This window comes from Macrobrachium rosenbergii, unplaced genomic scaffold (assembly GCF_040412425.1).
Source record: "Macrobrachium rosenbergii isolate ZJJX-2024 unplaced genomic scaffold, ASM4041242v1 13908, whole genome shotgun sequence".
Lineage (NCBI taxonomy): Eukaryota > Metazoa > Arthropoda > Malacostraca > Decapoda > Palaemonidae > Macrobrachium > Macrobrachium rosenbergii.
The window spans coordinates 374,787-446,875 of NW_027100725.1; the positions used below are offsets into that span (position 1 = coordinate 374,787).

General features: G+C 36.4%; 2 protein-coding genes across 2 annotated transcripts; both read right to left on the minus strand.

Annotated features, from left to right (window-relative positions):
* Positions 1-21,485: 21,485 nt before the first annotated feature.
* On the minus strand, positions 21,486-22,364 carry LOC136837996 (uncharacterized). Its single transcript, XM_067102859.1, has one exon. The coding sequence runs from the start codon at positions 22,362-22,364 to the stop codon at positions 21,486-21,488; it is 879 nt and encodes a 292-aa protein (XP_066958960.1).
* A 148-nt stretch (positions 22,365-22,512) lies between these two features.
* LOC136837997 (uncharacterized) lies at positions 22,513-26,761 on the minus strand. Its single transcript, XM_067102860.1, has 4 exons — positions 25,255-26,761; positions 24,437-25,053; positions 22,880-24,019; positions 22,513-22,536 (listed from the first exon to the last, which is right to left on the minus strand). The coding sequence occupies exons 1-4, from the start codon at positions 26,759-26,761 to the stop codon at positions 22,513-22,515; spliced, it is 3,288 nt and encodes a 1,095-aa protein (XP_066958961.1).
* Between the last annotated feature and the right edge of the window lie 45,328 nt (positions 26,762-72,089).

Here is a 72,089-nt window from a genome sequence, read left to right on the forward strand (position 1 = left end):
ACTGTACCATCAGCAAATGAAAAAACTGAAAATATAAACAAAATTCGAAATAGACGACCTAAATATAGACCAGATCCTACATTGATGCACTTCGATTCATTATTTGGATGTGACAGTTGGCCAAGATACTTGGTTTTAAAACAGAAACCAAACTGACCTCTTTCAGAAAATTTGAAAATATTTTATTAACTTACCCGACCAAAGAAATGACATTTAGATGAATCTTACAAAAAGAATGGATTTTGAAGCTACCACAAAAATTCAGTCGGAAACTTATCAAAAGCTTAATAATATGAATGGAATAAAAGTTTCACATTTCCAAAGACACGACAAGTTGAACAGTATTGAGGGAACAGTAATGTTACCACCCAGTAATGATAGTGTTGGCCTACCAGATGAGACATTACTATTGAACTCATTAAAAATTAGATATCCCAATATTGTAAACGTAAAAGTATATGAAATCCCAAATAAAAGGCATAATGGTAAAAAATTGAGAATAGCTAAAATTAAATTTGAAGGCCAGACTCTTCCACCTAATATTAAAATAGAAGGCCAGAGAAGAGAGGTATTTACCTTTCATTACCAAAGCCTCTTCAATGTACAAACTGCTCTAAATATGGTCACACTAAAAGCAAATGTAGAAACAATCCAATTTGTGCATTCTGGCTGGAAGATCACGAAATTTACTTGGAACTGTGGAGCATCAAAATGTTGTAATTGTGGGCAAGACCACCATGCCAGATCTCAAAAGATATGCCCATTCTACATATATAACATTGAACTAAAATTATTAATAAGCAGGTCTGGGTTGTAATTCCAGAAGGAAAACAAGAATTTAAATCAAGAGTGTTTAATGGACCCTGCTAGAAATAAATCATATAGAGATGAAGTGAAAAGTATTACCCAAGAAAAATGTTAAAATACCTGAAAAAGCAAATGATAATCCAAAAACGAGGGTCAACAGACACAGAAATTAACATAAAGTCTCTTGGAGAATCTAGTAACACAGTACTAATAAGCAACCCTTATGAAATACTAATGAAAGATGAAGAATTGCAATCAGTAGGTTCTGAAGAGGAAGAAAATCTATGCTGACAAACAAGAAGAAAATTAGAGAAGTAATTTCTCCCCAAAAACTCAGGTTAACACTAATGACACCAAGAAGAAAAAATGCCCAAACTCAAAGGAAAACATCCGCTAATTTAGATAACATTGATGAAATGAGTCCTTCCCAGTGTTTCAAGTAAATTTCAAGACAAAATTCAATCAATCCAAGGAAGGCAAAATGATAATTCTTGAATGTCTGTCAGTGTAGCTTTTGGAGCCAAGAAGGTATAACACCACAAACTGAACCTCATCATGAAAGTTGGATTTTATAAGTGCTTTTGCAGTATTGCAAAGAAACGAAACCTCTTAAATAACTTAAAAAATTGACAAACGTAATAAGGAATTTCTTAACTAGAAAAGATAATACCTCAAGTCAGCTAGAATTACATACCAAAGATTGTATGTGTATTAGACACTTGCTGTATTATCGTGAAAGTAAAATAGCAGTATTAGACAATTTCTTAGCCAGACAAGAAGAAATTAAATTATCTATTGATTCAGAAGTTTACACAGAAATGTCAAAAACCAAAAGAAAATTAAATCTAATTAAGGGAATAATTACCCATTGTTTAAAAATTATTGAAAAATTAATAATCAACTATGGAAAAATCATTTCACTTTCATCCCATTCAGTTATACTATTATTCAATGGAACATAAACGGTTTGAAAACAAGAATGCACTTGGGTGAAATACAAAGACTCCTAAAACAACATGAACTAATGTGCATATGTTTACAACTGTTAATGATCCAGTTCCATCAATATGTAATTATTTTTCTAGCCTCCTCCGTTTCAGGAGAAGGCAAGTTGGAACAGCAATATATGTTCATAATCTTTGTAACGTATGATAAAATTACAGTTAATAGTAACTCATTTCAAATTTCTTCAATTCGCTTTTGCATCTAACAAACAAATCTAGCTTTTTAGTCTGCAATCTTTATAATCAACCTAATGAAAATTTGATATGGCTGATTTATCAAACATTTTATCACAGTTCAATGAACCTATTTTAGTTTTAGGTGATTTTAATGCTCATCCACCCTTTATGGGATGCCAGTATCATAGATGCAGATAGAGCAGGTAAAGACATAGAAAATCTAATGTTTAATTACAACTATTGTTGTTTAAATGAAAATGAAACCCCAACATACTTTTTCAAAAAAACTCATGGGACCCTATCATCTGTAGACCTGTCTATTTGTTCCACCTCATTAGTAGACAGATTGGAGTGGAATACTCTAGATGATCTTTATACCAGTGATCACTACCCAATTGTAATCACATGTCTTGAAGATAATCATCAACAATTTGTACCAAAATTTAATTTTAAAAAAGCTGATTGGGAAAAGTATAATTTAGTTACCAAAAATGTTTCCAATTTCCAAAGTAACAATGATCACAATGAAATTAATTCATATTTTACAGATTTTGTAATTAGTTCTGGACACAAATCAATACCAATGACTACTTATAAACCAAAAATAAATCCTGTTCCATGGTGGTCTACAGAACTTTCAGAAATTATCAAAATGAAGCACAAAATAAGCAGTGATTAGACAGACTAAACCAAAGATATAACAAATTATATAAAAGTAACAGATATATATTGAAAGTCTTAGTAATAATAGCATTGAAATTGAGTATATCAAACCTTTATTGAATAAAATATCTGCTCAATTCAAGAAAAAGTTATTAGTAATAGGAAGTCATCTTGGGATAATTACGTTTACAATTTCTCAAATGACACTGTTAAACAAATGTGGGATAGATTTCGAAAAATTTATGGCAAATATTCGATCACCTAGATCCCCAATATTACATAATGGAGAAAGAGTTCATGATTTAAAAGAAATATCAAATATAATAGGTCCACCTAGAATCAATAAGTAATAGCTTGAATTTAGACGAACATTTTCGAAATAGAAAAAGGAATTTATAAAAAACTATAATTAATCTTGAAACAAGTCAACAACTATACTACAATGTCCCATTTACATTAGAAAATTTGATGCTGCATTAAAATCTTGTATTAACTCTGCCCCAGGAAAAGATAATATCTCCTTTGAACTTCTTATACATCTCAACATTAAAGCCAAAGAATACTTATTGAAATTTTATAATCACCTGTGGAAAAGAAACTCAATCTTATGGAAACATGCTATAGTAATTCATATCCCCAAACCTGGCAAAGATCCAACATCAGTAAATAATTATAGACCTATATCACTAACTAGTTGTCTTTGTAAACTCATGGAAAAAATGGTAAATAATAGACTCATATGGTATTTAGAGAAAAATAAATTTCTAGCAGCCACTCAGTCTGGAAGTAGAAAAATCATTCAACTTTTAAACTCACTAACATCACTAGAAGATCAAATCAAAAGAGGATTTGTACAAAAGAAAATCACTGTTGCAGTCTTATTTGACATTCAAATTTTATGATACAACATGGAGACATTTAATTATAAAAACTCTGTATGATATAAATCTCTGGGGGTGAACTCCCAATTTTCATGCGAAATTTCCTAACAGAAAGAACATTTCAGACTAGCAAAATTGAAACAGTATTATCGGAAACATTTGAAATAAAAGTAGGTATCCCTCAATGAAGCGTACTAAGCAGCACATTGTTTACACTAGCCATCAATAATATAGTTAAAACACTTCCAAAAGATGTAAACAACAGCTTATATGTTGATGATTTTGCCATTTTTTTTACTTCAAGCAACTTGGCATACATCCAAAGAATCTTAAATATCTCCATAAATAAAATTGAACAATGGGCATTATCTGTTGATTTAAATTTTCTGATGAAAAAAACAAGCAATAGCATTTTATAGGGATAAACGTTGGCTCAGAAACGAAGATATAGTTCTTACCATGAATAACACTCCCATCCAATTTTATCCAGAAGTCAAACTCTTAGGCCTATATTTTGACAATCAAAGGCCTTAAAACCTTTAAATATATTAAAAAAATTAGCTCACACTTCATGGGGTGCTGACAGAGATATTTTATTGAAACTTTATAAGGCTACAGTTCTACCAATATTAGAATATGGCAGTCCAATTTATAGTTCTGCTAGTGAGACTATTCTCAAAATGCTAGATCCAGTACATCATCTTGGGATTCGGTTAGCCACCGGAGCATTCAGATCATCACCAGTCCAATCCTTGAGTGTAGAAAGTGGAGAAATGCCACTACCTTATAAATTCAAAATAACAACGATGTGCAGAGGTTTAAAAATTATAAATAGTCCAGCAAAAACCAAAGATTTATTTAAAAAACTAGATTGTTTCTGGAATACAAAAATTACCCCATCCTACCCTATTAGAGCTAATAGATTATTTACTAACAATGATCTTTATAATATTAGATTTTACAATTTTAACAAAATAATACCTCCATGGATGATGAGTGCTCCCCAGATATGTAACAAACTATGTACAATACCAGTTAATAAATTGAATAATCCACTTGCTATGAAACTATACGCTCTGGAACATAATATCAAGGTACACAGTAATAATCATTTATATACTGATGGTTCCAAAGATGATATGGGAGTTGGACTCGCTGTTTACAGAAACAATATAAAGAGCCAAGCCTCTTTACATAACAAAGCATCAGTGTTCACTGATGAATTACCAGCAATAAAAACAGCTTTAACAACTATATCTGGAAACCAGTTTAATGAAGTAACCATCTTTAGCGATTCACTAACTTCAATAAATGCAATAAACTCTTATACTCCAAAAAATAAAATTGTAAATGAAATTAGACATACACTACATGAAATGAAAATGCAAAAGATATCTGTTACTCTATGTTGGATACCATCTCACATATGATTAGAAGGCAATGAAAAAGCGGACACCTATGCAAAAGAGGCTAGAACACTCCCAATATCAGCAGAATTATTACCATTAGAAGATTATACTAGATACAGTAAAGCGGTGATTAAGAAGAAATGGCAAAATAACTGGAGGGAAAGCAATCTTAACAATAAATTAAGAGAAATAAAAGAAACTGTAGACCCGTGGCCATCATCCTATCAGAATTGCCACAAGTTTTCAGTAATGTTGACACGGCTAAGAATTGGTCACACTAAACTGACACATGGTTACCTGATGAGTAACCCCCATGCCCCTATACCTATGTGCAGAATATTTAATGTACAAATAACAGCAAAGCATATTTTAAAGGTATGTCCAAAATATAGAATCCAAAGGACATTTTATTTAGAAGATATTCCTTTAAAGATATACTGTCAGAAAATGACAAATTTTAACTTTTTAATATTTTAAAATTCCTTAAATTTAATCATTTATACGATAAAATATAAGATTCATAGAATAATTTATAATATATTCCTAATTAACTTAATTAGTTCTTAGATTAACATATGTCGCTAGTTTTAATTAAATTCTTAGAGAATTTAAATAGCTTGTCTAATCCTTCGGACCAGCTCTAGGAGAGTTGATATTAACTCAGTGGTCTGGTTAAACTAACGTTAAAAAAAAAAAAAACTACTCCATCTTCTTTCATGTCCTCTATCAACTTGTCAACTATGGGTCTCTGGTTTATGGGTAATCTGTAATTAGGAATGAAAAATGGCTTGGCCCCATCATCTAACAAAATTCTATGTTGTTGAACATTTGGTCTTCCTAGTTTATCTCCCTCTATAGCTATTACATTTCTGTATTTCTCTAACACCTGAATTAACTTGTGTCTATTTTCTGGAAAATCTGTTTTGTTTACTTCTGAACGTATTGGAGAGTTTTGACCAGTTATAGAGAAAAATGCTTTTTCTTCTAGTGTTAGTAAAGGATCGTTGATAGTGATTCCTTTGCAAAAGACAATGCCTGCATATAGTGTTAATTTGTTATCTGAATAAATTTGGACATAAACCTCGCAGTTGTTATTGTTCATGTGGGCTAGTGAATTATCCATTCTGACAAAATCTGGCAATTCTTCATTCAATAGTAGAACATCCTTACCCCTTATATCCTCTTTTGATCTCAAATATATCTTTGTTAAACATATTGGATACAAAGTTACTGCTCTGTTGAGTATAAATTTTACTTTATTATCATCAGCTGTGCTAACACAACATATTTCTTCTTCTTTTGTGTCTGAAAAATAACAAAGTACTGCATCTACAGTGGTTTCTTCTGTTACTTCTATCATACTATTTATGTCTGATTTATTTATTTTATATAAGAGTAAATACTTCATTTAGTATTTTTCCTTCATAATTCATTACTACATTGCTGCAATCATAAGTACAGGCGCCTTGATTTTCGTGAGATTCAGTGTTTTGGTAATCACCATTATTCATATCTTGGTAATTATTGATATTGGAGTATATATCATCTATATGTGTATGGTTGAGATGTGCACTTCTCAACAATTCTGTATTCTGGGATTGTGGGAATTCCTCTTTTCTATGTATTTTCATTTTATCTTGCTTGCTATGGTTACTTATCTGTCTTTCCTGTATGTTCGTTTCGCTTGTCGAAACTGTCTCAGACAAATTGATCAGATTTAGGTGAAACTTCTCTTCGTCAAGCGTAAAACATACGCTCTTCTGATTATCTTGTTTCAGGCTAATCTTGCCTTCATTACAATCTAATATCATTCCACATCTCATCATTGACTTAAATGAGAACAATACTTGTGCTGGAAAAAGTATGTCATCTAAAACTAGGAAACTTTCAATAAATTTATGTGATAATATATCAGTTTCTAGGTTCGCGTTCCCAAGACTTTTAATCTGTTTCCCCGATACTCCTTCTATTACTCTACTTCGACTCTGAATCTGAGTTTCTGCAATGCCTAAATATTTTGTCAAAGTTATTTTATCAATTATATTTACGGTGCTACCTGAATCAATGAGTACTGTGCATGTCTTTCCATTTACTGGAATTTTTACTATAGGCAGATTCTTTCTATTTATTCCTTCCTCTTTCATGGGAAATATTACTTCTTTGCTGTGTAAATAGGAAAATGCGGATGAACCTTCATTTCCCATTGTAACTTTTTCTTCTTTTCTCTTTCATCTCCTTGAAGTGATTCACTTTCTTTTTGCTGTAGAGGGGTTAATTGTCACTGGTTAGATGCTTTATTTATTTTCGGGCGACTGTTACTTATCTCTACAGTCTCTTTATTGGCTTCCTTATTATTGAACCAACAGTACTTAGTTAAACGCTCGATCTTTTTGCAAACTGCGCAGATTTTAGGCTTTCTGCATTCATTAGTGGAATGGTTTGCATACACGCAGTTTTCACATGTTATTTTTGGTCTAGCTCCTTGTGCTGCATAATTCTCTGGTTTTGAAATATTTGTTTTTGATATCTCATGGGTGGACCGTGGAATTGTCCATTCCTCGACGCATTCTGTCTTCCTTTCTGGTTTGGATTCCACGTTCTTCGAGCATTTTGTGCATAGTTCCTTTGAAAGGAAGTTTGTCTATTCCCTACTTGTCCTGAATAATCTTGTACATGTTATTTCCTCTATATGACTCACTGGTATTTCTGCCCTTCCTTTCATTTGGTGTTTCTGTTACCCCTGCAAATTCCTTAGAAAAATCTACTTTCTTCTGAATTTCTTGTCTCATGGCTATTAAAGCGGTAAGGCTATCACTTTTAGGATCAATTTGGACTTTCTTGAACGCTTTCTTCTCTTTTTCTCCAAGTGCGTTGTACAGTGCATGGTTCCAAATGACAAGTAATTTAACACATATCTCAAACTGACTAAATCAGTTTCTGTATCATCAAAAGCATCCTTATCTCCTCCTATGGTGATGTTTGTTTTTCTTCTATATGTATGTGAAGATTTGCTATTGGTTGCCTATCGTAGTGATGGTTGAGAAACTTACTTATATTATATAAAGCATCACTTTGACTCACTGGTTCCCAGATTGATAAACAGATTCTTTTAAATTCAGCGTATGTGGTTATGTTGCAGAATCTAACTGAATTCAAAGTTCTGTGTGCATCACCCTTTTCTGAACTAACCAACAACAATGCTTCGTTTATTTTTGTTCTTTCACCTGTTATTCTATTGGTGGAGATACGACTGTCTGCGTCCGCTAACCATTGGTTCACAGAATATGATTCTAATCTAATTTTGTCAGGATTTGAACTTTCCACTCGTCCACAAAATCGTGGGGCTTGCGTAATGATTGCTGCTTGTGCCATTTTGCTAAACTGAAATGTGTTATTGCTACTTGTGTTAGTACTTCTTTGAGTTAATGATACTTGTGAAGTTGGCACTGGAATTCGACTTTGTCTATCTGCTGTTTGTCGTAAATGATAAGGGCTATTTCTAATTGCATCCCTCAATGCATCAAACGGACTCTGCATTACACTGGTATTCTAAAATCATTTGAAAATCTATACCCAAAATACACAACAGTAATAAAAAATGCATTATAAAAATCAGTATGTACAAAAAAAAAAATTCTATTTACCAAACCTCAAAAAAAAAAAAGAAAAAAATCAACCAAAAAAAAAAAATTGAGAGAGAGAGAGAACCATAAATGTTATATACCTTTTGAGAGAGATTATAAAAAAAATACACTCACTAAGAGAGAACTTTTGAGAGAAATAATTTTGCAAGTAACGTATTTTCTGTTGCCGTCTTCCAGTCGTAAACTGTTGTGGTTTCGTCAACTGTTTTTCACTTCTGCGATTACGTCGTATTCGGTGCTTTCTGTAGACGCTTCGCTCGCTGCCTTTTTATCACTTTCGCGACGAACACAATTTCGTTGTAGCGTTCGCGGTCGACGTTCACTGCTTTTGATGTTCAAACGTTCAGGATACGGTCTGCCACTGCCTTCAGGATACGTTCACTTGTAGACATTCAGACGTTCACTTGTTGTTTTTAAAAGTTGAAGGTGTTACTGGATGCTTGCGACGTTGTTCGCCGATGTTATGATTCACTTCAACACTTGTTATGATTTGTGGTTCTGTTTCACTGTTTGTCGTCCGCCGATGTTATCATGCACTTCGTCGTCATGTTTCGGCTGTTGACTTTTGCAGAGAGATGCTTCTTGTTATCAATTGTGGTGTGTGTCCTTCCTTCCTTCCTTCCTTCCTTCCTTCCTTCCTTCCTTCACACTTGCGCTCGTTGTCTTTCTTATTGGATCCGCTTCAGCTGGCACCATTTACCTAATCTTCTTTTATTTATTTATTTATTATTCGTCTGTTTATATCTGCTGCTATTGGTTTAACAAGATTACTCCTTATATATAGATGTTGATCTTTCTATCTTTGTTATGTAGCAGCGTAGTTTTTCTTTCCCAGGAGGTCTTAAGAAAACACAACTGATTTTTCTTTCCTCGTTAGCACCCAAGAAATAACTTTACAGCAGAAGTAAATACAAGGTGAAATATTGTACAATTATAATGTGAGTTCAAGTGAGCCTGTCTTCTTCATCAACTCACAATAGGTGAGGCTTGCAACCTCACGCCTTCTTCTTTGTGCCTTAGCTGCTCCTTCTCTGCTCTACTCTCTTTCTATTTTCTTAAAAAAATCTCTCTCTCTCTCTCTCTATCAATGAAAGGTTTCTCTCTCTTTGTCCCTTTATTCAGAATTTCTAGTTATATCCTTACATCACACTTGGAATATACTGACAGAACCTGATGATGTTCCCCAACCAGGCGGCAGTTCGAATCCCATTCGGCGTAAGTTATTCCCGATGTATAGTGAATTGGAAATAAAACGAAATTTGTGGCTTAATGTTCTTGAACTTTAATATATATATATATATATATATATATATATATATATATATATATATATATATATATATATATATATATATATATATATGTGTGTGTGTGTGTGTGTGTGTGTGTGTGTATAGAGGACGAATTAGCCTTGATAAATTAATTTAACACTTGCCTATATGCATGCATGCATCCAAAAAGCTGCTAACAATGTAAGAAAAGGCGTCCGAAAGTGTTTTAATATTAGGAAATTGAAGTTAATGGAAAACAAAACTGAGACGCTAGAAAAGTGGGGTCATGAATATCAACATATACTGTTCGTGGCAGAACTGAAGTGGCTGGCTTCCATTGGCATTTGAGATATAGTATGCCACAATGATAAAAAAATACCAATATACGCGATATGTTGTAGAATGAGCTAATTTGCAGTGATTTCCTACGGTGTATAGTTTATTTTTATTCTTTCAAGTGTATTTTAGTGAACTGATGATAAAATGGTTGAAACGACTAATAGATTATCATTATTTTTTGTAAAATAATTAAGGTAATTGCAAGCGTCCAAACAAATGGCTGTGTTACCGATATGGTAAAAAAGTTAGCAGACTTGACTGGGTGAATCTGTGTCCTTTGAGCTTTTGCATGCCGGTGGTGAACACTTCAACTGGATGTAAGAAGACTTCTTAGCAGGCTTCTGAAATAAGTTTCGAACCAGGAAGCACATGAGTGCTGTGCTTACGTGGCAGAGGTGAATTGCACAGTGTAAATGAAAGAAGGTATAGAAGGGAATTTCTCTATGTCCCATCCGGGTTTTTTGTAATGAAATTATCATAGAAAGTTTTTTTAGCGTTTCTGTCAATTTTACTTTGTCACTTCATGGATTTCACATAAAGAAGATATATTGATTTATTCAGGTCACTAAACAATATTTCTTCTGACTGCCACTTCATTGAAATTAAGATCTTGCTTCTCGGCAGTACAGAGAGAGAGAGAGAGAGAGAGAGAGAGAGAGAGAGAGAGAGAGAGAGAGAGAGAGGGAAACCCTACCCCTCTGTGAGACGAAAAATGTGTTCCATGATTCGCAGTATGTGGTAGTAATATTCGTTTATTTGTTACTGAATCCTCCCTGCTTACCCTCAGGGTAACGGTTTGCTTATGAGATCTAGGCTTAATTAAAGGTCCAAAAGCCAGTATTAATGAATACAAAAGTCATTAACGATTATTATAATCAGGTAAACGAAATCCTTTTCTTTTATGAAATGTGGTTGAATATTAGAATCTCCTTTTGTCAATTATGTACCAGTTTAATATTAAATCAGCATCTTCGTCCTTTGACTTTCGTCCTTTGACTGTCGTGTTAACTCGACCCTTTTGTCTTTCGGTAAAAGGCTGCAACCTGATATATAAGTCAATTGCTAAATGAGTTTCTCCTAAATTATGTTTTGGGTCTCAGTTTCATCTGTTGCATAATGATTTCTTAGGATTTATCATCGCTCTAGTTGTTATTCAGACCTTTCGTTTAGGAACTGTTTTTATTTAATTATTTTTTTAGTAGCAAGCGGCCGGCATAAGACTTTATAGGAAAAATAATATGAAAAGTAGGAGTTTACGAAGCATGTTTTTGTAGATGTTTGGTACGAGAATTAAACATGTTGCCAAAATTTTTTTCGGTAAATTCGTTTTACAGTGAATGTATTATGATTTCATAGGTATAGGAGATGGTATATAGATCTAAATACATTTATATCAACACTGATGTTATCAATATCTGTGTAACCTACTCACACACACATACTCACTCGTTTGAGTTTTGTTGTGTATGTGTATGTATATATATATATATATATATATATATATATATATATATATATATATATATATATATATATATATATATATATATATATATATATATATAGTTATATATATATATATATATATATATATATATATATACATACACATATATGTGTATATATGTGTATATATATATATATATATATATATATATATATATATATATATATATATATATATATATATATATATATATATATATATATATATATATATATATATATACACATATATGTGTATATATGTATATATATATATATATATATATATATATATATGTGTGTGTGTGTGTGTGTGTGTGTGTGTGTGTATGCATGTACAGCATGCAGCAAAATTCTTGTGACCTGATTTCAGTGATTTTCATTCAGAAGTCACTAACTGGTAACTCCTTCCTTCACATTTCTAATGGAGCTAAGTTGCAACGACGAAACATTTTGCAACTTTGCTAAAAAAAATATACAGTTCACTCAGCAAAACAAAATCCTAAATAACAAACCCTTATTCTGTAACTCTATATTCAAAGCTATTGCGTCAGACGACAAATACATATCATAACATTCTCACATAGTATCACATGGGTCTAATCTCCTATGAAATTAGCCCATGTCATAATTCCCAAAGTCATGTGAATACAAACCATTAACTCAAAGTAACCAATTACTATCGCCAAATGCGAACGATGAAGTCCCTAACCGCAGATGCGATCCATAAAAACAATCCAAATTCATATATCTATGAAACTCTACGGTATTCTGCACACAATTTACACTAAGTATTGCAACTTACATCAGAATCACAATGAACTCGAACTATTAAAGATTTCTATAACTCTACGGACTAACGTCCTCCCCAATTACAACAAACTACAAGTCATGCCCATTTACAACCCATTAAAACCCGAAAGGAAAAAAAACAACCCGTAACATACCCATTATCATAATAATACAACAACCCAGGAATGTACCCATGCTAATACCCATTAACCCATCCTTTTGATCTTAGAAATATGTGTCAATCGAGACACACCCGTGTTTTCATCCAGAAGAACAAATCTATGTCCCTTCTTTGCTTCAACAACACGGAACGGACCTTCAAGCTTAGGACTTAGCTTATAGTCCAACTTATTCTTGACATTTATTTTCACATAAACCTTATCTCCAACAGCCACTTTAACTCTATCTGGCTTTGCATTGCTTCTGTCTCCCATGTCTCACGTTTTCATCTCAAGATTCTTAGCAAGGCGCGCATATATTTCTTTTGCAGTTGCTATAAGCGACTTTACAGTATCGTCACCTGTTGAAATGGGCAGCAAATCGAACGCGCCTTGTGCTGGGTATCCAAACAGCTCTTCATTGGGAGACATTCCAATGGTATCACTAGGCATACCATTGATGCTATGCTGGACCTGTGGAAGATGGCAGTCCCAATTTGGGTCATTACCTCCCACGGTCATTCTAAGAGCTTCAATGACCTTTCTATTTGCTCGTTCACACTGGCCATTCACTTCCGGTCTATATGGTATAATACAGGGGTTTTCAACCTTTTTCTCCCCACGTACCATTTTGGGTATTTTTAATGTCAATAATGTACCCCCATCACTTTGTATAAAGTAGAAAACAAAACAAACGCAGAAAAACATTCCATTGTGTATATTTGCAAGTACTGTACTGAAGGGAAGTAAGTACACAACCCTCCTGACATAACCAACAATATTGTAAACATAAAGAATTCCATAAAAATAAAGAAAATTCTTGATAATTATTTACCTGTGGCTATGCAGTCGGTGGGCGGCCAGGCCCCTAACCCTAACGACCCATGGGGACAGCGTACCCCCTAACTGACCCTTGGCGTACCCCCTGGGGTACGCGTACCCCAGGTTGAAAACCCCTGGTATAATATTAACCTTTTAAATCCCCATTAAGTCCGCAAGACATTGCATTGTACGATTTACAAATTCGTGTCCGTTATCTGTAATCAAACCCTCCGGTACTCCGTATCTGCAAATATACCCATGAAAAAATGCAATTGCCACCTCTTCCGCTGTTTTATGCCTCAACGGGAAAATCTCTACGAACCTAGTTAACTCGTCAACAACCATCAACAGGTGCCTATGGCCATAACTAGATTCACAGAAATTGCTCAGCAGGTCCATGTGGACTCTTTCTGTGGGTCTGGTGGGAATTGGAAATGAACCCAGTTTACAAGAAACGAGCATTACAAACTGAACAACTTCTCACAAAGTCTTCTGCCGAACTAAGCATATTCTTCCAAAAGGTACTAAGCTCGTAGGAACAACTATTTGCGTCGTATCGCCCTTATCTTCACTATTTCTCAGTCTGTATCTAACCTTCCTAACTAACAAATTACCCTCTAATTCAAGTCCTGCAAAAGGCAGCTTATAACCCTTCCTAACAAATTCCCCTCTAAGAAACGCTTTTGCGTCTCTCAGAATCTCATCTTCATCTTGCTTTCTTTCTACCAGACTAATATCCCAGTCACTGCTATATCCCGATACGTAACATACATGAGTATCCTCATGATCAGCAAAACTCCTACTCAACGCATCTGCTTCAACATTTTGTCTGCCCTCTATATACTTTGTTTTAGCATCAAAATCCCTGATTGTCAAATACCACCGGGCTCTTTTTGGGGAAAGATATGGCTTATTAAAAAGATCCACCAATGGCTTATGATCCGTCAGAACCTCTACTTGATTGCCCAATAAAATCATCTTGAAATGCACCAAACTAGACACTACAGCAAAATCTTCCTTATCTACGATTGACCAGAGTCTCTCATTATTACCTCATGTCTTAAACTTCCTACTGTAAAATGCAATCGGATGGAGTCTTCTATCGAACTTCTGCATAAGGCATGCGCCTATCCCATCATTACTCGCATCTGTTACCAACGTGAATGGACGTTCTAAATCCGGAAACTTCAACACTGGGGAATTTGTTAAAGTATCTTTGATTCTCTGAAAAGCTACTTGCTGTCCCTCTCCCCAAACAAACTGCACATCATCCCTCAGAACATCTGTCAAGGGAGATGCCAGAACAGAAAAACCCTTCACAAATCTACGGAAAAATCCGGCCATCCCTAAAAATGACCGAACCTGCTTCTTAGTCTTGGGTGTAGCAAACTCCACAATTGCCTTAACTTTATCATCATTTACCCTGACACCCTCTTTAGAAATGACATGTCCTAAATATACTATCTGCTTCTTGAGAAAATTACACTTAGCTAACTTTATCTTCAAACCCGCTAATCTAGATCTTGTAAAAACTTCCCTGAGAACTTCTAGCTGCTCTTCTAATGAATCAGTGGCAACTAATATATCGTCCATGTAGATATGGACTTTTTTTCCCCAACAAGCCATGCAAAACCGTATTCATCAACCTAGTAAAAGTCATCCTACTGCCTGTCAAACCAAATGGCATTCGTGTGAACTCATAATGACCCTTCGGCAAAGAGAAGGCCGTGTACTTTCGACTCTCCTTACTCAGCGGAACTTGCAGATATCCTTGCATTAGATCAGTTGAGCTATAAATACTCCTACCTCCTATCTCACAAAACAAATCTGGCAAACACGCCACAGGGTAGCGATCAGGAATGGTTTTCTCATTCAGTTTCCTAAAGTCTACACAAACTCTGACTGAGCCATCCTTCTTCGGGACTGGGAGCAATGGAAAATTAAAGGGTGATGAACTAGGCCAAACAATGCCTTCTTCTTCCCACTTATTAGCCTCTTCTCCTACTTGTTCCTTAATCTTAAAAGGAATTCTATATGAAGGAACAAATATATGCTTAGTCTTGTCCTCCAACTGAACCTTGTGTTCTAACATATTCGTTAATCCCAACTTATCCCCTTCGAGTGCGACTATGTCCGCAAACTCGACCAGAACATCTTCTACACCCCCGGCAAATTCTTTATAATCAGCATTGGCTAACTGATCCCTAAAAACGTGCCTTCTAGCTTGTAAATCTGCCTCTGAGAAAGAACAAAAAACCCCGACAATGTTCACTGAATTATCTTCATCGACCCAGTCAACAAAATCGATTGTATAAGTACCCTTCAGGTATTTGCAAACTGTATCGTTACAGTTTAGCAACTCCACCCAAGTTTCCCCTGAACCTGATATATTATTTACCGAACTCGTACACAAAATTCCTTTCCACTTCTCACTGCATTCATCCACACGCATCTGTCTGGATATATGCACACCTCTTACACGAACTTTTACCATCGCGATCATACCCGGACCAAGCACTACATCATCAGCCAACACCCCCTTATAGTGCTTCTCATTACCCGGCACCTGTTCATCATTCAGCCCCGGATCCTCATATACTCCCGAGACATTCTCACTCATTACACTCACGTCTACCCCTTCATATGGTACAAACACACCAGGCACTCCCACAGTTATACAGCAAACCCTTGTATGAACTGATATCTTTCTTTTCCGACACGCCGGATGTCCCAGCAACAGTGCATTTCCCAAAGCACATCCCTTTATAACTAGGAATGTTCCATCAAAGAACTCCCCCCGAGGGATAAATCTATATCTACACAACCCAATATTTGTAATTTATTTGCCTGAATGTCGCATACAGCTTCCTGCGCAGGTCTCAAAGATCGATTGGGAAACTTCGATCTGCAAAACTCATTACTTATAAGGTTAATCGAAGCTCCTGTATCTATAAAGACCCTTACATTCATACCCTGTACAGACCCAATTACAATAGGCTCCGACCCTGCGGGTTCTCCCAAAAGTCCAATATCCCAAGAGACACCCATCCAGTTTTCCTTTACAAACGACCGGTCTTTCGACATTGTCTGCCAACTACCCGATCCCCTTGAACAATTCGCGTGACGCACTTCCTTATCTGGGCTACCAAAATTCTGAAATGCGGGCCTATCATCATAGTGTCTCCGAGACGGGCAAGACCGCCAAGGATGATCATAACTCTTACAACTGCCACAATACTTAACACGGCAAAATCTCCTAATGTGTCCCTGCACATTACAATTAAAGCAACGACCCCGTGGGATCCTATAACTCAAGCCACCCATCAGTCTTGGGCTATTCTGACTTGCAACAAAATTCTTCGGACCGCGGACGGCATCTCCGCGTCCTACACAACCATAGGCTGATCTAAGGAGTCTCTGATCACTACTTCCTCCCCTCATGTTTGCAACTTCCTTCTTTGTACCTAAATTCACAAACTTATTCTTGGCTAATCACAAACGCAAAAGTTCCCAAGGTCCCCTGAAAGTATACCCTTTACCAAAACAAAAAACCGAAGGCAAAACAATTTCCTTTAACCGAATTCCCTTACAACACAAAAGCTACAATGTTAAATCCCTTTACTCTACCAGTTAATCCCCAAAACTCAAAAGAAAGTATTAATCAGAACCCATCATTAAATCCCAGGTTAATTAAACCCACAATCAAATTCAAAGTTCCCAAAACCCACAATTAAATCAAAAGTTTACAAAACCCACCATAAAATTCAAAAATTAAACCCTTAAATAATTCAAAATTACGTAAACCCAAAAATTAAATTTATTATTAAGTAATCCCTTAAATAAATTCCCAATGAATTAAACCCATCATCAAACTAAATTCCAAAGATTAATTTCAAAATTAGCTAACCCTTGCAATTAAATGACCAAGGCCCATGGAGGAAAAAAAAATACAAGTGCTTTTTACGTGCACAGCTGATTTCTCTTTAGTCAGTCAAAGAGGCCAAGTTCACTTCTTCCAAGGCCAAGCTACAAAAAGAACTCAAAGAAAAATGGGAATCGCCACTCAAGCACAAAGAGAGAGAGAGAGAGAGAGAGAGAGAGAGAGAGAGAGAGAGAGAGAGAGATCCCACCCTCTACGAACAACAACTCCCTCTCCCTACTACCCCCTCAATCCTCATCCCAGGCCTGATGACGCCTTTAGAAAAAGTGCTTAGCGCCAAACCCTCAGAGACTCGCTCTGTCTCCAGATGCAAAAACTGCTGGATGCACACTTCCTCCTTTGTCCAAGCAGAAAATGCCATTTAAGCAAATGCACCCTCTCTACCTACATACACGTACACATTTTACCCACACGCACATATGCACCCAGAACAATGCACGTACGCATGTGATTATAAAAAATAAAAAAAATACTAAGAAACGCATACCCACTTGCGCAAAAATGTTTGCACCCCGTAATTCACAAATATCAAATAAAACACTACCCAATCATAAAAGTTCCCAGAAACAATACAACAATAAGACATTGCCCTTATTACACCCTAAACGCCGATGTGAACAGCCAATTGCTATACCAAAAAAAAAAAAAAAAACATGAGACACGCACACAATGCTTCATACAGGCGTGGCAGAGAAGGCAAGACGCTCCACCCCAAACTCGTGAAGCAATTACTGTCACCGCGGAGTTGACGTAACACAGCCGTCGCAAGAGAGCATCAGTTACAACACAATGAAAAAAACACTCACACAATTGTCCCTATCGTCAGTTATAACACAACGAAAAGCACAATTTCAAATTAAAGTAACAACAAAAAGAAAATAATAACACTTAATTTATGTACGTCTCTGCTTAGCAGCGCGCGAATTCTCTCACCAAGGAAAGAGAGAGAGAGAAGGAACAAAAATCCTTGCGCGTCTTCACGTGTTTTAACACACACACAAGCGGTCAAAATACCGCAGTTACTTCACATTATGCCCGTCAATATATCCCTAAACACTGCCCTAAATGCGATAATGCCCTATTAATCCCTTACTGACAACTCGTACGCATTATTAAACACGCACAAAGCACTCTTCAAGAAATACTAGCTTGGGAGAGACTCTCGCCTCACAGCAACATCTAACACTGCTGACCCCCACAAAATCCTATTCTGAGATGCCAACACTAAAATATGTTTCTTCGGAAGCATATACATACCTAATTATCCAATTATCTAACTATCTAACCCATTCTAACTCTGTTAACTACTTTAAACCGCTGCCACCAACTGTTATAGGCCCGATTTTCGAGGCCTATATTTTATTTAATTCTCTGTTTTAAGATGATAAACTGGTGTTCCCTTGGATAAGCTAGGCCAGGCTAGCCCGATGTCATTATTATTAACTATTTAACAGGCAGCACAAGCCTAGGCCTTCCATGGCGTAGATTACTTTTAACCTTACTGGTAGTTTACACACCATTTTGCCCACAGCAGCCTAAAGTTGCTCTGACTACAATTACAAAACAAAAATACATCCTTACTTGCGTTTTACGTGGTCAAAACAGCGTTTGACCTGCATTGATGAACGAGGAGGTTAGTCAGGATACATGGCGTTAAACCTGAGCGTTACATCTTCCCATGCCTCACGTTTTTTTTCCAAAGTTCTGCTTCCTGTAGATCGGTCCGTGATCACATTCTCAAGCTCCTTTATTAAATTAAGAAGCATTAAACGCTGAGAATCAGCTATTGGAATTTAATAAGCATTAAACGCTGAGAATCAGCTATTGGGGGTGCACGCTCCATATTCCCATTTAGTTGCTTGCGTATTTCCTGACTCTTTGTTTACATTTTCGCGCGGAATCAGGACAGCAAATATCAAGAATAAAAAATATACTACAGATATGCAGTATCTTTCTCTAATAAATAGTAAAGACATAAAGACATTTTAATTCAATATCACTGTAATAAAAGAAATTGTCTATGATACTGATACAGCCTTGTAATCATCGATTCCAGGCATTTCATTCCCAGTAAGGTAAGCCTGCTTAACCAGCGATGCGATGCGATGAAGTTGAGGGCGTCATACGATTTCTGGATACCACGACAGTTCTTCGTTTGGGACCATACAACCGCAATCGCCTTCGTATTGACAAATGTGATCTCATGATTTCTGGATATGGGCTATAATCCGAAAAGGTCCACATTACGCAATATACTCGTACACCGACGGATCTAAGTCACAATACGGAGTGGGATATGCTGCAGTATCCCAAAACAAAACGTATCATTTCTCTCTCCCAGATAATGCCTCAGTATTTACAGCTGAATTACGTGCAATAGTTTCAGCCATAAAAAATAATTAGAGAAGCCTCATGTAATAATTTTGCGATTTATAGCGACTCCAGAAGTGCTATAGAAGCCATTCAAAGCTATAATAAAAAAAATAATATTGTACAACATATAAAGTTTTCACTCCATAAATTGTATAATAAGGGAAAAAGATTGAAATATGTTGGATCCCTGCCCATGTAGGGATTAAGGGAAATGAAGAGGCTGATAAAGCAGCTAAAGAAGCGGTCCACATGACAAGAACAAATGTAGACATCCCTATTAGTGACTATACAAGATATATAAAAACAGTCATTGTAAAAAAATGGCAAAAGATATGGAACGAAGAACCTGAAAATAATAAATTAAAACAGATAAAATCCAGTGTTGGAAAATGGAGTACGTCATATCAGAGAGAGACACACACAAGTAATTCTGACGCGTCTTCGAATAGGCCATACTCGTTTGACATGTACACTTAATGAACAGTCCATGTGGCCCTCATCCCAGATGCCCAGATTGCAATGTGTTGATAACAGTTAAGCATATACTGTGTGAGTGTCCAAAATATAACCTGCAGCGATTATCAAATTTTAGAAATAGACCGATAGAAGAAAGTTTGTCAGAATCTTCAACATTCTCAATGCCTATTTTAATGTTCATGAGAAGCTGCGAATTAATTGGTAAAATATAAAAAATCAATCAATCAGTATAATGAATTTTAAAACAAGTAAATTTTATGATTTTACTTAATTTATTTTGAATTTTAATGTACCATTTTAGTGAGTATATATGTCTTGTTACTCATTAGGGTCAAATGAGCGACAACACATAGTGACTTCAGTCAATTACAGAAAATTATAAATTACCAGATTCGTTTAGAGAATTCAAGACCCTTTCTCTACTTAAAGAATGCACTGCGTTGTGTTATAAAGATTTCCATAAAAGGACATACCATATTATATTATGTTTTACCCATAAATTATTACTTACTAGTTTTTATATGATATTATTGACGCAATTGCCGGGTTTGGATTACAATAGGCACGGGTAAACCACGATACCACTAATATATATTCAATTTACTCAGTCATGGAATCCCACGCGTAGATATGCATATCCCAAGCGACGTATCCCGATCAAGGCAAATCAAATATATGATACTTATCCAAATTTCGGCTGATTCATCCATCTACTTCATTAAACGCTGGGAAGGAACGACATGTTTAATCCAATCGAAGCGAAATTCTTTTCACTTAAATATTACTAAATCCTCCGGCTACCTAACCACACATTACAAAGTTGAGGAATGAACTGAACGCGGTCCGCGTGTCCACCTCTCACTATGAAAATAATTCGTTTGCTCTCTCACCCATACCCATGACTTTGGCCTCGTCCGCTCACGACAAGAGTCAACAACAAAACGAACTAAGCCACCAAAACAACACGAACCGAACGAAACTATCAAACAATTTACATCGCATTGTTAACCAATTATACAAACTATTTGCAAGACAATATTCTTTGGTAACAACGCTTATTACAACTAAATATAAATTAAACATTCATTTGTACACAAACCTGCACATCTCCACTTGACACCACGCGATATAAAAGAACACTTTCCATATACAACATAAACAGATATTCAATAACAATTGATTTTCCATGTCGTTATTGTAAGTAACGACATATTCCCCGCCACGAAAAGTTATAATACACTATTTACAACAGTCCCTTTTGAATCAAATCCTTTCTAGTTTCTGCAGCCACCCGAGCAGACCTCCTGGATGGTCGGGTACTCACTTCAGGAATTTTCGCAGGATCAGGAGTCTCAACTTCTTGCCACAACTCTAACGGGTACAATTTCACAATAGGACGCATGATCTGGCCATGGGAGGTTTTGAGGGTAGCTACTCTAACTACATTGTCAGACCCCACATGCACCTGAATCACCTGACCCAACTTCCATTTGTTTCTTGGCCCTTCATCATGTACAAGGGCGACATCTCCTATTTTGGGCCAAGAATTATGTTGGACTCCAATTCGATGAGTTTCTCTTAAAGAAACCAAATATTCATGTTCCCATCTTTTCCATAATTGATCACACAATTTGGATATGTAAAGGAATCTCTTCTCGACAATTTCAGTTTTACTATACAATGGATCTTCAAATACCTCCTCCCAATTAATTGTTTCCTTGGGAAAGGATCTTAATTTTCTACCCAAGATCAGATGATTAGGTGTTAAAATCTCCTTCTGATCAAGGTCCCCCGATATGTAGCTTAGTGGCCTGTCATTTATGATAGATTCCAATTCCACCAAAATGCAGGATAATTCCTCATAACTGAGAAGAGCTCGACCGACCACCTTCTTCATACAGGTCTTCAATAGTCCGATCAGTCTCTCCCAGATTGCACCAAACCAAGGTGCTCTTGCTGGTATAAATTTCCACTTACACTCGATGTTCTCCAGATGTTTTTGAAAAAGGGGACTATCTGCCATTGTTTTCAGATATTCAGATGCTGCTACGAAAGTAATGGCATTGTCACTTAACATTAGTGAAGGAAAGCCTTTACGGCTGCTAAACTTCCGGAAGGCCATGAGGAATGAGTCAGCGGACTGATTTCTGACTACTTCCAGATGTATACCCCTGGTGATCGGGCATGTGAATAGTATGACATACACCTTTTCCGGAATTTGCTTCCCTTCTTTTATCCATAATGCCCCGGTGTAATCTACTCCCGTAACACTAAAAGGTTGTTTCCGTTGTACCCTGAATTCCGGCAATGGGGGTATTATATTAGTTCTATATGGTTTTCCTTGAACTTTCTTACAGATCACACAATGATGTAACACGCTCTTGACCAGTTGTCGCAGCTGTGGAATCCAGAACTCCTGTCTTACACTAGCTACAGTAGCGTTCACCCCATGTGTGCTTGCATCACATGATGTCGTCTTATTATTAACTTACTCAGAACACAACCCTTTGGCAGTAAGGTAGGAAATTTGACTTCTTCAGGCAGTGTCACGTGTTCCAACCTGCCTCTACATCTCATTACATTATTATCCAAAAACAAATTCAACTGGCGAATTAATGTCAATTTTTGGTTTGTTACCTCCCTCTTCAGGGCTTTATATTCTTCTGGAAAGTACTCTCTCTGCACGAGAACAATTGTTTTAACCTTTGCTTCTTGTAACTCTTCCAGAGTCAAACCACCAGTTTTTCTGTCATTGGTTGATAGTTTGCAATTCTTTATAAATCGCATTATCCAAGCTATGGTCTTAAAGACCTTGTCAGCTCTGCTGAATCTTTCCCAATCCAGCAGACGTGTTTCATCTATGTCCCCTACAACGTTGATTACAATGTCCTGTTCACCCCGCATATGTGTACTCCCCACCCATGACCTATCAATTGGCAGAGTGTGATTTTTTAACCAAGGGGGTCCCTCCCACCAATAGGAGTTTTTTGCTAACACTTCAGCCCTCTTTCCCCGTGTCAACCAATCACTGGGATTTTCAGATGAGGGTACGTAAGATAGGACTGACCCCGGAATCAAAGAGTTAATCTCAATTACTCTGTTTCTCACAAACACAGGCTGAACATTACTGGATACAATCCAGCTAAGGGCGACTTTATTGTCTGACCAGACATATAATTGTTTAAACTCATTTTCATCAAAGGAGTCAATAATAAATTTGGCTATTCTTGCTCCTAGCAACAATGCCATTAATTCCAATTTCGGAATTGTCAATTCCTTAATGGGCGCCACTATACCCTTTGCCATAATTGTATTAGAGCTTTCACCATTTGCTCTATAGGCCACACAACCATATGAAGTTTTGCTAGCATCGCAGAATATGTGCAAGTTATCAACAGTTCCCAGGCTAGCACTCCTAGGAAAAGATATTTCAAGACACTTCTCTAAGTCCTTGCGTAATTCAGTCCATTCCTCTTGTAGCGGGTTCATGAGTTGTTCGTCCCAATCCAGATGTTGCTTCCACAATTTCTGTAAAAATATCCTCGCTTTCATAGTAACAGGGAGAAGCAATCCCAATGGATCGTATATTTGGGCAATGGTACTGAGAATTTCTCTCTTTGTTTGACTTGTTTTATTAATATGAGTTGGATTGATAGTTAAGACGTCTTTAATTTTATCCCAATTTAATCCCAATACTTTATGAACTGGTTTTTGTTTGGCTTCAATTTGATAAGCAGCAGCAATAGTTTGCATAGACTCGCTATTGCTAACCCACTCCTTCAAATATAAGTGAGCTTGAGCAAAAATTTTGTTGGCATTAAAGTATAAATCCATTAACTCAGATTCACTATTAGCCGTAAATTGCAAATTATCTACATACAGACATCTCTTCATTTTTTCCACTACATCCAATGTATTGGACCGGGGTAACCACGAGACCACAGTGGTTAAGTGATGCTTGATGGTTGCATTTAGAAGAAAAGGTTAACATGTAGCTCCAAATAATACTACTCTAAATCTGTATACTATTAGTTTACTGTTGGGATCTGTTGGATTTTCCAACCATAAAAAACGCGTATAATTGTGATCTTCTTCACGCAACTGAATCATTAAAAATGCCTTCTCAATATCACTTATACAAGCAAAGGTTTTAGTTCTAAATTGCAGCAGGACTCTGAGCAGATCAGCCGTTACGTGTGGTCCAGTCCATAGACAATCATTCAGGCTTAATCCATTTTTACCTTGTTTTGATGAGCAATCAAACACTATTCTTATTGGAGTAGTGGCACTGTCTCTAAGCACTCCATGATGTGCCAAGTAATGACAATCCACATCAGATTTATTATAGATCACCCTCTCAATGAATCCTCTATCTTCTTGCTCTTGCAAGATTTTCTGATAATGATCCAAGTAATCCACATCCTTCTGAAACTTGATGCTCTGCTGTCGAAGTCTGCTCATGGCTAATCCAAAATTTGTCATCAATCTGAATCTATTGGTTTTCCACGGCAACGCCACAACATACTGTTTATCAATTTCAGAATAGGTTATAGTGCTCTCAACGTCCTTTAAGACCCTCTGGTCTTGTTCTCGCAACTCACTGCAATCTATTCCCAATCTGTACAAACTCCACAACGCGTCCAGATCAGTCTTGGGATTTTCATTATTAGTAGCTTCAATTTCTTCAGTTTGTACAGGTAGCTTCAAAACAGTCACATGAGTCTCCCTAGTGGGGGGAGCACTACATGTGTCGGTCACCACATAACCGAATATGGTCGGCAGCAATATTAAATTTCTAACCCTTTTGAACCCTGGATGCAAAATATTGTAAACATTATCAACCCCTATTAACAATTCAATAGTTGATTGATTTTCAACAGGCAAATCGAAATCTTTATCAGCCAAGCTGATCTTAGTTTTACATAACGACCTCAAACTTCTCTTAACGTCGAATTTCTTCGCATATTATGGCAGCTCATCCACCACTATGCAGTCCATTATTATCAATTCACCTTTATGCAGTATGGCGACGCTTATCATCTCGTATTCATGAACAGGTTTACTAGTTAGATAACCTCTCAAGGCTATCTTTTCAACTCCTTTGGACCTATATTGCAGTCTCTGTAGAGCTGATCTTTTAATGAACGTTCTCTCGGCACAAGTATCCAACAGCCCTCTTAGTCGTACCATGCGACCTTTCTTCCATTTCAAGGGAATTGTTGCTGTCGGTAATATGGATCGCTTACCCAACTTATTTGTTTTGTCCTGTTCATTTACTGATAGCGTTCCCACTTGTACACCACTTGGTTTATTCTTGCTTTGTTTTCTTGTTTGGTCTCTATCACACAAGATGCGATGATGTCTCATCTTACAACCCTTATTGCAACTTGGTTTGTCACAGTCCACACTAAAATGCTTCTTAGAAGCGCACACAAAACACAACTGCAAAGCTCTGATGCGATTCAACCTTTCATTTCTTGTTGCGTAAGTTTTGCACTGTGTCCACCAATGTTCATTATCACAAAGAGCACATCTTCTGGATTGCTGATGACTGGACTTATTCACATTTCCTTTGTTTTTTGGTCTAACAGCTTGGGATTGATTTACTGTGAAGGTAGATATTGACGACAGAGTTTCAGATTTATTCACATCAGTGGAAACAAAAGTTCTTAAATTGCTAATTTCCTCTTCTAGGTATTTCTTAAAGGTGTCTAATACCAACCAATCGTCTCCACACCTACGCTTCACAATCTCACTGACACTTTTAGGAAATTTGGTATAGAGCAAAATAGTATAAAGCTCATTTAATTCCAGCTTTTCACTTTCAAGCGATCTTATTGAGCATTCAAAATTAGCTCTGAAAGTTTGCAGTGATTCAGAATTGGCAGCAGGAGACTCCATTTCCAGCAATCTTCTCACCAGAACATGCTTAATCTCATCTTGCTTTCCATAAGTAGATAGGAGAAGAGCTACAGCTTGTGGATAATTGGCAGCCTCAAATTTAAATCCCGAGATTAATTTCGAAGCTTCTCCTGTGAGCAAACTTCTTAGATATGAAAACTTCTGAATTGGTTCCAAGTCTTTCTGCTGGTGTACTGACACATTGTATAGTTCCCAGAAGGAATTCCATTCTAATATATCTCCAGAGAAATGCGGAAGATCCAGTTTGGGCAATCTAATACTGGCTTTAGGTAGTGGTGGTGGTTGCGTTAGCGGATCGAAGGGAGAAGTTATTAATTTAAAAATGCTAGTAATGGAGCTATTGAGTTTGCTGATACGTGTACGAACGTCTCTTGCATATTCAGCTTGATTTAACATTTCATCAGACATTTCTTCTACTTTAACTGAATCCAAAATTTGTTCATCCAAAGCAAGAACTTTCTTCAAATTATCTTCAATAGAATCCCTAAGGGAAGTTATAGCATCAATGTCTCCCGAATCGATCACTCCGGTCATCTTCCCAAGAAAACTTGTGATAACGGATTTATAACCGCCATGTCTACGCATCAACGACTCCATTGTGACAAGACCAAACTCAGAAAATACAAATACAATATAATATATTCACAATTTCAATAATTAATAAATATGCATCCAACTATAATAACTGGTTCAAAAGTTAAATTCGCAAAATTTCACAAAGGTGACTCATCACCCAATAATTTTCTCCCAAATTAAACAATCAATGAAAAGGAGAAATTTTACTATACGTGTGTAGTGGAATGTGCAGGCCCTGTACCATACTTAACCCAGCTCCTAATCTGAAGGGGAAGGACGGGGTAACTATGTGGATGGGTTCATTCTTCTTCATTTCATCCATGTTTCAGAAACTAGTTTTTATATGATGTTATTGACGCAATTGCCGGGTTTGGATTACAATAGGCACGGGTAAACCACGATACCACTAATATATATTCAATTTACTCAGTCATGGAATCCCACGCATAGATATGCATATCCCAAGCGACGTATCCCGATCAAGGCAAATCAAATATATGATACTTATCCAAATTTCGGCTGATTCATCCATCTACTTCATTAAACGCTGGGAAGGAACGACATGTTTAATACAATCGAAGCGAAATTCTGTTCACTTAAATATTACTAAATCCTCCGGCTACCTAACCACACATTACAAAGTTGAGGAACGAACTGAACGCGGTCCGCGTGTCCACCTCTCACTATGAAAATAATTCGTTTGCTCTCTCACCCATACCCACGACTTTGGCCTCGTCCGCTCACGACAAGAGTCAACAACAAAACGAACTAAGCCACCAAAACAACACGAACCGAACGAAACTATCAAACAATTTACATCGCATTGTTAACAAATTATACAAACTATTCGCAAGACAATATTCTTTGGTAACAACGCTTATTACAACTAAATATAAATTAAACATTCATTTGTACACAAACCTGCACATCTCCACTTGACACCACGCGATATAAAAGAACACTTTCCATATACAACATAAACAGATATTCAATAACAATTGATTTTCCATGTCGTTATTGTAAGTAACAACAATATGGAAGCATGAGTTTAAATGTATTTTTTGTGTGAGTATGTTCCAGTATGAAAGCGTATGCCATTTTACAGCTTTTAATTTTGTTTTAATTTTCGTTCATTCATAATTGACAAGTGACCTATTAGGTCCCAGTGCTAGGCTTCTAGCCTAGACTTGTCATTTCTTCCTAATGTTCGGGCCAGCCCTATGAGAGCTGATAGTCAGCTCAGTGTTCTGGTTAAACTATTTTAATAATAATAATAATAATAATAATAATAATAATAATAATAATAATAATAATAACTACGATGGGCAATCAATAGCAAATCTTCACACAGATATAGAAGAAGCAACACATAAAGTGCTAAAAGACTTAAGAAAAACAAACATCACCATAGGAGGAGATAAGGATGCTTTTGATGATACAGAAACTGATTTAGTCAGTTTGAGATATGTGTTAAATTACTTGTCATTTGGAACCATGCACTGTACAACGCACTTGGAGAAAAAGAGAAGAAAGCGTTCAAGAAAGTCCAAATTGATCCTAAAAGTGATAGCCTTACCGCTTTAATAGCCATGAGACAAGAAATTCAGAAGAAAGTAGATTAATCTAAGGAATTCCCAGGGTTAACAGAAACACCAAATGAAAGGAAGGGCAGAAATACCAGTGAGTCATATAGAGGAAATAACATGTACAAGATTATTCAGGACAAGTAGGGAATAGACAAACTTCCTTTCAAAGGAACTATGCACAAAATGCTCGAAGAACGTGGAATCCAAACCAGAAAGGAAGACAGAATGCGTCGAGGAATGGACAATTCACGGTCCACCCATGAGATATCAAAAACAAATATTTCAAAACCAGAGAATTATGCAGCACAAGGAGCTAGACCAAAAATAACATGTGAAAACTGCGGGTATGCAAACCATTCCACTAATGAATGCAGAAAGCCTAAAATCTGCGCAGTTTGCAAAAAGATCGGGCGTTTAACTAAGTACTGTTGGTTCAATAATAAGGAAGCCAGTAAAGAGACTGCAGAGATAAGCAACAGTCGCCCGAAAATAAAAAAAAGCATCTAACCAGTGACAATTAACCCCTCTACAGAGAAAAGAAAGCGAATCACTTCAAGGAGATGGAAGAGAAAAAGAAGAAATAGTTACAGTGGGAAATGAAGGTTCATCCGCATTTTCCTATTTACACAGCAAAGAAGTAATATTTCCCATGAAAGAGGAAGGAATAAATAGAAAGAATCTGCCTATAGTAAAAATTCCAGTAAATGGAAAGACATGCACAGTACTCATTGATTCAGGTAGCACCGTAAATATAATTGATAAAATAACTTTGACAAAATATTAGGCACTGCAGAAACTCAGATTCAGAGTGAAAGTAGAGTAACAGAAGGAGTATCGGGGAGACAGATCAAAAGTCTAGGGAGTGTGAACCTAGAAATTGATATATTGTCACATAAATTTATTGAAAGTTTCCTAGTTTTAGAAGACAGATTTTTGCCCGCACATGTATTGTTTTCATTTAAGTCAGTGAGGAGATGTGGAAAGATATTAGAGTGTAGTGAAGGCAAGATTAGCCTGAAAAATGATAGTCAGAAGAGCGTAAATTTTACGCTTAACGAAGAAAAGTTTCCCCCAAATCTGATTAATTTGTCTGAGACAGTTTCGACTAGCGAAACGAACATACAGGAAAGACAGATAAGTAACCATAGCAAGCAAGATAAAATGAAAATAGATAGAAGAGAGGAATTCCCACAATCCCAGAATACAGAATTGTTGAGAAGTGCACATCTCAACAATGCACATATAGATGATATATACTCCAATATCAATAATTACTCAGATATGAATAATGGTGATTACCAAAACACCGAATCTCACGAAAATCAAGGCGCCTGTAGTTATGATTGCAGCAATGTAGTAATGAACTATGAAGGAAAAATACTAAATGAAGTTTTACTCTTAGATAAAATAAATAGATCAGAAATAAGTAGTATAATAGAAGTACCAGAAGAAACCACTGGAGATGTTATTTTTCAGACACAAAAGAACAACAGGCATTGACGGAATTTTCATTCGCACCTTGTCGTTCCGATGCAACGCCGTTTGTCGCTGACAGCTTAATTGAGGTCAGTGAGGAAGATGAACGCCACTCGACATGGAGGAGAAGGATACTAGATAATTTATCCTTAATGTAGTTTGTGTGTTCTGACGGGTGACCCGAGAGAAGGTTATAATTCCAGGGTGATATTTCACTCCTCGTTCAATGGTTTCCGATAGTCACGTTCGAATATTTTATCGAAAGTAAATATTACCTTTTTACCTTCATACTAACTTCTAGCTTTCTGATGTAACAAATTACATGCCAAAACGATAATATCTGTTGTTATTTTCCATGAGAGTATCATTTTGTAATGCATAGAACTGATGAAAATACAGGCAATAAGCTACTTGAAAGTAACGAATGAAAGCTACTGTAGGTTTGTGGTAAATACAGTAAAGAGTGTCTCCGAATTTTCCAAAAAAGGAAAAAAATACACGCTAATGAGAATTCCCGTTGGTTATTAATCTGCATCAATGTCACCAGCCATTCCCCAAGTGTAAAGTATTAGTAGAACCAAGCACAGTGGGGGAATGGACACTTTGTGGTGGAGAATATCTTCAACCTGCATTGCAGTATAAACTCTTTGGAATAATGAATTCATGATTTATGAATGAGACGTAATTTGGAATAATGAATTCATGATTTATGAATGAGACGTAATTTGGAATAATAAATTCATGATTAATGAATGAGATTCATTACGTCCACTCGAAAGAATGGCATATAAAACTTCGATCTTTTGCTACGGTCACATAAGTTTCCAAGAAATCCCAGAGATTTATGAAATCTGTAGGAAAAAATTCTGGATGACTAACGTAAGATTAGTGGGACCCATTACGTATATTAACTCCGCAGTTTGATATACTTCTTCGCTGGGTTTCATTCAAAGCACAGACGATTTTTTACGATTTTATTATATTGTTTTGAATTCCTATTTTTTCTACGCCATTCTGCGCTCGAGTTTGTTCAACTGCCTCTTTATTTTCATATTACCTAAACTTTAACTTAACCCAACAATTAATTATGTTCTTTTGGTTATTATTATTATTATTATTATTATTATTATTATTATTATTATTATTATTATTATTATTATTATTATTATTATTATTATTATTATTTTAAATTCAGATTCTCTCTACGTTATTCCCCGCTCGAGTTTGTCAAGTTGTATTTAATTTTTTTAATATTGCTATGATCTGATTATTCTCCTCTTTTATAGACTATTCATATAGGTGAACTTTATGTTTTGTATTAGTTATTTTTTTTTATTTTCTTCACATCCTTGTGGAGGATTCGTTTCAACTTCCCTTTTTCAGTAACGCTTTCTTTACTTATGACCTTCCCCCTCGAAGTAGGTTCCTTCACGTGGTGAGGGGGTAAGGGGCCCTGGCTTTTCTTCTTCGTTCTTACGAAGAATAAGAGCCCGGGCCTTGACGGATCACCTACAAACCTTTCTATTTAAATGGCGTGGATATTTTCACTTTCGTACAAATTTCTTGGACCTGGTAAATAGGAAAAGATATCATAGCTGGGATTGGGTTTATATCCGAAGCTAAATAGTGAGAACCGTGGCAGGACCATCAACTGCCCGATAATGTTCGAACCTGAGTTTTCAGGCGGAACTATTCTACGGGACTGGACCACGGATTCCAGGGGGGGGGTCTAGTTCTAGGAATAGGACTCTCGGCATTCTGTCCGGTTTGCCCATAATGTGATTAGGGTGGGGATGATTGTATTCTAGTAATGCTCTCAGTCCTATCAAGCGGGTTGGCTTACACTTGAGCTACTCTAATCATGTTGTGCCATCCCCTTTGGGGTAGGGTAGGGTTGCGGACATTTGGGAGTCGGTTCTCACTTGTGCCATTAATGGAGGAATGAACTCCGTGAAAGGCTGATGATATCTTTTTAAGGTTTTCAGGTTTACTTTTTTTTTTTTCCCTCAATCTTTATGACAAGTCAGTTTAAGGATTTGAGTACCCCTGGACCCTTTGATGGTAGCGAATCGGCACGGTTGACAACCATTGGAACCTCATCTGACAACCCTTCTTTAGAAAAGTCAAAACAAATTCAGAATGCAATAACACTGGAACGATATGCTCCAGTACAAAGGAAACCAATAAAAAGTAAATACCGTCTTGACCCAACCTTGACTCACTTTGACTCCCTCTTTGGGAGTGGCAGTTGGTCAAGGTTTCTAACCTTAGAAACTGACCAGAAAATATCAGCACTCAAGTTGGAAAATTATTTATTGAGCAGACACTCTACGACTGAAATGTCGTTTAGACAAATAAAAGAAAAACTTGGCTTATAGAGGCCACGACAAAAGTCAATCTGAAAATTATTTATCAATAAAAATATAGATAACATAAATATAAAAATAAAAAAACATGATACTATGAACAGTATTCAGGGTACTATTGTACTTCCTGAGAATAATAACGAGCCAGTTGAAAAGCAAATACTGTTAGACTCACTTAAAAAGAGATACCCCAAAGTACAGGATTGCGAACTATATGATCTGCCAAGTAAAGAAAAGAATAAACAAGTCTTAAAAATCGCAAAAATAAAATTTGAGGGACAAGACCTACCTCAGAAAATAAAAATTTTAGGCCAAACCAGAGAAGTAAGACCATACGTCCCAAAGCCGCTACAATGTCAGAATTGCAGTAAATATGGACATGCGAAAAAATATTGTCGAAATGAACCTGTATGCGCGTATTGTGGATCTGAAGAACATGTCACACAATGGAAGTGCAGCGAACCAAAGTGCATAAACTGTGGGCAAAACCATCATGCAAGATCCAAAGAATGTATGTACTATATATACAATACAGAGTTGAAAATATTGCAAGAAAGAACTGGAATGTCTGTAAAAGAAGCTAAATTAGAATTGAAAGTAAGAGGAATTCAAGATCCGTCTAAGAAACGTACATATTCTTTAACAACAAAAACCAATAATGAAACAAAAATGCACACAAATAGAAATAACGGAGCACAGAAAAGTAATTCTCAGGAAGAAATTAATACCTTAGAAATAAAAACTAAAATGGTAAAGAATAAAGAAACAGGGACAAATGATATGGATAACATTTTATCCAATTCATTTGAAATATTAATGCAAATAGAAACAACACAGGAGGATGCTACTACAGAAATAACAGAGGAGGGACCTGATAGACTGCAAATTAAAGATAAAAAAAGGCCATTGGAAAGAACACCACCCAAAACAAAGAAACCAACAATTGTTGGAGAAAAGTCAGTTAAAACAAAAACAAGAGATATGAAGAAAGAACAAAAACAAAAACTAATTAAGAATATTCCATTATCTCCTAAAATAATAGTAAAACCAATGGATACAGATATCCAAAATACCGAAGAAGTGGGAGACAACCATACCTTAGACAACAATGAATATGTCAAAGGAGAAGAGATTACTCCATCACCAATAATTGACACAACAAGAACAAATAAAGAAAGAAATATACATGACAACTCTTGTGGATGTAATGATTGTTTTATTGCATTGTGCAACGATAACAAAAACATAACAAAAGATGGCTTAACAAACATTATAAGAAACTTTATGAAATATAGAAAAAAAGAAACCACAGATTTGAGTACCCATGGAAAAGGTTGCATGTGCGTTGAGCACTTAATATATTATAAAGAAAAACAAATGAATGTCGTAAGAAAATTATTAGAAAAAATCCAAATTGATAATACAAAAAAAGAGAGTAAAACTCGACCGTTATAATAAAATCTTTTCAATAGCTATATAATACAATGGAACGTAAATGGTCTGCAGACCAGATTACACCTAGGAGAAATACAACGATTACTAAAAGAATACGAACCTATGATATTATGTCTACAACATGTCAACAAAACAATATCAACAATAGGTAAATATACCGTAGCATCTTCATCTAGAGAGGAAGAAGGAAATTTAGGTACTGCTATATATGTACATAACAAAGTATGTTATGACAAAGTACCTGTAAACTTTAATGATCTGCAAATATCGAGTATCAGAATACGAATAAAAAACGATAATTATGTAATTTATAATTTATACAACCAACCCAATAAAAATTATGACTTGGACAAACTTAAAGAATTACCTAATAACACGAAAGAACCTATATTAATAGTAGGTGATTTTAATGCCCACAACCCGATGTGGGACTGTAATTGTACAGACTCAAATAGAGCAGGGAGTAAAATAGAAGAATTCATAGATTCATATGACATTTGCTGCATAAATGACAATAAAATCAACACATATTTTTCTAAAACACATGGAACATTTTCCTCAATCGACTTAACTCTATGTACAACAAAAATAGTAGATAGATTAGATCGGAATACAGTTGACGACCTGCATACAAGTGACCATTTCCCAATATTAATTTCATTTTTACAAAATAACCCCACCAAGCATGTCCCTCAATATAACATTTATAAAGCAGATTGGGAGCAATATGAATTCCACACTAGGGATATCCCACCATTTGAATATTCAAAAGACCACAATAAAACTAATAAATTTCTTGTTGATTTCATTACAAATGCAGCTGATAAAGCAATACCAAAATCCAAATCTCATCCAACAAAACACGAAAGTCCCATGGTGGTCTGAAAAACTAACAGAATTAATAAAAGTAAAATACCAAATTGGGAGACGATTAGATAATTTGAATAGAAAATTCAGTAAAATAAATAAATCATTACCGATATTAGAAGAAAACTTACAAAAACTGACTATATTATTATTAGAAATTAATACATTAAAACCTCTATATAACAAAGAGTCTGCAAAATTTAAAAGAGAAGTAATTCAAGGAAGAATCATTTCATGGAGAAAATATGTATCAGATCTCTCTAATAATACTCCCATACAAAAAATATGGGAAAAATTTAGGAAAATAAATGGTACCCATGTTAAACCACCTAGACATGCCATAATAAAAGATGGGAAAAGAATGCTTGATCCTAAAGAAATAAGTAATGTAATAGGTGAAAGTTTAGCAAAAGTAAGTAGCGACAAAAATTTAGGTGAGCATTTCTGAACTAGGAAAAATAATATAGAGTTAATAACAATAAATTTTGAAACCATAGAAGATATTTATTATAATAGAAAGTTTAAATGGATGAGTTAGAATTTGCATTGTTGAACAGCAATAAATCTGCCCCTGGAGGTGACAGTATTTGTTTTGAAATGATCTGCCATTTAGCACCTTTGGCAAAGGCATACTTATTAGAGTTTTATAACCACTTATGGCTTCGATATTTATTTCCTAATGAATGGCGTAAAGCTATAATTATTCCTATCCCCAAACCAGGAAAAGATCCCAGTAATGTAAACAATTACAGACCAATTTCTTTAACTAGTTGTCTATGCAAATTACTAGAAAAAATGGCAAATGCTCGACTAACATGGCACATTCGAGAAAACAAAATTTTGACTCCCACTCAATTTGGATCACAATGTAACAGATCGACACTGGATTCTCTATCTAACTTAGAAGATCACATACGAAGAGGATTTGAACGAAAACAAATTACTATAGCCGTGTTTTTTGACATTGAAAAGGCATATGATACTACATGGAGGTATGCAATATTAAAAACGTTACATGAAAATAACATCCGTGGACATTTACCTATGTTTATCCAAAACTTCTTGACAAATCGCAGTTTTCAGGTGAGAATTGATGATGTTCTGTCTAGAACATTTCCTCTTGAAAATGGTGTTCCACAGGGAAGCGTCCTTAGTGGCACGCTGTTTACTTTAGCAATTAATGATATCAGTAATAATCGACCTATTGGTATTAAAAGTAACCTGTATATGGATGATTTTGCCATATATTATTCAGCATCTCGAATAAAACATGCAGAACGAATCATTAATAAAAGCATAATAAAAATAGACGAATGGGCTTTATCTGTAGGCTTTAAATTTTCCATAGATAAAACCCAAGCAATCATGTTTTATAAAAATAAAAAGTGGAAAAAAGGAGAAGAAATAGACTTGAAAATCAGAAACCATAGTATACCAATTGGCCAAACAGCAAAATTTTTAGGATTAGTATTTGATACTCACATGAACTGGAAAGCCCACATAACATACATGAAATCAAAATGTAAAAGAGCATTCAACCTAATTAAAAAACTATCAAACACTACTTGGGGAGCCGATAGACATATCCTTACTTTATTGTATAAAGCAACAGTGCTGTCTATCATTGATTATGGAAGTGAAATATATGGCTCGGCATCAGACGCAACGCTGAAAACGGTAGACCCAGTTCATAATGAGGGCCTTAGAATATGTTCAGGAGCTTTTCGATCATCACCAACATCATCTTTACAAGTTGAATGTGGTGAACTACCTCTGTCTCTCCATAGAGAGCTAGTAACAATGAAGAGTGCTCTGAGAATTCAGACAAATGATTCTCCAACCAAAAATTATTTGGATTAAGAGATGTGTTTATAAACAATCATCCACCTTCTTTCCCAATTAGAGCTACAAGATTGTTTGAGTCGCTAAATATACATATACAATTACCTGTAATAATAAAATCGCCTCCTCCTTGGATAATGAATAAAATGAGAATTTGTACACACTTGAAATATTTATCAAAAAATCATTCATATACTCCAGAATACCATAGACAACATGCAGCAGAGCATATAATCCGAAAAGGTCCACATTACGCAATATATACTTACGGATCTAAGTCACAATGCGGAGTGGGATATGCCGCGGTATCCCAAAACAAAACGTATTAGTTCTCTCTCCCAGACAAAGCCTCTGTATGTACAGCTGAGTTATGTGCAATAGTATCAGCCATAAAAATATAAGAGAAGTCTCATATAATAATTTTGTAATTTATAGCGACTCCAGAAGTGCTATAGAAGCTATTCAAAGCTATAATAAAAAAAATAATATTGTACAACATATAAAGTTCTCTCTCCATAAATTGTATAATAAGGGAAAAAGATTGAAATATGTTGGATCCCTGCCCATGTAGGGATTAAGGGAAATGAAGAGGCTGATAAAGCAGCTAAAGAAGCGGTCCACATGACAAGAACAAATGTAGACATCCCTATCAGTGACTATACAAGATATATAAAAACAGTCCTTGTAAAAAAATGGCAAAATATATGGAACGAAGAACCTGAAAATAATAAATTAAAACATAAAATCCAGTGTTGGAAAATGGAGTTCGTCATATCAGAGAGAAAGACAAGCACAAGTAATTCTGACACGTCTTCGAATAGGCCATACTCGTCTGACACATGGGCACTTAATGAGCAGCCCACATGGCCCGGCTCCCGAGTGCTCAGAATGCAGATTAATAATAACGGTCAGACATGCATTATGTGAATGTCCAAAGTATGACCGACAACGAATGTCTACTTTTGGAAATAGGTCAGTGAAAGAAATTTTATCAGAATCTTTCACATTTTCAATCATTCCAATTTTGATGTTCTTAAAGAACTGTAATTTAATTAACAAAATATAAAAATAAGTAAATAATAAAAATATGAAAATCCTTTTAACATTTGAATTTTACAAAAAAGAAGAATTTTTTAATATACCATTTTAGTATGTATGTAAGGAAGTCTGAGTAAATGTATTTATTGTATGAGAGCATGTGCCTATGTGCAGTTTTTAATTTCATTTTAATTCATTCATCTTAGTATTGGATGATCTATTGGGTCCTACCGCTTGACTTCAGGCCTAGACCTAGTGTTTTAATCAAATCCTTCCGGCCAGCCCTGTGAGAGCTGAAAGTCAGCTCAGTGGTCTGGTTAAACTACTTTAATAATAATAATAATACTTATGACCTTCACTTCCATATTTCCGTCATACTTCCAGGAAATATTTCTATTCTGTGACATTCTCTTATTTCCAAACCTATCATTATTTCACTCACCTAAAAACAAATCGTTGTGGTTTCCTGATATATATGATTCACTTTAAAATCTTATTATATAGGTAACGTGTCTCCTTTTTTTATGATGTCCCATTCTTTTATAAAATGATCGATTTTTTTTACCGTATTTAGTATATCTTCCAGCTTTACCAGGTATATTTGCAGTCTCCTCCATGATCATGGAGGATTATAATCATTGTTTTTGAATTAAGAATGTGGACTTCCCGGTAAATTTTGTCTAACAATTATTGCTAGACAGAATATGCCTGTGTCTATATGAAAAATGACTCTTACAGAATCTAATTGACAAAAAAGGGGTGGGGGGCCCAATTAGGAATATATACATCATAGATAAAAAAAATTACCTGCATAAACACTTTTGACGAATCAAGAGTGCTTGCACGCATTTCTCTTTCGTAAAGTAGTTGGTTTATGACCTTTTACGTAAATTATTTGGGTACGTAATTCTTCCCGCTTTTGGGCAATGAAGCCTTTGTTCTGAATTTTTCGGTTTTATTAAATAAATCTTATAAACAGTTCCTTGAGAATATATAAAAGTGCATTCTATTAAGCAAATTTACTCGGCTTCAGAAAAACGGGATTGACTTTTCTTTTTTATTAACACTTATTTGTTGTGGCACTAACTCCACGGAAACGGCGTCCCTGAAAGACGTCCCTCATTAGACGCCGAAGATAACGAACTCGCAATCAGCAGTCTTTATATAATGCTTTTAAGCTCATGATTTCACAAGAGATTCTATTACTCACATGTTAGGCTAGGACTTGATGGTAATAATTTAATCCTGCGTTTGATGTGTGTTCGTTGGTGCACAATGGCAAACTATTCTTTCCATTAATGAACTTTTTTTTTTTATTTAATTCCTTAAATAATCAGCTGAAAGCCGTTATGGAAAGAGCAAGCAAATTATAAACCCCGGAGGGCTCTGAAGTGTTATAAATAAGCCTGCAGAAAGAGACAACTTATAAGAAACAGTGACAAATAGATAAAAATGACGGAACAGACATTAAAAATCAATATACCTGAATTCAGGAGACGCCAGCAGAGAGCACGAACGAATTTGCTCCTCGCTCGAACATTTGGAGATGAGAAGATTCCACATCTGAGCAGACTCGGCCCGACATTGAATCGTTCACAAGGCTGCGCTTCATTGCCTCTCTATTCTCGGCTTTCCATATGCATTAATGCATTACTGTATGCATGCGATTGCATTAGCGGAAGTCTGATTTCATCTCGACGTTTCTATGCGTGGAAATATATCCAAACAAGGATTCACGTCTCTTGCATGCAAGATATTATTAGACGGTTTCGACACGTGATATTACGGCGAACGGTTGATGATCCATCAGAATTTCAACAGAGATGATGTTGTGATTTCAGTTATAAAACGGATGTAATATTGATCGGATTGGGATACCCACGCCGCTGTTTTATTTTATCACGGTAATGAGCAAAGTATATTACTAACGACGGCTTGGATTTATAAATTTCTCTTTTCGAGCGAGGCACGAAATCGGATTTTTTTGTTATTAGTAGATAGATAATTATGATAAGGAGGCATCATTATAATGATACTGGTTACTATTTCTGTTACCTAATCATTTTAACTGATATTAGGTGTCTTCGATGGTTTTCACAGCAAAGTAAAATCATTTCTCCTTGAGAGTCATTTGCACAATCTCTCGCAAATATTTATGGGAAATATCCGAAAACCGGTATTAATAAATTTCCAGTGTTTTCGTAGATATCGGAAGTGATAAAGTCCAAATTTATTACCTCCCCTTTCGATGTTCATTAAATTCCATGTCGCTCCTAAAGTAATAAACTATATTATGGCTATAATATTTCAGAAAAGTGGGAATTCTGGGCCAATTTATTGTTCAGTGGTTTTATGGGAACTTTCACAAGTGGTATGCCTGAGTTAGAGAGAAAGTTCATGAATGATTATCTATTCGGAGGGAAAGTAGATACTATATTCATTTCGTTTTGTTACATATCAGTTCAGAATAAATATTCATGATGAATTCTAAACTCTTTCTCTAAATGCAAAGCACAGAATACGCATTAAACATAGTCGAGTGAGTAATGAATGAATCGAATCTTTAATTGCCTGAAAGCGAAAGAGATAATGATTGGGAAGGACTGTGTGATTTGAGTGAGTGATGCCATGCATTGTTAGGAAACGGAGAAGGGCCAAAAGAAACGCGGGAGAGAGACAGTCACACTTCATAAAACGAAATGAGATATCTCAAAGAACGACAGAAAAAAACGAAAGAAAAATAGAAAGCACAAAGAGGGTGGAGTGGTGAAACTGAATTCAAGTGAGAGGGAAGTCAGAGACAAAGGCTGTAATTAAGATATTAAGATAGAGAGCAGTGTTAAAGATAGCTTTCACATAAAATAATTATAAGTGAATGCTGCTTTTACACAACTGCGGTAAGCGAAAGATCAGCTTATTGGCTTGTGTGTGTGTGTGTGTGTGTGTGTGTGTGTGTGTGTGTGTGTGTGAGAGAGAGAGAGAGAGAGAGAGAGAGAGGGGGAGGTGAAAATACGAGGGGAGGCAGGGGGATGGGAAGAGAGAGGTGGCATGAGTAAAGTCATAAATAATCTGATCTGTCAATAATTGCAATTGCTAAAACTGGAACAAAAATGTAGGCTGTAAATTAAAGAGAAACACTTATCAGTGATAAGAGAAAGCATCATCATTAGAGAGCTGCATTTGGCAGGGAGGGGAAAAGTTCGTGATGGAGAGAGAGAGTCAGGCTGGAAGCTGCTTCTTAAGAGATTCATAGTTAAATGTGCATATGAAGGTATGAACTTTCACTATTCATGTTAGGAAAGTGTTAAGTGTTGTCAGGATAGAGAAAGCAGAAATGACTGTGCAAGGTATATAAGAGCATAATTAAAACTAATTTTCTCCCTATCATAGGGAGAAAATTAGTTTTAATTATGAAACAGCTCCTTTCTCTAGTTAATTTTTTTTAATTGATTTCAAATGTCAACAGCCGATATTATTGAAGCTATCGTGATTTGCGAAACCTTATAGGTCAAAAGGATATTGGCTGAGACGATTTTATCCTCGGTAAGAAAAATAAAACGCACACACACAATAAATTTGATTCTTATCTACGACAACCTGCTTCTTATGCTGTTGTGTACTTTGCACAGTCATTTCTGCTTTCTCTATCCTGACAACACTTCACACTTTCCTAACATGAGTGGTGAAAGTTCATACCTTCATATGCACATTTAACTATGAATCTCTTAAGAAGCAGCTTCCAACCTGACTCTCTCTCTCCATCACGAACTTTTCCCCTCTCTGCCAAATGCAGCTCTCTGTTGATGATGCTTTCTCTTATCACTGATAAATGTTTCTCTAATTTACAGCCTACATTTTTGTTCCAGTTTTAGCAATTGCAATTATTGACAGATCAGATTATTTATGACTTAACTCATGCCACTCAGAGTTCCCAGTTCAGCTGCTGTGTATCAGAAAACTTAACTAAAACATGTCATCGTTAACGCATACTGTTGGTAACACAAATCCAATGGTGTCTGTCTTCAACTGACTAATTTCTTACGAGTCAGTGTTTACTTGTTACTTCATGTGATCATTTGAACTCAGATTATAAGAGTAACTTCCTCAGGAATTAAATACACAGAAAGCACGGCAAGAGAATAAATACAGTGGCATTATCTAACAAGCCAAGACGGTGACAAATCTCTTGAGTAAGCTTACGGCTTCATGAACAGGGCCATAGGACAAAAGAAACGGTATGTTTGCTGTTGAGTGATGGCTTAGAGAAGAGACAAGTAGAAAACAGAATTTAGGTCAAAGAACAAGCGCAGGAACCTATGAGGTCATTCAGCACTGAAACGGAAATTTACAGTATAAAGGTTTTAAAGGTGTAACAGGAGGAAAACCTCGCATTTGCACTAAGAGACCATTATTAGGAGAGGGCGGAAAGTAAGATGAAAAAAAGACAATATGAACGGAGATGCAGTAAAAGAATGAAAGGGGTTGCAGCTAAGGGCCGAAGGGACGCTGCAAAGCACCTTGAGTAATTCCTAAAGTATACCGCGTAAGGTTCGCTAACGGCATTATCCCCACCCCTACGGGAGTGATGGTTTAGACTACAGGTATCTGTAAACATAGCGTCTGTAGTGTTTAGCTTAGGGCAGCTGCTCACTTTAATAACTTGATTTGTTTTTGTTTAACCATTTCTGGATTTGTGGTTAATTCATAATCATTTGTTCAACGCAGTCATCGACATGAAGCTTATAATCAACTTGGAGTTCAGTGTAGCTCCTAACACTTCTTTATCTACGGCGTTAAGGAAAAAGTAACGTTTATGGAAAGCATTTTTGTTTCTGCAGAAAGTTTCTATTGTGCGATGACCTACCCAAGGAAGCCAAGGGTATAGGATAAAACGAAATATGAAAATAGTGACGATTCAGTTAAAATATGGGAGGTGGAAGTTAGAAGATCGGCTCCTCACTACCTGAGATATTCCTTTTGGAGAGAAGAATGTACAACAGCGCCCGAGGACCTACAAAGACTTTATTTTACCTCCAAGGTTTTTGTGGAATCGAAGTGTGAAAGTGGCGAGCTAGATATGTATGTATGTATGTATGTGTGTGTTTGTGTATGTATATATATATATATATATATATATATATATATATATATATATATATATATATATATATATATATATATATATATATATATATATATATATATATATATATATATATATATATATATATATATATCAGCTTTCAGTGTATCTACCAAAGCAATCTGTGCTGTGTTTGATTGGAAAAAGAGTATTCAAATAGATATTCCAACTAGTTTGCTCATTTATGGCTCATACGTGTATTGTCTATATCTTTATGAAACCCAGTTTGTAATCAGCTCTTCTCATTGTCTTACTTAGGGCATGATATATTCATGCGTTAGTCTTCACAATCCCCTTTCTAACTCCTCTCACTTAATCCCCAGCTGTTCTTTCTTCATCCATCAACTTTAATCCTGAGAGAATAATGATGTGAAATGATATATCACTGAATGTTCATGCTTAGGGCGTCGAGGATGATTCAAATATGCTTCTCTCTTTTTCTCCGCCAGTATATTTACTGCGAATAGTATATTTATCGAAGCCGATATCACTGTCAACATATTTCCTTGTGAAAAAAAAGGGCTCTGAATCCCATCAACGTACAAGATGATTTTTTGTCAGATATGGCTCTTTAAATCTCCTCCGACCTCGAGACGCATCGTCTTCGAGGACTGAGAGTAGTATTCTGGCACCGTATCATACACCGATATCAATTCCATTATATTTTCCGGTCAAAACAAATGCTGAATCGGCCCTAGCGTATTTCTTTTGTCAGAACCTGCGCCGGAACCCGTCAGACTCAGAGTTATTTTGCCAATTTTACAACTGTCGGGTCTTCGCCCTCTATATCTCATTTTGACCGTTAATCATCTCTCTCCTGACACAAAAGATCACGTCAAATTGTCCTTTATCTATGCACGATACTAGATGATCAAAAATCCATACCAGAGACCCTTCTAACCACAAAGTGATTATTTTGCCTTTTTGCCCTTTCTTCGTTTAGGAGATATTAGAATGAAAGCAGATAGATATTTCAATGACTTCCCGCGCCATTCCTAAGAATCGCTTTGCCTTCAGTTGGCCTATGACCTAACAACGTGATTCTCTGTCGTTTTTTAGTGTTAGTTTTGTTAAACTGAATCATTTCCTGCCCAGATGAAAAACTGTCTAAATACCAACCATTTTTATATTGCTCGCGCTTCCATAACCATTAAAAGGATGAATGTTAATATATTAGGTTTTTGTGAAATCAAGAATGCGATCATTTTCAAAAATAGCAAAATCATGGATATGAAACTTGTCCGGTGATTTGTCATTTCAACGGCTGCTCCCTAAAATTAACTTTATATGATTAAAAATTCCTACAGTCTTGATGACAGATTTGTCGAATTTGCAAATCCGATAAATCAATTTATTTTAGAAATTTTCGTTAATACTAATAGTATCATTAGGATGTCATTAAAAGCCTCATTTCATCAGATTCAGGAGGTGAAGGTGCTGAAGATTCTACACGTAAGCTTCCTGTACGCTAGATGAATTTTGATCTGTAGAGCTTCACTTCCTTTCACACTTGTTCAAGTATTATGATGGACGAGGTAACAAACCAAAATGCCAACCGATTAAATGAAACATTAGGTAAAATGGGATGGTTCCCCCCCCCCAACAATCCCACCCAACCACACTCACACACAAACGCGCGCGCGCGCGCACAAAACTATGGAAAATAATCTGGGTATTAACAAACATCGAGAAAAACAAATCAATTATGAATTAAACTTGACACAGAGCAAGATAGATCTAAATAAACATTCAGAAGAAACAAACGCTTACAAATTAAAAATTACAGATAACACGCTGTACACAAATGTACAGAGCCTTCACCAACCAAATAAGCAGGCTGAAAATAATAATGTTCTTAAAGCAGTTCTTAATTCTACTTTTTTTTAGAGGTTCTGCAAAATTTTTTTGAATGGGTTATTCTCGTTCTTAAAAGTAAATATCAAATATTTAGCATATGATAATCCCATCATCAAGTGTAGTTTACTAAGATTTCCTAAGGTTTTAATGAATATCAGATTATAGTTTAGAAAGTATTACTATTTATTTAACATTCTCTGTAAGGCTTGCTGTGAAGCTATATATATATATATATATACATATATATATATATATATATATATATATATATATATATATATATATATATATATATATATATATATATATATATATATATATATATATATATATATATATATATATATATATATATATATATATATATATATATATATATATATATATATATATATATATATATATATATTTTTATAAATATTTACGCCCTCGAACATTTAGGGATAGAAATATCAGCCTGACTGAGACAGGGAAATTGCTTTGTCCCAAGCTAGAAGCGTCTTCAGTTCAAACTTTATCATCCGTTGGAGAAAGGAATAGGTAGCATTTAGGCATTTAACCCCATAGGCTGGAAAGTTTGTAAACAAAATATGTTAGGGCATTAGGGACCTAAGCCTCAGAGAGGGTTTACGCTCAATGACCCCTAGTTATGGTGGCCCTTAAGCTTTATTCTACGCATTCGACGATGCCTTTGTCAAGGTCGGATTGCCCGGGGCGGTATAAGCCCTCCTCTGGCGGGAACGAAGCGAGGTCAGTCAGAGAGATCCCAGCGGTCACGGAACCAGGGTGACGCTGCGTGCGTGCCCGAACGATATTCTTTATTCTTTATTACTTTCTCTCCTACGTCTATCTTAATTAGTGAATTGGGAAGACTGCCAGAATACGACTCCTGAGGTCCCTCGTTTGCGCAGCGACTCGACGTTCACGGTAAGTCCGATTCTTGTTGAAGCTTCGTCGATTGACTAGTTCTTTTCTGTATTTCACATTTTTTCTTTGTTTTCTTCCTTCAGCCACCACTTAGGGTATATGTGTTTACAAAGTCTAGATTAAGCCTAATTATTTTATTGTTAGCTTCAACCCCATTATTCCAGTAAAATACCTAGGATTTAGGGTAAGCAAAATCAGGTTAAATCTCGATGCTTTGATTGCCTCGCTTCGAATGTTTGGAAGAACCGTTGCGTTTAAAATCAAATTCATCTCAAATATTCTTTGTTAAGGTTAATAACCCTTAACTGGCGACCTTTGGCTAATTAACGTCTGTCTTTGAGGTTAACTTTTGGCTTCAAGTGACAGGTTACGTGTAATCTTGGTTTGCAGGGCCGTAAAATTTACGTAAATTGAATAATACATGATCAACCAAGACTCCTCACACGTAACATTGGCGACCTTGCGTAGAATCTAAAGTACATTTTAGAGAAAGAATCTGGAGAAAAGGAAATTAAAATTACATTAATTCCAAAAAATAAAAGTCAGATAGCGAACCCCATTTCATTCTTCCAAACAAGGAACCAGGCATAATAATAAGCAGTAAAGAGAATAGTTATAATAACAAGTGTAGCGAGAATTAGCATAGGTAGGAAGGGTGTAGAAACAGAGTGAGACATAATTTATAACGAGAGACATAATTTATGAATGGCATTTTTACTGTGTTCGGAGCATTCGAGTTAAGTCGTCCATAACGTATCTTAAGGCCGGAAAAAGCGGAGCCTGTTTCATGTACATAGTAATTTAGAAATCGCGTCGGCAATTCCGATCGTTATTGTTTGCATATAGCGGGAATCATTCAAAAAACCGTGTCAGTGAAGTGGCGAACGAACGGAAGTAGTAATTGTATCATAAAATACATTTTCAATAAAGTAAATTTGGTCCGTTCCAAATCACGCAAATCTATTCCATTGTTTGCCGAGGATGTTTCACCGCGAGAGAACGATAACAAAAAGACACAAAGTTGTTTGGTAATTTAGTTTTCCATCCGTAACGTAAAACGCTATGCATGATTGGTATATTTAAAGTAAAATCTGGATACCTACATTTGTTTCGTTCGTTGTTTGAATTTGTGCTAAAAGAAAATATACCCATTGTTTGTGCCATTTTGATTGTTTTGAAATTTAGGCCTAACGGGATTTTCCGCCATCTTAAGACCTTGTTATTGTCATTCTCTGTTGTGACCACCCTGCTCCCAGCCCTTTTGGAACTACTTTCTCGGCGTAGTAGAAGTTAGACAGACTTCGGTAGAAAAAAAAAAAAAAAAACAAAAAGATAATTTAGGCAGGGAAAGATAGGCCATACTTAGGAGTAATAACAAGTTCCTATACGAATACCTACTATAAAATCATATAAAGAAAATTTAAAATTTTTACGATAAACTTTTGTGACGTCGGCTCCCGGGAAAATTAAGATAATAAAGTAATCCCTAAGGAAGCCAAGACGACGCATCTATATCATTTTATTAAGATCCATGCCATTGTGCATGTATAAAATCTTTGTTTACATGTTCTCAAGCAGCAAGAAATTCGCTGATTGAAAATCTCTCTCTCTCTCTCTCTCTCTCTCTCTCTCTCTCTCTCTCTCTCTCTCTCTCTCTCTCTCTCTCTCTCTCTCGTCATTCAAGTAAGCATTCCTAACCTAAGTGTACGTGACCCTCTTCAAAGAAAGAACGGCCGACACTAGGCTAATTAATTCGAATACAATAAGCCAAATAAAAGAAACACCTCTGTCCCACAATAGATGAGGACAAGTTAAGAGTAATTACGATACAGTGATAAACTGTCGGTCACGAGTGAGGCCTGCTATCCAGACCGAAGCCAACAGTAGTTTTCACCCTCTGAAAAAAAAAGAAGGGGCCAGCACTGGGGCCGGTACTGGGACCAGCCACTCACGAGGATCTTTAAAAAAAAAAAAAAAAAACCCAAATTCACTTTATTCCACAGTGCCAATAATTTGCCGCACTCATCACTTGAATAGCTTACCTCTCTCTCTCTCTCTCTTTTACCTTCCCTTTCTCTCTCATTCGATTGTTGCACTCTGCAGGGTGTAGAGTGCCTTTCCTCCCATATAGCCTAGTTGGACTCCAGTAGAGGGTCCCTAGGAACACATTGGCACCATAAGTGCCACTAAAAGAAAACAAAAGGGAACACAGAAGAGAAGGTTCTTCTGGGACCTAACCTGCACCAGTGCCTAGGGATACTGAGTGCCACCAGTGTGACCTGTACACGGCACACCCAAACTACAGTGCCACCTTTTGAAAGGGTGCCACGTCATTATTGAAGAGACACTTCCTCGCTGCCCAAGTACGCCCAGTCGACCCGGTTAGACGCCCTTCCCCACCAGAACCATGGCAGCAGAGCATTATAAAACTTTCCTGGGGCTGGGGACGGCGGCAGGTCTCACCGGCTCTGAACTTACCACCTGGGTTAAGGAGCAAGTGGACGACTTGGCCAAGCGGGAGAAGGAAGAAAGACTCGAGCAAAGGGTGTATGACGCCGAGCAAAGGCAATATGAAGAGGAAAGAGAAGAAAGAAGGAGACAGCATGAGTTAGCCTGCAAGGAAACCGAGTTAGCCCTAAAGGAGAAGGAGCTCGAGCTTGAGAGAGCGAAAATGGAGAATGCCGAAGCTATGGCTAGCCATCAAGCCTCCAGTCCTACACCTGCAGCATCAAACGCTCCAATTTCGAGCATCAATTCCCTAGTCCCCAAGTGGACTGAGGACGAGCCAGAAGCATGGCTGGAGGAGATCGAGGCTCTTTTCGATAACTACAGCACCACGGAGACGGAGAGAGCCTTAATACTAGCCAAGCATATGGAGGGAAAAGCCAAGGCAGCGCTTCGCTCACTGGAGAAGAGCCAGAGAGGCAACATGGCGGAAGTTCGTAGAGTCATTACAAAGGCCTACGAGATAACCCCAGAAAAATGGAGACAACGGTTCCGAGGTCTTGCCAAGGAAGTCGGCTGGTCTTGGACGGAATGGGCATGTCACAAAACCCAGTCCGGGACGCGCTGGTTCGACTCCTTGGCCTGCACGACGTTTGAGGATCTCTTCAATCGGACCATGCTAGAAGACCTTTTCCAATGTGTGCCAGGGCCCCTTGCGGTATATCTTAACGATAAACAGCCCTCCACACTTATGGAAGCTTGTCGCATGGCTGATTCGTGGGAAACTTTCAATCAGTCGCATAGCACCTCTCAGAAGCGAATCATCCCTCCGGCCTACCTCTCGAACTCCACTCGCCCGAAGAATGGACTGCCTAGCAAGACCCTGTGCAACTATTGCAAGAAGGGGGGCCACGCTGAAGCTGAGTGCCGATACAAACTCGGCACTAATAAGCAGCCTAACCCTACCAGCCAGAACTCCGCTCCCGATTCATCCGCTCAGCCCTCTCCTCCAACAGTTACTGCAGGCCACCGAGCCCATCCAAAAGGCCCGTGCAAATCCTGTGGGGCTGCTAGTCACTACAATGCTGGATCTCCGGCCTGTCCACATCATGTCCCCGCCACCAAATTTGTCAACCTAATCAGCACTTCATTTTCTGCTGCTGGTCCGCACCGGATCCTTTACCCGAGAGACTGGAAACCCAGTTCATCTCGGTGGCCCCTCTTCAGAGCACTAGCCTGCCAGTGACCCTTCCGGTCACAGTAGACACTGCGGCAGACATTAGCCTGATCACTAGGGCCCAAGTGCCAGCCAGTGCCATGGTTGACGAAGAAACGCGGTGGGAAATGAAGTGGATAGAGGGCCACACCATCACCGTTCCTACTGTCCAACTCCAGGTTATGACACCTTGGGGCACGATACCCCACCGCCTTGGCGTGGTAGGTGGAATTCGGCCCGGAGTGGTCTTCTTGTTGGGTCAGGATCTTCTCTGCGGAAGCCCGTTACCAACGCCACTTCGCAGCCGCGTTACCTCCTCCACAGAGGCCACATGTAAACCTCTCAACCATGACAAACCTCCACCTTCCGCCCACCAAAGTGGTCCGCGGAAGGGGCATAAACCAAATTATTTCAGGCCTAGCCCTCTCCAATCGCGAAGGGCTGGCCCACCAAGAGGTCCTCCCCCTCCGCGAAGAGAGATTCAGGAGGAGCAGTACCGCTGCAGGACGTGCAAGCGGGCAGACCACTCCACAAATTGGGAGGGCTGCCCAAGCAAGCAACGCCCAGCGGACGGCCCCGAACAAAACTCTAGGAGAGGCTACAATCTCCTGCTGGGGCAGGAATCTCTGCCGCAGCCAAACCCAAGTCGTCCGAGAGGTATTGCACCTCCGGACCACTCATCAGGCATGCCTGACCTCAACTGCTGCCAGTGCCACTTGCGAGCACTGAGCAGTGCCAGACTCCGTCCGCCACGGACGTTGAGCTACCAATGGAAAAGGCCCCTATGCCGGGTCTAAATCATGAGGCGAATCCTCCTCCGGGAGATTTAGGATTCCCCATGCAGTTGATCATCGCGACTGGAGAGCCTCCAGCACCGAAACTACTTCTTTGCAAGATTCTTCTTTGCAAATTTGACTCAGGGATGAACCCTGGAGGATCGAAATGGTACCCCTCCTTGGAAGACCAGGAACTGGCATCCTCGGACGCAGAAGTCGAGATCGCTCTCGCTCCGGTTGTCGCAGCAGCCGGAGTAGGGAGTCCTCCGCAGCTTTTGCAGTTGCCCTGACTTCGCGCCCGCTAGCCCTTCTGGCCTGTCCCCGAGTCGGTGCTCTCATCACCTGCTAGGCCAGCTACTGATAGGCCTTGGAGGAAACCGAAGAAGAAGAAGAAGGGGCGGAAGAGAGCCCAGTAGTTGCCGAGCTATACGCTCATCCTGGCACTAGTGCCCTCTCGGCACAGTGCCCTAACATCTAAGAGTGATCCTGGCCCCTTGCCCAGAGAAGGTAGCCAGTGTGATCTCTTCCTTTTATTTGTACCTAGCCTAGGCCACCTTAAAGTACGGTACATCAATTTAGTAACCTTGTTCTTTCCACTTACCACCGAGCCGCAGTAATCATGTAAGTAGCCTAACTAATTTCAGTAATCTTAACTATTGTGAAACGAGCCACGATGCTCGTGACACGCATGGCCTAAGACCTCAGTGAGGCACCCATTTATCATATGAGGCAACCCTCATGAATTAACTAGTAAATTTTAATTGTATTAAACATAAACCATGTTGTAATTTAGTTAGAATGTTAACTCTTATGTTGGTGCTACGGTCGGGTTAGGATAGGTTAGGCTAGGGAATATCATAGAACGTACCACTAGGCTAGGTCTAAAACACATCTTGATTGTAGGAGGTAGCCTATAAAAACCGTGAGCACCTCCTAGTACTATTAGAATTAGGTTAAGTAGTGATTATAGCTCATGTCCTATCTAAGGTTAGGTAGTTCTGTAGCTAGGTAGGCTAACCAGGACTAATCTGCTCAGGGAAGGAGAGTAACCTACGAGAGGCGAACAGCTTGTTTAGTATAGACCTTCACGCCCGAAAAGGAGTGAAGGCCCTCTTAAAGGGGGAGCTTTTATAAATATTTACGCTGTTCGCCCTCGAACATTTAGGATAGAAATATCAGCCTGACTGAGACAGGGAAATTGCTTTGTCCCAAGCTAGAAGCGTCTTCAGTTCAAACTTTATCATCCGTTGGAGAAAGGAATAGGTAGCATTTAGGCATTTAACCCCATAGGCTGGAAAGTTTGTAAACAAAATATGTTAGGGCATTAGGGACCTAAGCCTCAGAGAGGGTTTACGCTCAATGACCCCTAGTTATGGTGGCCCTTAAGCTTTATTCTACGCATTCGACGATGCCTTTGTCAAGGTCGGATTGCCCGGGCGCTGTATAAGCCCTCCTCTGGCGGGAACGGCGAGGTCAGTCAGAGAGATCCCAGCGGTCACGGAACCAGGGTGACGCTGCGTGCGTGCCGAACGATATTCTTTATTCTTTATTACTTTTCTCCTACGTCTATCTTAATTAGTGAATTGGGAAGACTGCCAGAATACGACTCTGAGGTCCCTCGTTTGCGCAGCGACTCGACGTTCACGGTAAGTCCGATTCTTGTTGAAGCTTCGTCGATTGACTAGTTCTTTTCTGTATTTCACATTTTTCTTTGTTTTCTTCCTTCAGCCACCACTTAGGGTATATGTGTTTACAAAGTCTAGATTAAGCCTAATTATTTTATTGTTAGCTTCAACCCCATTATTCCAGTAAAATACCTAGGATTTAGGTAAGCAAAATCAGGTTAAATCTCGATGCTTTGATTGCCTCGCGTCCGAATGTTTGGAAGAACCGTTGCGTTTAAAATCAAATTCATCTCAAATATTCTTTGTTAAGGTTAATAACCCTTAACTGGCGACCTTTGGCTAATTAACGTCTGTCTTTGAGGTTAACTTTTTGGCTTCAAGTGACAGGTTACGTGTAATCTTGGTTTGCAGGGCCGTAAAATTTACGTAAATTGAATAATACATGATCAACCAAGACTCCTCACACGTAACAATATATATATATATATATATATATATATATATATATATATATATATATATATATATATATATATATATATATATATATATATATATATATATATATATGTATGTATAAAGTTATATATATATATATATATATATATATATATATATATATATATATATATATATATATATATATATATATATATATATATATATATATATATATATATATATATATATATATATATATATATATATATATATATATATATATATATATATATATATATATATATATATATATATATATATATATATATATATTTATGTATATATATATATATATATATATATATACACATATATATATATATATATAATCTGATGTAATGTACGTGGCTTAAAGCTGAAACAAAGGGTTCAGTTCAGTTCAGTTCAGCTCAATTCTGCTCAATTTTCGGTCGGTTAGGAAAATTTATATGAAGACGTAAAACCTCGGCCTTCAAGAAGCCTTGTGTCGTAGGCCCATTCTACTGACTATTAATTTTAAAGGACTCAGCTGTGCCACTCCCATGAATAAGTGGATCTGAAATAGGCGCGATAATTTTTGGTTATAGCTCAGCTGCGAAAAAGAGATCCTTTGTGAATATCGTCTAAAATCATTTGCATATTGACTGTGAAACACTGAACTTCTGGCCCATGGAAATGAGGTTGCAACAAGCTGATTTATTTGATTTATTATGGAGAAGGATGCGTGATCTGAAATCATTGGAAGTTCGCAGCTAAATCCACATTTCCTGCCGTCTGAATAAAGATTTCCGTGGACGCTTTATGATAAACAGTTTGTCCGTGTGCAATGTTCAGATACGATGAACATAATTAGGCCTTAAACTATCTCATTGGAAGATCCTCATTGGACGAGTCGGTAGAGTTCTCGGCTAGCACTCTGCTAGACCCGAGTTCGAGTCCCCGGCCGGCCAATGAAGAATTAGAGGAGTTTATTTCTGGTAATAGAAATTCATTTCTCGGTATAATGTGGTTCGGATTCCACAATAAGACGTAGGTCCCGTTGCTAGGTAACCAATTGGTTCTTAGCCACGTAAAATAGTCTAATCCTTCGGGGCAGCCCTAGGAGAGCTGTTAATCAGATCAGTGGTCTGGTTAAACTAAGGTATACTTAACTTTTTATCTTAGTGGAATCATACTTTATGTGAGGAGGAATAGTGGAATCATACTTTATGTGAGGAGGAATATAGTTTACTAATCAATTATCAGCTAATTTTATACTTTATGCGAATGCACGTGCATATCTTCTTATTCAGTAGAATATCATATATATATTGTCATAAACTGGGTCCTTGGTGTGGTTGGGAATTGGGACAATTTATTATTATAGACTGCCTTAGGTACCAAGGGGGGTCCCCGATTATGAACAAAAGGAAGACTACTGGAACTTACCTTAGAATCTTCCTTGATTTACATAAATAATGAAGGTCGCCGATTTGGATTTAGAATTCTTTTACATTTTTTAAAAGAGGTTTATTTACAAAGAATGCGGCAGGTATGTTAGACCAAAGATGTAACAATTTAGACACATAAATCACATATGATAGATCTTAAATGCAGTAACTTAAAGACACGCAATGTAAATATGAAGGGCCACAGAGGCAACAACTCCCATTAAATTAATTAACTCTGTTATGCCAAATGCATCAATTCACAGGCAGTAATGCAAATAAAAGGGGTAAATTCCAGGATAATGGACATTAGTTAATCAAGATGATTTCTGTGTGGGCAACGGATTCTGCGATCAGGTTGCGAAATTTGGATGGCAGTCAGTAAAGGGTGTCCTGGCATAGATTTGCAAACTGGACAGGGTATGTCGGCTCATGGAAGAGAATTCCGGAGTTAGTACAAGCACGGAGTTTTTTTTTGTGGGGGGGGGGAATGAAACCTCCCTTGTTACTAAACAAAGCACAATAAATCTATGCACTAGGGAGGAATTGATCACTTGAGTTACTTAAATAAATTTGCCCTTAATCTACACTATGGAGGGGATATTTGAATACTTATCACCGAATTGTATTAGGTTGATGTCAAAGCAAGTTATGGGGCGATTCGCTGCCTCCTCCATTCTTCTCTTTCTTCTTCTTCTCTGCTCGGCTTCTTGCTGTCGTCTCCGTTCTTCTCTTTCTTCTTCTCTCCTCTGCTCGGCTTCTCGCTGTCTTTGTGCTTCTTCATACTTTCTCTTTTCAGCAATCTGCTCCTTTACAAACTTGTGAAGGGCCTGGCCTGTTAGGCCGTCCTCCTTTCCTATATCCCGGAAATATTGGTGCTCCTCGATTGACATGTTGCTGATGGGGAAGGGCAGCCAAGTGGATTAACTGGGCGTTCCTGGAGGAAAAGGTTTGTGATGATGAGGAAGTGTCCTTTAAATTATTGGCACTTCAGTGAGTGGCACCTTTTAATGAGGTGCCACTGTGGTTGCGTGTGCCGTGCGAAGGTCACACTATGGGAGCGTTCCTGAAGGAAGTCTGAGTCCTTATGGGTGGATACGCTAGTAAATGGGGGTGATCCTGAAGGTTCTATGGTCCTTATGGGTGGATGCACTATTAATGGGGTGTTCCTGAAGGAGCTAAGGTCCTTATGGGCAGAAACACTGGTTGTATGGCACTCTGTTTCTTAAGTACAGGTGCAATGGCTTAGGAGTGATTATTTTGGTTGGGTGGCACTCTGGTACTGGTGCGCTATGTGGAGCAATGCAAAATGTCAGTGCACAAAATGGCACTGAAGCGAATGGCACTCTGCCTGAGGCAGAAGGTAAGTAAGGAGTAAGAGGGAAATGAGAGACTCCGGCAGAAAGTAAGTGAGAAAGGGGAAGGGAAAGAAGAAAGATAAGTGCTTCAGTGATGGGGTTGCTTGGCAGTGCTACAGGTTAGTGGCACTGTGAGAAATAGCACTGTGGCGTGACACGAGTGGGTGGCTAGTTCTAAGAACTAGAGATCGCTTCCTAACATGGGGAAAGGAAGCCCTCTCCCTGACATGAGGAAAGGAAGGATATGGGGAGTGCACTCAATATGCAATTTGTTGCTTGCAGCATAAGCAAGTCTAGAATGAGATATACCTAGCTCGTGTATGACAGTTGAATAACATGTAATTAAATAGATGTCCGTGCCCTCTATGGCGTATGAGAATTGATCTGGGATGAAGCACGAAAAAGAAAGCAGGTATGCCAGATTATTCGCTGAACACAAGTCCTTATAAATTTCACTCACTGTCTATATGATAAATGAATAATGAATTTGAATCTGAAAAGTTCAAAAGTGAGTTACACTAAAGAAAATTCTTTGTATTTAGCTTTTATGATTTGTGGGTTGTTTTTAACTTGTGGATAAATTTGTGTAAATCACATGTTAAGATAAAAGGAAAAGGAATGGAATAAAAAAAAATCTCTCTCTCTCTCTCTCTCTCTCTCTCTCTCTCTCTCTCTCTCTCTCTCTCTCTCTCTCTCTCTCTGAGAGCATGGTGTAATGGGACGTATTCGTTATGAATTTTGAAGTCACTTTACTTTGTGCTTATGAGAAAATAAATTTTCAAAATACTGGAAGTTTAAAAATTTATCAAATGGCAATAAATTATAATCAAGAGCGAATTTAAATATTTATTTTACATAAAACAGAACTTTCACTGAAATATGTATTAGAGGAAATGGCTCAGGATCGTAGGTTGTCTTATTGCTTCTTGGCATTTAGGCCTAAGCGAGGTATCCGTCCCTATGAAGACCGATGATGCGACCTCACTAATAACCCCCAATATCAGAAAAGTCCTCAGGATCTATAAATATGCGATAAATACGCTCTATTAATAGAGAGCAAATATACGAAAATATAATATCAAAAACTATTTAATTGCCAATTAATATAATAAATGTATGAAGATCGAACAAATATGAACCCGAACGAGCAAAATAAAACCGACACCTCACAATTATAAGTAATTAAACCGGCAATAAATTCTAAATTTTAAATAAAAACAATATGGTTGGTCCTTTGGATGATTTTTTATAGCTCAGGTTAAGGAGACAATTCATTCAAAGTGAATGAGTAACTTGAGTGAAATTTACAAGGCACAAGCATCAATGTGGTTTGCAACTTACCTCCACTCTAAGCAAGTCTCTCTAGGTCAATTGCAGCTGTCGTTGTTAATTCACGAGTCGATGTAAACTTGCTGTAACTCCATGGTATAGTAGCCTCAAAAAGAAGTAATCCAAGTGCTCGCACTTCCAAGCAGGATCATCCTCGACCAACGGGCACACTAGTCACTTAATGCTTCATGATAAAATTTAGGCTGGATAGGTGAAAATTACAGGAGAAGAGTTGACACGCCCTTCTCGGCTGCTAAGTGAAAATGCACTATCCGTCTTCAAACGCTGGGACTAGAAGTAAACTTTTGAGGTGGATTAAAGGTTTTCGTTCAGTCTCAAAACTCTAGTATTAAATTTAATCACTTTAAAGGAGGAATTTTATGGTTGCAAACTATTGATGCTTTTCCAAACTTAAACGTAACATTCTGAAACTGAATGAGTCTCCAAAGCAAGATTATTATTAAATTATTTGTTTTAGCAGCCACTTCCGACTAAGTCCAATTGGCTGCTTAATAAGCAGATAAAATCTGTTGAATATGCTATGTTAAATAGAATATATTTATGGAATCTATTGTTTTAATTTAAATTCAGTACTTATATCATTTTATATATATTTGCATGCACAGAGAAAGAAAATAAATATCTATATTCACTGGATTATCAATTATTAAAAAATAAATAAATAAATAAATAAAATTAAAGTATAGAATTTTCCCCTAAATATTTAAAATTTCACTGATTACAGTCTGATATATACAAATATCTCTAAAATTGCAGAAACTTAAGCATTTATGCATACACACACACACACACACACACACACACTCATATACATCTATATTTATGCTTAAAATTGTAATAAGTAAGCTATATGTAAAAAAAAAATAAAAAAATAAACAAACAAACAAATAGATAAAACATTTTACTTTTAAAATGTGTAAGAATAAAATTATCTATATATATTTTAAGAGATCAGTATCTGTTAAAAATCTAAAAATCTTAAAAACTTTTGAGTCATCATCTCCCAGAATGTCCTGCATTCTAGGAGATGATCCAAAGTATTTATGTCTAATGTGAATATTTGGAGCATTCAATTAAAATGTGTTTCACTGTTATTCTGGTTTGACAGGAATCACATTCTGGAGGAGGTTGACCAGTCATAAGAAAGCCATGGGTTAACCTTGTGTGCCCATTACGCAGCCTGCACAAAGCAACCTCATGGTTTCTCTGCTTCTGTAAGGAACTATTAAAAGGGAGTATTGTAGTCTTTATTCCTCTAAGTTTGTTATTTTCAAGTGACAACCATTGGTCTCCCCAGATTTTATCTAATATAGATTTAAAATACTTTTTTGAGTCCTTATAATAAGTTTTGTACATTTTATTTTTATCGTTTAATGCTGCTTTCTTTGCATTTTTATCAGCAATTTCATTACCTTCAATTCCAACATGGCCTGGTGTCCAGCACAAGGATATCTTTATATTTCGAATGCTTAAAAAATGAATATTTTCTTGTATTGCTCTAATAGCAGGGTGATGATGATTAAAAGAATCTATTGCTTGAATAGCACTTTTTGAATCACTATATATAATGTAATGTTTGTTGGGAGTTTTGGGTATTTTATATAGAGCCAATGAAATTCCTGCTAATTCAGTGGAATATATGGAGCTATATATATAGGCATTCTTCCATAATAATATTCCTCGTCTGTAATAACTGCGAATCCCACAGCAGCATCAGTTTTAGAACCATCTGTATAAATGGAGAGTGTATTTGCATGCATTTCTTGGTGTTCCAGAAAAATTTGTTTGATAGCAAAACTTGGAATTTCCTCTTTCTTTAAGTCAAATAATTCATAGCATATATGAGGTTTATTCCATTTCCAAAAAGGTGTTGAATTTGGTAAGTGGTTCAGGAATTTTAATGGTGGAATACTATATTTCTCTATGTATATTTTCAGTCGTATAACAAGTGAATAAAAAGATCGTGGTCCAACTCTTTTTGGAATGCTGGTATTATTTATAATTCTACTCAATTTTGATGGGTATCTTAATGTTCGCGAATAGAAGTTTAAACTATATTCGACTCTTCTTTGATCAAGTGAACATAGACCTGTTTCACAATACAAAGAAATAACAGGTGTAGATTTAAATGCACCCGTGGCATATCTCAAACCTGCATTATGAAGAGGATCTAATTTTTTCAATGTACTGGCAGATGCAGAAGCATATAGATGCGACCCATAATCAATTTTACTCAATATCAAGGTCTTGTGTAAATAATGTACTTCTATCTGAGCCCCACTTGGTATGTGACAATTTCTTCAGTAGATGAAGTACTTTACTACAACTTTCACGTAGGTAATTAATGTGAAATTTCCAAGTCATTCGTTGGTCAAAATACAACCCCAGAAACTTGGTATGAGTCACAAAATTAATTAGTTTATTATATAGTAGTAATTTCATTTTCGGTACATTTTTCTTATTTGTAAAAGTAATGGCTACAGTTTTATTTGTCGATATAGTGAATCCATGTGCAGTAGTCCATGATACAATAAGATCAAGAGATTTTTGTAATATACTTTGTCCTTTATAAATATCTGAGTGGATGATCCAAATAGCAAAATCATCTACATACAAAGAACACTGTACACCAGTTGGTAGTTGTTTTGTAATGTCATTTATAGCCATAATAAAAAGGGTGGTGCTCAAAACACTACCTTGAGGAACTCCTTCACATTGTGGATACTCCTTAGATAAAACACCATTTATCTTAACTTTAAAGGTTCTTTCCTTTAAAAATTGTACTATGTTTAAGGGTAAACACCCTCTCAGTCCAGAATAATGCATTTCTTTTAAAATCTGATGTTTCCATGTCTTGTCATAGGCCTTTTCCATATCAAAGAAAATGGCTGTGGCATAACTATTTGAAGTAAAAGCTTTCCCAATATCAGCGTCAAGTAAAGTTAAAGGATCAAGGGTAGATCTCAGTTTCCTATATCCATATTGTGAAACAGAAAAGTATCCTGTTTTTTCAAGATACCAGATTAATCTGTTGTTAATCATTTTCTCAAACAGTTTACATAAACAGCTTGTTAATGCTATTGGTCTGTAGCTATTTGTGTCATAAGGATCTTTGCTTGGCTTCAAGAATGGAAGGTCCAGTGCTTTCCGCCAATCTTGTGGAAAATATATTTCTATCCATATTTTGTTGTATAGCTTTAATAAATATTGTAAACTGTTAGGGTGAAGGTGTTTCAACATTTCAAAAGTGATCAAATCTTCACCAGGGGCTGTATTAGAACATGTTGACAATGCCGATAAGAGTTCATCCATGGTAAAGCAATCATTGTATGAATAACATTGATCAGTCTCAAAATTAATTGGATTTTTTTCTTCCTTTTCTTTAATGTTGTGAAAAGATTTTATTGATGAACCTTTGGAGATATTACTTAAATGTTCTCCTAAGCAAGTTACTACCTCTTTAGTATCATATATCAGTTTGCTGTTAATTTTCAAAACTGGTACATGGGATCGAATGTGCTTTCCTAGTATTTTATGCACTTTTTCCATATCTTTCTTAAGGGTGTATCTTTGCACACCGATTTTAGGTAGTTACACCAAGATTTTCTTTGTGCTTCATTAAATGTTCGTTTTGCGACAGCACACGACCTTTATATTCTATGTAATCCGAATCATTTCTAGACTTTTAAATTTTCTTTGGGCTTTATTACGAGCCTTCTTTGCTTTTTTTTTACACTCCTCATTCCACCACAGAACTGGGCATTTGATCTTCACATGTGATACAAATGGCATTGATGATTCTGCAGCATCAATTACCAGAATTAAAAACATAACTAAAATAGTTTCTATGTCCAAATTATCATCCCATATTGGAACATTCTTTGTGCATTCACCAAAATCTCCCCAATTGGCTTTACTAACATCAAATTTATTGATTGCTACCTCTCCAGTGAAATTTAGAATATTAATCAAGACAGGAAAATGATCACTACCACACAAATCGTCATAAGTGTTCCAGAAATATTTATCTGCTAGATCTTGTGAACACAAGGACAAATCTATGTGAGAGTAACTCTTTGTTCGTTGATCAAAATGAGTTGGTTTGTCTTCATCTAATATGTGGAGTTGATTATTTATAATAAAATCAAGTATAATGTTGCCTCTAGAGTTTGATTTTACATCATGCCATGATAAATGTCTTGCATTGAAATCTCCTATAAGTAAAAATGGTTGGGGGAGCTTCTTGACTAAGTCATTCAGCTTTTCTAAATCTATATTATTATTCGGGTTTAGATATATAGAACAAATTGTTATAATTTCCTCTAGTTTAATCTGAACTGCTAAGGCATTTATTTCAGATGAAACATCATGTACTGTGAAAGGTACATCTTTTCTGACGAGAATCATATTTCTTTCTGATTAGGCAGAGTGAGGTTGATAAGATGTATAAAACTTATTTGTAAAACTGTAGGAAATGGGTAAAATGTTTCATTGAGGCAGATACAAATTAAGCTATATTCATCAATTAATTTAAGTAATTCTAATTTGTTTTGTTACTTCTGAATGTCTCATTGTAATATAAATGAAGGAGTGTCATTATTATTTTTAGAATTGAATTTTACTTACTTACTCTAGTCTTACGACCCTGAGTTGGGAGAATTGAGTCCACTTTATTTTTTGAATTGGAACTTTTGATAATATCTTTGTTGTTGTACAACGGAATTTTGCTTCCTGCACCTTTTCTGTAATCAGGTGCTACAGTCTCGTATCAGTGACTTATGTGTTTTTATATTTGGTTTTCTTTTAGGTTCCTTAGAATTCTGTGAAATTATTTTAGAAGAATTATTTTCAAGGGCTTTACTATTGGTATAAACAATGGTTTCTCTGAACTTGTAGTTTTTAGACATTTACTATTTGGACTATGAAGGTCGTTCTCTTCTTAGGCGAGGACGTTACACTTGTGTGATCTAGGTCTTTTCCCCTATCTCTGTGGTCCATCTAGTTCTCTTAGTATTTTTCGATTTCTTTAGGCATTTTGTAGTTTGTTTTTGTTATGGATTATCATTTGAGATATATCTTTCTTCTTTGTTTTGGCTTTGTTAAGATGTAAATTATCAGAGATATCTTCTCTGTTCATCAAGATGACTGTGTACAGCAAGGTTGGACAGCATTGAATTTATTACTTATCTCCATGGTATTGCTTTATCTGATTCTTCTACAGTTATCTGATTTCTGTGTTAGAAGATTGGGTGGTTTTAGAGACATCATTGGATGTTGTTTCATTTTTGAGTTTGAGTGATCTGCAAATGTTTTGCGGGGAAGTTGCACTTTCTTCTTTTCATGTCTTCTTTAGCTTCCTGACTGTTATACCATATTTTCTTTGATCTGGTAAGGGCTTTGAAATATCTGAAATATACACACTCCCTTGCATAAGCGTGGTGTGAACCATTACAATTAAAGCATTTTTTGGGGCTGCTGCAATCATCACTACTATGCTCCAAGGAGCCACATTTAAAGCATCTAGGTGAGGCCAAAGACTTGCACTGTTTGCTGTGGCTTGTCTCAAATTTCACAAATCTTACATTGCATAGGTTTTGGATATTCTTAATTGCTATTCTTTTGTTGCTCATTTCATAAATGTTGGAAATTGTTTGCTGTGAAAAAGTTATTTTAGCTATCTTCTCTCAGACTTCTGTCCAGTTTTTAACACTTCTCCTCTCTTACAGACACAACAGATTTAACATTATGTTTTTGATCTTGCAGGACTTCTTTTAATGTTTCACACACAGATTCATTGGTGTCATTTTCAACTCTAAGTTTATCCAACAACATAGTTCCAATTCTAGTGTTATAATGCGCCTCATCAGAAGCATTTACATGATGAATTCCCAAGTTTTGTAGTTTCAAGTAGTTTTTTTGATTCTTTCTTCAGATTTAGCTTTACTATGATTTGTTTTTCTTCCACGGAGAATTACATTGTCACAGCTAAGAATTTTCTTAAGTGAACGGTATATAACCAAGTCACTTAGAGGGGTTACTTCTTCACTTAAAGTGAGAGTGATATACTGAGCCCACTGAGAGAAAAAGATCCTCAAGGGTCATCTTTTAAATGTTCTTTCTCCTTTGAGATTGAGTGTTTGGCACATATGGCTGTAAAGCAGCCATACTAGAGTTTTGGAGGGATTCCATGGCCAAGTCCTTGAGGAAAGCATAGAGTCATCAGCAGAAATAAGGGGGTTGGACATAAAACGAAGAAATTTTCTAATTCATCCAGATATTCCCATACCTACCATGGAGTCATACAATTAGAGGACAGGTCATCCCTTTAATTAGGGCTGTCCTAGGGTAATATCCGATATAGCGACTGCACTCCCCAGTGCTAAGGCGCCATGATGTCCGTCGAGATCACGACCCGGCACTGAGGACAGGGTTTGACATTAAACTTTCCCCTCGCTCGATCACGTCAGGTACTCGAGTTCTACGGGTGGAGAGGCATGTCGTCCAACTCCACCCTCCATCAACTCAAAGAGAGCAGCCAACGAATGATCCAAAATCATGCCAAAGTCGTCAACGTAAAGAGGAAGAAGGAAGGGGAAAATTTACAGGAGGAGGAGTGAAGGAGTTAAAGGTCCCAATGATCAGTTGAATCCACAGCAGTGAGAGTAGGTGAAAAGAAATATGCAAGTAGAATACTGAATTTGACTAAATTCCTTTATACATCAAATACTCAGGTTAATGTGAACAGACAATATCTGCTGATTTCAAGGTGGGAAAATTAGATGCATCCTGATGCTTTTTCTGCAACATCCCCCATGGCTGTATCGATCAAGGTTATGTTTCAATTTATATACAAATATTTTTCAAGAGTTTGTTTTTAATAATAGTTTATTCACATACCCCTAATATTCATATAGCCTTATTAGCTTTCACACTGGTTTGGCTAAACTACATTGTTAGTTGGAAAGCATCAGTGAAGTATTGTTATTAAAGAAAAGTTAATTATAATTTAGCTTATAGAATTTAAGATCACAGGATTATGTAAAGGCTTACTGTATTTGATGATCACTTCTGAGTTAGTAATTCTCTATTAGTAGATTATCATTATCATATCTTTTAGTTTTAATAAGATGGGAAAACTAAAACCTTTTTTCAATTTATTTTGTAAACAAATATATAAAAATTAACAGTAATCAGCACCTATCCATCATCTGTTAAAAATCTAAAATGCAAAAATTTTATACACAGAATTAAATTACAATCTTGCTCTCCTGATTCGGAACATTTTGATAAAGATTAATAGCTGCCACATCATTAATAAGAATTCATATGAGATGGGAGTATCTTTTAACATTTATTATATTGTGGTTACTGGTACATTATATTGTATTACAGGCAGGCTTTATTGTAAATTTTTAACATAAAAACAGCATACTGCATTGTAAATGTTTTAAATCTGTGACATAAACACATTGGCAGAAAAGTAAGACTGCACATGCCCCACATAAGATTCAATTACTTTTTCCCTTTGTATTCTCTTCTAATTTTCCTGCAACCAAGCTTAGCTTTTTATAAACTTCTTTTTATTTTTCTTTACAGTATGAAAAGAAACATGGACAAAGAACTTTCAGTGCAACAAAACCAGATGCTGAAATACTATTTGAATAAAAGGGGAGTATTCACTTCCTGATATTTATCCAACATTTTACAATGTTCCCCTGCTTTCTTATGTGAAAATTTCAGGTGGTTTTGGATTCTTTCACCTCAACAGTAACGCTTAAAAAGAAGAAGAAAAAAAAGACCAGAATTACAATTTTCCACCTAACATGAGAGCTGAAGATCCCAGCTACAGAGTTTGCTTGTTGGGCTGCAAGTTCTGGTTAATCACAAGGAAACAAAGTAGTAGAGGACCTTGGACAAATTTTAAAAAGTGTAGATTTGTTCAACTTTTTAATATTATGGATATATAGACAGATCATACTGAAAAGTTTTGAGTGATGAGGACAAAGCCAGAGGAAACTCTGTGAGGCCTGAAGCAGTAACTGGAAAGACAGCTATACCAATAAACAGAAATATCCAGATGTTAATTCTAGTACCCTGAAGCCTACCTGAGAGTTGAGCAGTGTTATCTGCTGGACTAGTAGTGTGGACAGCCAGTTCACAACTTGCATGGATACAGTTCACTATTAAATAATTATGGAAGACTTGTCTACAGGAGACAACTGGGCTCCAAAAGGTGGCCAAAGATGAGGCTCTAGGGATTAAGCTGAGAACGTTTTGAGTGCTGCAAGTGAATAAAAACTGACACTGAAAAGGGAATAACAGCAGCAATGCTGGCCGATACTTGAGCACGAAAGATAATCAGCATACACTTCAAAGCTTGGCAGTTCAACATATTACTGAAGAGAAGTACAGGCAAGATCTCGATAACCTTGGAGAGGATTGCAAAAGGATCACCCAATGACAGAGAACTGCAATAAACTCCTCAGCAATCCTTTGGAGAAAATACTCAAGTTAGTCTTGTTGGAGAGGACTGTCAGCCAACATAGAGAGAAGAGGAGCATTGAAAGACAGATTCTCATCTTGCCTTCAAGAAATTTTGCTAGCAGATTCCTAGGGAAACCCTTCACAAAGGAACTAATTGTTTGAAAGAACCCCAGCTGGTTCTTCTAAATAGTACTGCAGCAGAAGCCCAAGCCAGGGAGGAAGGAAGGCAGAATTGAAAGAGCAGTCCTAGATGGCTATTAGAGCAAGAGAGGACTGCAGGCAGAGCCTATCTATCTATTGGAAGAAGACGTACTATAGGCAGAGCCTGATCTGTACCTTTGAAGGAAGAAAGTAAATTATGGAGGAAGACTTCAGGCAGAGCCCCATCAATCACCTGGGAGGGAGACTGACAACACAGCCTCATTCCTGCTTCTGAGGAAGAATTATGCCTCATCCTATCTGGAGGATCACTCTGTTTGAGGAAGAATTACTTCAGCATAGCTCCCGCTGCCTTGAAGAAATGACAAGAAGTAACCCATAAACTGCAAAGAAAATCCCCAATTGACCTTTGAAAGCAGGACTGACGTAACATGCTCATTTTGTCAAAAAATTTAAAACTGACTCGAGAACCTTGCAAATACTTAATCTACTTGCCTCTTCAGCATCAATGCATGTCTGCTTACCTTACAACCTAGCCACTGGAGCAGTTCCTGGTATTACTCAGTGACCTAGTTCTTTCAAGTTGGTGGAGGAATCGTTCACAAAGTTCCTCCTCGGTTGGGTGGAGGGATCAACAGAAGTTTAAACTGACCGGAGGATCTACCGACAGTCCTTCCAAGTTGCTGAGGATGCCTGCAGTACTCATCTGAATATTTGCCAACAGTTCTTCAAAAAATCAACCGTTATCTCATAACAGGAAAGCTCCTCACTGCCCCAATGAGAAAGACAGTGAGATGGTTCTACCTGCCTCTTCGAGCAAGTACTTCGATGGATTCACCAGCCACTCTTAACAAGGACTGCATCTTTACTCGCTTCCTAGATGAAGAAAGACTATGATGAATACTTCACCTGCCTCAGAGAAAATACCGCAAGACCTCTCCTTGTCTTTTGGAGGAAGGACTGCTGACAGGCCTTATGGGAAGACAAAGACTGAATTTCCCCCTGGCCCTTGGGGAAAATACAAACACATCCCCATCCCACCTTAGAATGAATGAAAGTATGAAATTTGGGCCATGTGGCCTAGTGCCACCATACTTTGGATGCATTCCTGCACTGCCTGCCTCCTGAAGAAAAGTGCACTGCCTGCCTCCTGAAGACAGCGATTGCACTACCTGCCTCCCGAAGAAAAGAAGTGCACCTGCCTGTCTCCTGAAGAAAAGAAGTGCACTGCCTGCCTCCTGAAGAAAAGGAGTGCACTGCCTGCCACCTGAAGAGTAAACTGTTCTTTCCTGAAGAATGGACTGTAAGCAGATCCACCAGCCTCCTTGTAGAAAAGGACTGCAAGTTACAGATACGATCAAGTTTGGGCAGGGTAATGACAAAAGAAAAAGACCTTATCAAGAGAACAAATGAAAACCAATGAAAATACTATTATGATTACCTGCACGTTTAAAGAGACAACTTTGGCAATGGAGTAGCCAAAAGTGAGACCACACAGCAACCAAAGGCTTTTAGAGCTTCAAAAATTTATCAACTGCTGGTGATTATACCTACACCAAGAATGAAATGTCCAAGGCAACCTCCTGAGGAAATGTGCAAAGAGGAGGTCCTAGTGCAAAAGAATAATTCCCTACTTGCTAATCATTTACAGTTCCAAGAAGAATTATCAACCTTTGTGAAGTGGAAATACCAAACTGCACAAAATGAAGCAATGTAGGATAAACTTTATCAAAGAAGGGATGCTGTTTGTAGAGCAAAGGTATTTAAAGTATGAAAAAGCAGGAAAAATGTAAACAGTGCTTCATGATTTGCATGGTAATTAATCTGTTCCAAAGAATATGGCCATTCCATTAGGACAAGATAGTCAACTTGAGGTAGAATCCTGAGAAAGGAGAGAATGGGCAAGAGAGTCCAAGCTGAGTAAAATTGAGCTAATAGCTAAAAAATAAGCCCTATACAAAGAATATCTTAAGCTGGCTGAGAACCCAAGGTACTGATATTATTTTAGAGACCTCTGGTGGTACTATAAAAATATTGATTTCCAAAATAAATATGGGTCAAAATGCTCTTTCAAAATGACTCAATGAAATCAAAATGCTGGCTTCCAGCATTTGAGGGACACAACCTTACACCTGCCTAACATTTAGCATAAATACAAACATTGTTAAAACCTGTACAGTACTAACATTATCTTTGAAATATGTTGTTAACACTGAATGAGAGATTCACACAAAATAATGGGCCCAACATCATGATGTTGCCCTTCACAACCTACTCAGAATAAATTAATAAAAGTAAATATCACACCAACAGATTTTCATTAACAATCAACTAAAAACTCCTCACTGATTTTGATTTTAAAACCAGAATGTTTTAATACATATCTGGTTGAATACACCAAACAAGCAAATGACTCAAAAGAATATTAAGTTGAATTGAAAGTAAATTTTTTGCCTTTCATACTTTTAAGAAGACTTGCTCACACCATTCTCATACATATCAGTTTGTGATTCAACATATATCCTAAATATATGAACATTCAAGATGATGCTAAAGTTAATCTTGAAATCTTGTCATGGTTACAAGTAGTGCATTAGTACCTATGACATTATGGCATTTTTTATTGAAAAACCTAGCACATTACTGCATTTCAGTGTTAACTGTGCATCTACTTTCTGACTGATTTTTTATCTATATTTTGCTATGCACTTTTTATCTTGCACAACAATACAACCTTCAAAACCTAGTTTAAAAACTGTATTTACTACAATCTAATTGCAACACTACAGAATATTTTCAACCTGTTTTATACTGTTCCTGTAATGGCATCTTCATAAGACCTTGTTGTTCCTATTTGAAAGCGACCACTAAACTATACTGAAATGAACAAAATATAATTAATTTTCAGAAATGAAATCCTATTTTTTTATACAGAACACTAGTTGATACAATAAACTCATATACACAGGCTTGTCTTGCACACTTATTAGTTTGAGAACAGAATTTGTACATCTTTGCTTAACTACTTGAAAACAATGCAAAATGTAAAGTGAGAAGCACTGAAAGCTAATCTAAAAACTTTAAAATCTGCATATACAGTGTTCACATGAAGGTTAAATTAATTTCCTACAGACAATGCAGTGTTTGCTTAGGTGTACTATGTGCAAGCATAAAATCTGAATACAGCAAATCTAAGTTTGGAATGGTACAGGATGGAATATATCTTGGATTGCTTTATGCCCACTGCTGCTGTAACCACATATATCATCAACATGTAATACATCAAGGTCCAATATCACCAACATGCAACACCAATATCTTTTATTTAATTTTGGCTATTTTGGGTAGTGGTAAAAAGAAATTAAAAATGAAAAAATAAAATGTACAGTATTATGCATAAGGCAGTCCCCCGGGTTACAATGGGTTCAGCTTATGACATTTCGAGCTTATGACACTCTTCAAATATATTCATCAAAAATTATTTCCCGGATTACAATGCATGTTCCGAGGTTACGACGCTGATCCAACAGAAGAAATATGGCTCCAAAATGGTGGAATGTCAAAAAAATTTTTTTATGAAAAGCTCAACAAAAAGGCAGGTTATGTCATTTTCTAGACACCCACAGGATTAAAAGTGTTTCTTACGATTTTCGGCTTATGATGCGGTGTCAGAACAGAACCCGTTGTAAACCAGACTGCCTACTTGAAATTAAATGAATTTATCAACAACCTTAAAACTGTAGGATATAGGAAAAATTCCTATTTTATGATGATAGAGTGGAGAATTTCAGGAGAAGTTCAATTTTCATATAGTAAACCTTGAAAAATGTAGTAAAGTAATGGAGTTGTTATGAAAACTAATGTACCATACTGTACACTTTGATCAATGTCATGGGAAATAGGAAGATTAATATTTATATCAAAGCTAAAACAAACAAGCTCATATACTAAATAAATTACCTTATGTGTTAGCCTAACTTTTCCTGCAGCCTTACATCTACCAATTAAACTAATCTAGAACATCTCTTTTCATCCCAATTTCACACAGCTGAGAAAAAGGAAGATTTTTAAAATATCTTATATATCATAGCAGTTATGCTATAAAACATGTCCTTATGCTGTCACAGTTACTATAAGAAAAAATCTTATCTAAAGTGCTACTTGAAAGTGTAGTCACAATAAACATCTACAAAAATATATTTAATAAAAAATCTAAACTGTCAACAATTACTATAATTGCAAGTTATATACACCTTTCTGAACTATTCATTATATAAGTAGATATATTCTCTATGTTTTTAAAGGCAATTCATCTACATTTGATACTTCTAAGAATTGTCAAACAATACAGAAGTAACATACCATTTTGTGGCACAGAAGCAGTATTCAAAACACCATAAAGCTATGTCATGAGATACTGATGAGATTGTATGGATGAGACTACAGCACACCAAGCTGCACAAAACTTATACACCATCATAGCAAATTTCAAGCCATGGCATCCTCTGCATCTTTGATAACAGACAGCATACAGCCATACAATAATTAAAAAAAGCATCGTAGATGATTCTAGAATAAGTGTTTCATGTACTTCTATTCTCCAGTCATTCTATTTGTGTAAAAATTTCTCATTTAAAATCAAAAGGAATGCTAAAGCCATGAGCTTAACAAGTTTACACAAAATTTCTATGTACTGTACAAATAATACTGTACATAAGAAATGTCTTTCTTCCTTATAAAATGAAATATAACATTACGCTAGTAACAGGAACCCTTTTAAGCTTAGAGTGATTTCCATAGATCTCCAACCTACAATTTGCATTAAGAACTTTTATCTTTACAAGGGAACTACTGAGATCATTTGCTTTGATCTGTGTATATTTAGATATCATTATCGATAGAAAAATCCTTTTAAATGCATAAAAAGATTACAGTCACTACCCAACTCATGAACAAGTTACAATCCGGACAGCCATTTGTATCTTGAATTGTTCGTAAGTTGGCTTTTAAGATACAGTGCACAATTTTTGTTGTTGTTTACATTCCCAAGTTAACTCAGGAGTCATAGATTATACTATATTCACTGCTTTTTAAATCACGCAGTACTGTAAAGAACTACTTTAAATGTTAAAAAGGTAAAAAGAAAATAAAATTAAGATTCATGCAACATTCAAAATTTAATATTTTTTCCATGCTTTGAAAGTCATGAACTTAAGAGAGAATTTCGCAGGAGCAGCATCTGGCTTTGGAAGTTCACAAAGTAAACAATGCACACTGCCATCTACTGACAAAAATACATACTAAATGTTTCCTAAGGGAGAAAATTTAGAAAATGGGAATTCATCAAAGAACGAGTTAAACTGGTATGACAGAAATAAGTAGGAATATTTTACGATATGAATGAACATTCTCATTATTGTAAGAATACATGGTAATTAATCAAGAGAATATTTGAGATAATCAGGGATGGGGTTAAAGGAACAAGTTCTTCTTCCTAGTGTTCTGTTCACTGCAAAAATTTTGCAAGCACAATAGGTGCTAGATAAATCTGAATTTATGGGCAGGCAAAGGGGAGTGCTCCAAACAATTTTAGCTTAAGGTCCCAGTCTACCAGATCTGAATGTTTGTAACACAGAATGTTCTTAAGTAGGGTGGGTGACTGTATACAATGTTCTTAAGGAAATGGATGGGATATGAGACAACATCTATACTTAGAAACTAAACTTCCTATACTTAACAAGGTTATGTCATATAATACGTTTTTCACTAAAACCCAGGAGGAACATGAGACAAAATCAACTACTAAAAATCACTTTTGACAGAGCTGCATTTTAAAAACTTATAAAGACAGTACATAGCATTTTGTGTTCTCAATATAAACTCAAATAGGAAAGGCTATGTATCAGCCGGGCATGATAGGAAAATGCAGTCTCTGCAGGGTTGGGTAAACATAAATTATTCCTACCTAGCCTTTTCAACTCGTATTTGAATACCCACCATATTTTGAGCTATAATTCATGGTTATAATCACTGACTCTGAACTACTGATAGGGAACTTGTTTCCTTTCACTCCTGCCAAGGTCTAAAATTCTCCTATTTTCTTACCATTTCCTTCATCTTCCCTTTTTTAGTAGTCCTTTGTTTTTTTTTCTCCAGGCTTCTAGCCAGACAATGGCATCTGGATGTCTATCCTAATGTTCTACTTTAAAAATACTGTATTTAGGTTTTAAGAAATATGTGTACAGAGGACACTTGACACTAGCTACTAGAACTTGGAGATCCAGAAAATTCAGTCTTGTCTAATAACACAATGCCATTGAGTAACAGGTGAAGGCAGGAGGTCCTAAGAGAGCACATCAAAGGCTCCAAGACCACAACCTTGGAAATTTTCTCTTTCTGCTACACAACAGGTTTACTTCAAGATTATTAAATAGCATCATCACTTCAAAGCACCTTTACAAGCAAGTACAGCATTTCACGTTACAAATTTAATATGTGTACAGTAATTGAGATTTAAAAGAGCAACATTTGTTTGTTACTCATCAAACTTAACAAAGCATAAAAATCCAGCTACCTAAAATTCAACAATAAAAACAACTGCCAACTACAAGCTGAGAGACCCAAAAAATTTTGTTCAATGAAACAAGACAAAAAATTTGGAGCACCAGAGTAAAAACAAAAATTCTTTTTGGAGCACCAGGGTAAAATAAACATTGAAATAATTTTAAGTATAAGCAAGAAGGGTCAAGGGAGATCAAAATTGTAGGACAAATCATCTGCACTAACCACATTATTACATTATTAATACCATTATATAATAATGGAAAACTATTTATCACGAAAGCAAGTGCTGGCAGTATATGTCATGGTAAATAACCTAACAAACTATAAGAGGTGACACATATTTGTTCACCTTAAATAACAATTATAATATAAAATCCATCACCTAAAATTTAATAACTGTATAACATATTTCTTTAAAACTAATAAAATAATTAAGATTTTAACTCCTCTCAACACACACTGCAATACCCATACCACCTCCAACACAGAGAGCTGCTACTCCACGTCTCTTGCCGAGTCTAATCATTGCATGTACTAAGGTCACCAAAATTCTTGCACCTGTTGAATATAGTAATACATGACCTTAATTGAACTGTTTCATCAACTTAATTTTAAGCTCATTTACAAAATAATTCTAGAGCAGGCCTACACTAGTATTTGGAATTATAAATTAGTGGTCTGTTAAATACTTTATAAAAATGATTATACAGATATTCCCAAATCATATTTCTAAACTTTCTATGTTATTTTTATTCATTCATTAAAATCAGTTTATTGAGACCGTAAGAGTCAAAGTCTGAGACTATAGGCCTCTTCACAGGATCTGCTTTAAATGAGACCTGAAAATTGGAGCATGGCCGGGCTTATCTACATGGGGAAGAGAATAAAGAGAAAGATAAAGTATCTGC

Bases quoted from the DNA above. Each gene is read 5' to 3' on its own strand.
- LOC136837997 (XM_067102860.1), bottom strand. From the start codon at position 26,761: ATGGAGTCGTTGATGCGTAGACATGGCGGTTATAAATCCGTTATCACA. The intron at 24,020-24,436 runs GTAACGGCTGAT...TTATATTTGAAG, and splicing joins GTCTATGGACTGGACCACAC to GAGTGGGTTAGCAATAGCGA. The intron at 22,537-22,879 runs GTAACAAACCAA...GCCGGAATTCAG, and splicing joins ATAAAGCCCTGAAGAGGGAG to GGTACAACGGAAACAACCTT.
- LOC136837996 (XM_067102859.1), bottom strand. From the start codon at position 22,364: ATGGCCTTCCGGAAGTTTAGCAGCCGTAAAGGCTTTCCTTCACTAATG.